Below are 72,089 nucleotides of genomic sequence, written 5' to 3'. Positions count from 1 at the left end.
CGAGTGCCGCGAGATCATCAAGCTCACAAAGCGCGTCAGCGAGCGGCGCGAGCAGTCTTCCAAGGACGGCTCCCCACCTCGTCGCCGGCCTGGCAAGGAGAGGGTCGACGACGGTGAGGTGGCCGCGGGAGAATGGGACCTCGGGTATCAATCGCCCGAGGGGGCCTGAAGGATGTCTTCACTGGGGACTCTGACTCCGGTGACGACAACGACTGCCGCAAGAAGTTGTACGTCATGTATGGAGGGAGCTGGGAGCTCACCTCCCGCATGAACGTCAAGTCCCTGCGCCGCGAGGTCCTGTCGGCGACCCCAGGGGTCCCGAAGGCGCCCCCACACCAACGGTGGCGGAGCACAACCATCTCCTTCGGGGCATCCGACTGCCCCGACAACATGGCAGGGGCCGGTATACTATCGCTCATCACTGCCCCTGTCATCGCTAACATGCGGCTGCACCATGTTCTGATTGACGGAGGGGCCAGCCTCAACGTCATCAGTCATGCTACATTCAAGCAGCTGCAGATCCTAGGGTCCCAGCTGGGACCCTCTCGCCCATTCTCCGGAGTGGGCCCACAACCGGTGTATCCCCTCGGGAGCATCGCACTCTCGGTAACATTCGGGACCGAGGAGAACTTCCGCACGGAGAAAGTTCAGTTCGACGTCGTGGAGGTTAACCTCCTCTTCAACGCCATCATCGGCAGGCCGGCCCTGTACCAGTTCATGGCCATTGCCCATTACGGGTATTTGGTCCTCAAGATGCCGTCTTCGGCCGGGGTCCTCACCGTGCAGGACGACCGTGTCGCTGCGCTTGCGGTTGTGGAAAAGCTGCACGCCCTGGTAGCAGAAGCTGCTCACCCGGACGATGGAGGGAGGAACCCCTCGACCTTCGATTCCAAGGCGCCTACCAAGGTGCCGAAGGTGCGGCCATTCAGAGCCAACAACGTCCCCATCAAGGCCATCCGGCTCTGCGCGGATTCCCGCCAAACCACTCGCATTGCGGGTGATCTGGAGGAGAAATAGGAACTCGCGCTCGTCGCCTTCCTCCAGGCAAATGTCGACGTGTTCGCATGGGAGCCATCGCGGATGCCTGGGATCCCGAGGGAGGTGATCGAGCACCACCTGAAGATCAACCCTGACGCTAGGCCGGTGAGTCAGAAGCCTCGCAGACAGTCCGTCGAGCGGCAGGACTTCATCCGAGAGGAGGTCCGGAAGCTGATAGACGTCGGCTTCATCGAAGAGGTTCATCACCCAGTATGGCTGGCCAACCCAGTCATCGTCCCCAAGGTGAATGGGAAGCTTCGGATGTGCATCGACTACACCAGACTTAACAAGGCTTGTCCTAAGGACCCGTATCCACTTCCGCGAATAGATCAAATCGTGGATTCCACCTCCGGGTGCGACCTTTTGTCTTTCTTATATGCTTATTCTGGTTTCCATCCAATCGAGATGTCTAGGGAAGATAGGAAGCATACCGCTTTTTGAGAGCACCTAGAGGGGGGGGTGAATAGGTGATCCTGTAAAACTTCAAAACTTAAGCCACAAAAACTTGTTAAGAGTTAGCACAAGTATGGCCAAGTGGCTAGAGAGGAGTCAAAACACAATAACCACAAGAAAGCAATCACAGAGTTGACACGGTGGTTATCCCGTGGTTCGGCCAAGTACAAAACTTGCCTACTCCACGTTGTGGCGTCCCAACGGACGAGAGTTGCACTCAACTCCTCTCAAGTGATCCAATGATCAACTTGAATACCACGGTGTTTTTCTTTCCTTTGATCTTTTCCCGTTTGCGAGGAATCTCCACAACTTGGAGTCTCTCGCCCTTACAATTGAGTTCACAAAGAATTACGGAGTAAGGTGGGAATGAGCAACGCACACAAGACTCGAAAATCAGAGCAACAACACGCACACAAGTCGCAACAAGAGCTCGCAACGCAACACAAAGAGTTCACAACTCCACAAGAGCTCTATATGCTATCACAATGAAACGAATGCGTGAGATTGATGTCTTGGTGCTTAGAAGAGTTGTAGGAATGCTTGGTTTCCTCCTCCATGCGCCTAGGGGTCCCTTTTATAGCCCCAAGGCAGCTAGGAGCCGTTGAGAGCACATCTGGAAGGCTATCCTTGCCTTCTGTCGTCGGGCGCACCGGACAGTCCGGTGCACACCGGACACTGTCCGGTGCCCGATTTGTTTCCATAAACAGCGCAGCCGACCGTTGCCGACCGTTGCAGATCTGGCGCACCGGACAGTCCGGTGCACACCGGACAGTCCGGTGCACACCGGACAGTCCGGTGCTTCCTTCCGACCGTTGGCTCGGCCACGTGTCGCGCGCCGATCGCGCGGCCGACCGTTGGCCCGGCCAACCGTTGGCTCACCGGACAGTCCGGTGCACACCGGACAGTCCGGTGAATTTTAGCCGAAGTCGCCGGAGAAAAACCCGAGAGTGGCCTGTTCGGCCGAGGCAGCCTGGTGCACCGGACACTGTCCGGTGCACCACCAGACACTGTCCGGTGCACCACCGGACAGTCCGGTGCCCCAGACCGAAACAGCCCCTTGGCTGTACACAGCGAAGTCTTCTCTTCTCTTCTTGTATCTGTTTCTAACACTTAGACAAGATGTCAGTACACAAAACTAATGTACTAAGGCTTAGAAACATACCTTTACTTGTGATTTGCACTTTGTTCAACCATGAGCATATTTTCACATTTAAGCACTTGTGTTTGCACTCAATCACCAAAATACTTAGAAATGGCCCAAGGGCACATTTCCCTTTCAATCTCCCCCTTTTTGGTGATTTATGCCAACACAACATAAAGCAACTAGAACAAGTGCAAAATCACTTCAAATAAAAACTCAAATTGGTTTTGATTCAATTTTGGCATATATGGATCATCCTTTGCCACCACTTGGTTTGTTTTTGCAAATCAAACTCAAATCTCTATCTCTAAGTCAAACACACATGTTGAAGCATAAAGAGAGTCATTCCAAAAGAGATTGATCAATGATTTCAAAAACTCCCCCTATTTCCCATAATCAACACTTCTCCCCACAAGAAGCCAACTTTTGACAATAGAGACAATAAAAGCTTTTGACAAAACAAAAACTCTACTATTTTCAAAATCTCTCAAGTGGTAGCTGATCCATTTATTGCTTTGGCCTTTATTTTCTCCCCCTTTGGCATCAAGCACCAAAACGGGATCAATCTTGGCCTTATAACCTCATTGCCTCACCAAAGTCTCCAATTAAGAGCAAATGGCAATAAGATTTCATGAGATGAACTTGGAAATAGTTACCCTCTCATCGGAGTGCAGTGGAAGTCTTTCATGATCCAAGTCCACCTTTTCCCTTTCAATTCACCTTCGAGACTAAATCAAGCAAACTCAAGCAAATGGTTAGTCTCAAAGGGTCAAGTTGTAACACATCTCCCCCTAAACATGTGCATCACTTTGCAACGGACTTGTGAGGTCCAGGGAGTGTTTGTACAACTTGAGCACCACAATAAGCAACAATATGCAGAATGAACCTGATCAAATGCATAAGTACATGTATGCTACAATTTAATCCAGGTTCCGCGAATCTATGACATTTAGCTCACTACGCAACCTGCAAAAGGTCTTCTCATCTAGAGGCTTAGTGAAGATATCGGCTAGCTGGTTCTCGGTGCTAACATGAAACACTTCGATATCTCCCTTTTGCTGGTGGTCTCTCAAAAAGTGATGCCGGATGTCTATGTGCGTTGTGCGGCTGTGTTCAACAGGATTTTCCGCCATGCGGATAGCACTCTCATTATCACATAGGAGTGGGACTTTGCTCAGATTGTAGCCAAAGTCCCGGAGGGTTTGCCTCATCCAAAGTAGTTGCGCGCAACACTGACCTGCGGCAATGTACTCGGCCTCAGCGGTGGATAGGGCAACGGAGGTTTGTTTCTTAGAGTTCCATGACACCAGGGACCTTCCTAAGAATTGGCACGTCCCTGATGTACTCTTCCTATCGACCTTACATCCAGCATAGTCGGAGTCTGAGTATCCAACTAAGTCAAAGGTAGACCCCTTTGGATACCAGAGCCCGAAGCAAGGCGTAGCAACCAAATATCTAAGAATTCGCTTCACCGCCACTAAGTGACACTCCTTAGGATCGGATTGAAATCTAGCACACATGCATACGCTAAGCATAATATCCGGTCGACTAGCACATAAGTAAAGCAAAGAACCTATCATTGACCGGTATGCTTTTTGATCAACGGACTTACCTCCTTTGTTGAGGTCGGTGTGTCCGTCGGTCCCCATCGGCGTCTTTGCGGGCTTGGCGTCCTTCATCCCAAACCGCTTTAGCAGATCTTGAGTGTACTTTGTTTGGGAGATGAAGGTGCCGTCCTTGAGTTGCTTCACTTGGAACCCAAGGAAGTAGTTCAACTCGCCCATCATCGACATCTCGAATTTCTGCGTCATCACCCTGCTAAACTCTTCACAAGACTTTTGGTTAGTAGAACCAAATATTATGTCATCGACATAAATTTGGCACACAAACAAATCACCATCGCATGTCTTTGTAAAAAGAGTTGGATCGGCTTTCCCAACCTTGAAAGCATTAACAATTAAGAAATCTCTAAGGCATTCATACCATGCTCTTGGGGCTTGCTTAAGTCCATAGAGCGCCTTAGAGAGCTTACACACATGGTCGGGGTACCGTTCATCCTCAAAGCCAGGGGGTTGCTCCACGTACACCTCCTCCTTGATTGGCCCGTTGAGGAAAGCGCTCTTCACATCCATTTGGTACAACCTGAAAGAATGGTGAGCGGCATATGCTAGCAAGATTCGAATTGACTCTAGCCTAGCCACAGGAGCAAAGGTCTCCTCGAAATCCAAACCTGCGACTTGGGCATAACCTTTTGCCACAAGTCGAGCCTTGTTCCTCGTCACCACCCCGTGCTCGTCCTGTTTGTTGCGGAACACCCACTTGGTTCCCACAACATTTTGCTTCGGACGAGGCACCAGTGTCCAAACTTCATTGCGCTTGAAGTTGTTTAACTCCTCTTGCATGGCCAACACCCAGTCCGGATCTAGCAAGGCCTCTTCTACCCTGAAAGGCTCAATAGAAGAGACAAAGGAGTAATGCTCACAAAAATTAACTAATCGAGATCGAGTAGTTACTCCCTTGCTAATGTCACCCAGAATTTGGTCGACGGGATGATCCCTTTGAATCATCGCTCGAACTTGGGTTGGAGGTGCCGGTTGCACTTCTTCCTCCATCACTTGATCATCTTGTGCTCCCCCTTGATCAAGCGCCTCCACTTGAGGTACCTGTTCGTCATCTTTGGTTGGGGGATGCACCATAGTTGAGGAAGAAGGTTGATCTCGTTCATCTTGTTCCTGTGGCCGTACTTCTCCAATCGCCATGGTCCGTATAGCGGCCGTCGGAACATCTTCTTCATCTACATCATCACAATCAACAACTTGCTCTCTTGGAGAGCCATTAGTCTCATCAAATACAACGTCGCTAGAGACTTCAACCAAACCCGATGATTTGTTGAAGACTCTATACGCCTTTGTATTTGAGTCATAACCTAACAAAAACCCTTCTACAGCTTTGGGAGCAAACTTAGAATTTCTACCTTTCTTCACTAGAATGTAGCACTTGCTCCCAAATACACGAAAGTAAGATACATTGGGTTTGTTACCGGTTAGAAGCTCATACGACGTCTTCTTGAGGAGGCGATGAAGGTAGACCCTGTTGATGGCGTGGCAAGCAGTGTTCACGGCTTCCGTCCAAAAGCACTCGGGGGTCTTGAACTCTCCTAGCATCGTCCTCGCCATGTCAATGAGCGTCCTGTTCTTCCTTTCTACCACACCATTTTGCTGTGGTGTGTAGGGAGCGGAGAACTCGTGCTTGATCCCTTCCTCTTCAAGGAACTCCTCCACTTGAAGGTTCTTGAACTCGGACCCGTTGTCGCTCCTTATCTTTTTCACTTTGAGCTCAAACTCATTTTGAGCCCTCCTGAGGAAGCGCTTGAGGGTCCCTTGGGTTTCAGACTTATCCTGCAAAAAGAACACCCAAGTGAAGCGGGAAAAATCATCAACAATAACTAAACCATACTTACTCCCTCCTATGCTCAGATAGGCGACAGGTCCGAAGAGGTCCATATGCAGCAGCTCCAGGGGTCTTGAAGTGGTCATCACGTTCTTGCTGTGATGCGCTCCTCCCACTTGTTTACCTGCTTGACAAGCTGCACAAGGTCTATCTTTTTCGAAATGCACGTTAGTCAAACCTATCACGTGTTCTCCCTTTAGAAGCTTGTGAAGGTTCTTCATCCCCACATGTGCTAAGCGGCGATGCCACAGCCAGCCCATGCTAGTCTTAGCTATTAAGCATGCATCTAGACCGGCCTCTTCTTTTGCAAAATCAACTAAATAAAGTTTGCCGTCTAATACACCCTTAAAAGCTAGTGAACCATCACTTCTTCTAAAGACAGACACATCTACATTTGTAAATAGACAGTTATATCCCATATGACATAATTGACTAACAGATAGCAAATTATATCCAAGACTCTCTACTAAAAATACATTAGAGATAGAATGCTCATTAGAAATTGCAATTTTACCTAACCCTTTTACCTTGCCTTGATTCCCATCACCGAATACAATTGAATCTTGGGAATCTTTATTCTTGACGTAGGAGGTGAACATCTTCTTCTCCCCCGTCATATGGTTTGTGCATCCGCTGTCGATAATCCAGCTTGAACCCCCGGATGCATAAACATGCAAGGCAAATTTAGGCTTGGGTCTTAGGTACCCAACTCATGTTGGGTCCTACAAGGTTAGTGCAAATATCCTTAGGGACCCAAATGCAAGTTTTGTCTCCCTTGCATTTTGCCCCTAACTTCCTAGCAACAATTTTCTTATCCTTTCTACAAATAGCAAAGGAAGCATTTAAAGCATAATAAATTGTGGAAGGTTTATTCACTACTTTCCTAGGAGCATGAATAGCATTCTTTCTAGACACATGATGAATAGCATTTCTCCTAGACATATTTCTACCATGCATGTAGGAAGAATTAGAAGCAAACATGGCATGAGAGTCAAAATCATCAAAAGCATTATAACTCCTATAAGCATTTCTAGTTTGTCTCCTATCATAATACATAAAAGCATGGTTCTTTTGCACATTACTAGCCATGGGGGCCTTCCCTTTCTCCTTGGCGGGAATGGGAGCCTTATGGCTTGTTAAGTTCTTAGCTTCTCTCTTGAAGCCAAGTCCATCCTTAATTGAGGGGTGTCTACCAATTGTGTAGGCATCCCTTGCAAATTTTAACTTATCAAATTCACTTTTGCTAGTCTTAAGTTGAGCATTAAGACTAGCCACTTCATCATTTAGTTTCGAAATTGAAACTAAGTGTTCACTACAAGCATTAACATCAAAATCCTTACACCTAGTGCAAATTGTAATATTTTCAACACAAGAGTTACTTGCTACTTCTAGTTTAGCAGTTAAAACATTAATTTCACCTTTTAAAGAAGAAATGGTTTCATTACAAGTAGAAAGTTCACAAGAAAGTATTCCATTTCTTTTAACTTCTAGAGCAAGTGAATTTTGAGCATTAACAAATTTATCATGCTCTTCATATAAAAGATCTTCTTGTTTCTCTAAGATTCTATCCTTTTCATTTAAGGCATCAATCAGCTCATTAATCTTAGCTATCTTAGTTCTATCCAATCCCTTGAATAAACTAGAGTAATCAATTTCATCCTCACTCGATTCATCATCACTAGAAGAATCATAAGTATTAGCATTACGAGTGATTACCTTCTTTTCCCTTGCCATGAGGCAAGTGTGATGTTCGTTGGGGAAGAGAGCCGATTTGTTGAAGGCAGTGGCGGCGAGTCCCTCATTGTCGGAGTCGGAGGAGGAGCAATCCGAATCCCACTCCTTGCCGAGATGCGCCTCACCCTTGGCCTTCTTGTAATTCTTCTTCTTTTCCCTCTTGTTTCCCTGTTCCTGGTCACTGTTGTTATCGGGGCAGTTAGCGATAAAATGACCAATCTTACCGCACTTGAAGCATGAGCGCTTCCCCTTTGTCTTGTTCTTGCTTGGCTGCCCCTTGTGACCTTTCAGCACCGTCTTGAATCTTTTGATGATTAGAGCCATCTCTTCATCATTGAGCCCGGCCGCCTCAACTTGCGCCACCTTGCTAGGTAGCGCCTCCTTGCTCCTTGTTGCCTTTAGAGCAATGGGTTGAGACTCGTGGAGTGGACCGTTCAACGCGTCGTCGACGTATCTTGCCTCCTTGATCATCATCCGCCCGCTCACGAATTTTCCAAGTACTTCTTCGGGCGTCATCATCGTGTACCTGGGATTCTCACGAATATTGTTCACGAGATGAGGATCAAGAACGGTAAATGACCTGAGCATTAGGCGGACGACGTCGTGATCCGTCCAACGCGTGCTTCCGTAGCTCCTTATCTTGTTGATAAGGGTCTTGAGCCGGTTGTAAGTTTGAGTTGGCTCTTCTCCCCTTATCATGGCGAATCGTCCAAGCTCGCCCTCCACCAACTCCATCTTGGTGAGCATGGTGATGTCGTTCCCCTCGTGAGAGATCTTGAGGGTGTCCCATATCTGCTTGGCATTGTCCAAGCCGCTCACCTTATTGTACTCTTCCCTGCACAAAGATGCTAAGAGAACAGTAGTAGCTTGTGCATTTTTATGAATTTGTTCATTGATAAACATAGGGCTATCCGAGCTGTCAAATTTCATTCCATTCTCTACAATCTCCCATATGCTTGGATGGAGAGAGAATAAATGACTACGCATTTTGTGACTCCAAAATCCGTAGTCCTCCCCATCAAAGTGTGGAGGTTTACCAAGAGGAATGGAAAGCAAATGCGAATTCGAACTATGTGGAATACGAGAGTAGTCAAAAGAAAAGTTAGAATTAACCGGTTTCCTTTGTTCGTAGTCGTTGTCCTTTTGGGAAGAAGAGGACTCATCGCTGTCGTAGTAGACGATCTCCTTGATGCGTCTTGTCTTCTTCTTCTTCCCTTCCTTTCGTCTATGACCCGAGCCGGAGTCGGTAGGCTTGTCATCTTTGGGCTCATTGACGAAGGACTCCTTCTCCTTATCGTTGATCACGATTCCCTTCCCCTTAGGATCCATCTCTTCGGGCGGTTAGTCCCTTTCTTGAAGAGAACGGCTCTGATACCAATTGAGAGCACCTAGAGGGGGGGTGAATAGGTGATCCTGTAAAACTTCAAAACTTAAGCCACAAAAACTTGTTAAGAGTTAGCACAAGTATGGCCAAGTGGCTAGAGAGGAGTCAAAACACAATAACCACAAGAAAGCAATCACAGAGTTGACACAGTGGTTATCCCGTGGTTCGGCCAAGTACAAAACTTGCCTACTCCACGTTGTGGCGTCCCAACGGACGAGAGTTGCACTCAACTCCTCTCAAGTGATCCAATGATCAACTTGAATACCACGGTGTTTTTCTTTCCTTTGATCTTTTCCCGTTTGCGAGGAATCTCCACAACTTGGAGTCTCTCGCCCTTACAATTGAGTTCACAAAGAATTACGGAGTAAGGTGGGAATGAGCAACGCACACAAGACTCGAAAATCAGAGCAACAACACGCACACAAGTCGCAACAAGAGCTCGCAACGCAACACAAAGAGTTCACAACTCCACAAGAGCTCTATATGCTATCACAATGAAACGAATGCGTGAGATTGATGTCTTGGTGCTTAGAAGAGTTGTAGGAATGCTTGGTTTCCTCCTCCATGCGCCTAGGGGTCCCTTTTATAGCCCCAAGGCAGCTAGGAGCCGTTGAGAGCACATCTGGAAGGCTATCCTTGCCTTCTGTCGTCGGGCGCACCAGACAGTTCGGTGCACACCGGACACTGTCCGGTGCCCGATTTGTTTCCATAAACAGCGCAGCCGACCGTTGCCGACCGTTGCAGATCTGGCGCACCGGACAGTCCGGTGCACACCGGACAGTCCGGTGCTTCCTTCCGACCGTTGGCTCGGCCACGTGTCGCGTGCCGATCGCGCGGCCGACCGTTGGCCCGGCCAACCGTTGGCTCACCGGACAGTCCGGTGCACACCGGACAGTCCGGTGAATTTTAGCCGAAGTCGCCGGAGAAAAACCCGAGAGTGGCCTGTTCGGCCGAGGCAGCCTGGTGCACCGGACACTGTCCGGTGCACCACCGGACACTGTCCGGTGCACCACCGGACAGTCCGGTGCCCCAGACCGAAACAGCCCCTTGGCTGTACACAGCCAAGTCTTCTCTTCTCTTCTTGTATCTGTTTCTAACACTTAGACAAGATGTCAGTACACAAAACTAATGTACTAAGGCTTAGAAACATACCTTTACTTGTGATTTGCACTTTGTTCAACCATGAGCATATTTTCACATTTAAGCACTTGTGTTTGCACTCAATCACCAAAATACTTAGAAATGGCCCAAGGGCACATTTCCCTTTCACTTTTGTAACAGTGGATGGGCTTTACTGCTATGTCATAATGCCTTATGGTCTGAAAAATGCCTTGCCAACATTTGTGTGAGCGATGAGTAAGACTTTCGGGGACCTGATCAGGGACAAGGTGGAAGTATACGTTGATGACATCGTAGTCAAGACCAAGAGAGGGTCGACCCTAGTGGAAGACTTGGCCCTGGTCTTCGACAGGCTGCGGGCAACCCGCTCAAAGCTGAACCCGGACAAGTGCGTCTTTGGTGTCTCCACAGGGAAGTTGCTGGGGTTCCTGGTTTCGTACGGGGGCATTGAGGCAAACCCGGAGAAAATCAAGGCGATTGAAGCAATGCGGCCTTCGGCCCATATAAAGGACGTCTAGAAGCTTGCAGGGTTATTAGTCACCCTTAGCTGCTTCATTTCGAGGCTGGCTGAGAGGGCGCTACCCTTCTTCAAGCTGTTGCGGAAGTCCAGCCCATTCTCTTGGACCGAAGAGGCAGAACAAGCCCTCCAAGAGTTAAAGTAGCACCTAGTGTCCCTACCAATACTGGTAGCCCCAGAGCCTGGGGAGTCGCTGTATTTATACATCACCGCGGTCGCCGAAGCGGTGAGCATGGTGCTGGTCGTCTAGAGGACGACACAAGAAGACCAGGAACCTGAGGGCTCAGGACCGGCTACAGGGGTCTGGACCGTTCAGAAACCAGTCTACTACGTCAGCGACGTCCTCCATGAGGCAAAGACCAGGTACCTTGAGACGCATAAGCTTCTCTATGTTGTGCTTGTTGCTTCTAGGAAGCTGCGCCACTATTTCCAGGCACACAGGGTCATGGTGGTGACCTCCTTTCCGTTAAGGGCCATCCTCCACAACTCTAACGCCACGGGCAACATCGCCAAGTGGGTCGCGGAGCTCGCTGAGTTCCAGGTGGACTTCTAGCCTCACCACACCATCAAGAGCCAAGTCCTGGCTAACTTCATCGTGGAGTGGACGCCTCCCCGAGCGCTCCTGGGGGTCCGAACCCCGATTCGGACCCCACACCTGCAATGCCCAGGGGTCCAGTCTTCACCGAGCCCCACTGGACGCTCTTCTTCGACGGATCCGCCTGACAGCAAGTTGGCGGGGCTGGGGTGGTCCTCATCGACCCAAGTGGAGATCAAGTGAAGTACATGGTGCACCTTGAGTTCAAGGCCACCAACAACATGGCGGAGTACGAAGCACTGATCTTCGGCTTGTCGGCGGCCCTATCCCTAGGGATCCGCCAGCTCCTGGTGAAGGGGGACTCCCAGCTGATCATCAAGCAAGTCCACAGGGAGTGTAGCTACAACAAGCCTAGGCTCGTAGCGTACCTACTTCACGTGAGGAAGCTGGGGAAGGACTTCACTGCCCTGGAACTGCAACACGTTCCTTGGGCTGACAACTCGGCAGCAGATGACCTCTCCGTGAAGGCATCAACTTGGGCACCCGTGCTCGAGGGCGTCTTCGAAAGACGGCTGCTGAGACCCACCGCCCAGCCGGCCGAACTGGGTGAAGGGGCGAGACTAGCACCTCAAAGCTGGCGGTCCCGGTGGCGTCCCATCTTCAGAACCCACCAAAGGCTGTGTGTGCTATAGGAAATCCTGCCAGTCCCTTAGCGCCACAGCCAATGTCTCAGAGTGGTCCCGATGCATGGATCTCCGAGATCCAGGATTACTTGAAGGAAAATATCCTTCCTGAAGACCATGTGTCCGCAGAGCGCATAGTGCGGTTGGCTAAACGCTACGAGGTGGTGGAAGGGGATCTCTACCGTCGTGGCACCAACGACATTCTCATGCGGTGCATTACCCAGGAGGAGGGTCGTGAGTTGCTCACGGAGATCCATGGAGGAGAGTGTGGAAGTCATTCATCATCCCGCATGCTGGTCGGTAAGGCCTTCCGGCATGGCTTTTACTAGCCAACCGCTCTCCAGGATGCAGCTGAGATGGTAAAGTCCTGCAAGGCGTGCCAGTTCCACACAAAGCAGATACACACACCAGCTCAGGCTCTACAGATGACTCCACCCTCCTGGCCATTTGCCGTATGGGGGTGGATATCCTGGGACCATTCCCCAGGGCCGTCGGCGGGTACCGGTTCCTCTTCGTCGCCATCGACAAGTTCACAAAGTGGCCAGAGGCCACCCCTGTGGTCAATATCACCTAGGGTGCTGCTGTTGCTTTCCTCAAGTCGATCGTCTATAGATTTGGGGTCCCAAGCCATATCATTACAGACAACGGGACCCAGTTTACAAGTCAGATCTTCCAGGAGTATTGCGAGGACATCGGCACCCAGCTCTGCTTTGTGTCCGTGGCTCATTCAAGGAGCAACGGCCAAGTGGAGAGGGCAAACACAGAGATCCTCAGGGGACTCAAGACACGCACCTACGACTGCTTGAAAAAGCATGGTGCAAATTGGGTCAACGAGCTTCTGTCTGTGCTGTGGGGGAACCGGACCACACCCAGCCGAGCTACTAGGGAGACCCCGTTCTTCCTGGTCTACGGGGCCGAAGCCTGCCTTCCCCTGGAAATCCTTATGGGCTCCCCACGGGTCCAGGCTTTCGATGAGTCTATGCAGGAACAGCTACGGCGTGAGGACGTGGACATCATCGACGAGCACAGATGGCAAGCAGCAATTCGAAATGCACGGTACAACCAAGCGCTCAGGCGTTACCACCAGCGGTTCGTGCATAGTAGGGAGCTCCGGGTCGGGACCTAGTCCTAAGGCGAGTACTGAACCGAGAAGGGCTCCACAAACTCTCCTCCAGCTTGGAAGGACCCTTCAAGGTGACGGAAATATGCCGACCCGGGTGTGTCCATCTTGCTACAACTGAAGGAGAGCCTCTTCCCAATCCTTGGAACATAGAGCACCTCTGTAAGTTTTTCCCATAGAAACAAGCCTGGGGATTCGGTTCTTCCTTTGTAACTAGGTTACGCATATATGTACGCCAACCCGGTGAGGTCCGCCCTCAAAAACCTGGTCTGTTGGCCTACACTAATGAATATCAAGTTATAAAGAAAAGATTCACCCCCAGATTTGTTTTTGTGATGGCCTTATTTTCGCTTCAATTTATGGGCATCATTTTTTATCTAAACCACCCATACAGTTCTCACCCTTGCCGGTATAATGACATCCGAATTGAGTAGCCAGGCTTGCAGTTTGGGATCCCTCGGTGGCGGGGGGGGGGGGGGGGTCCGGCAGCCTGGGGGCCAGTTCTAGAGAACGGGTACTTATCCCCTGGGGTGGTCCGGAGCTATGTAGCCACTTAGCCTGGTTCCGTACCCTAAGCCTACACGCTCCACCACTCTGTGATGGGCACCCTAGTATTTAGAGCTATAGTCCGGTGGGTCCGGCAACCTGGGGTCCGATTCTAGGGAACGGACACACGTCCCCTGGGGTGGTCTGGAGCTGTGTAGCCGCTTAGCCTAGTCCCGTACCCTAAGCCTACACACTCCACCACTCTGCGAAGGGTGCCTTAGTATTTGGAGCTATGCTCTAGGGGGTCCGGACACACGGATTGGCTTCCCGGTCTAAGTCCTGCAGGTCCTGTTGCGTGAATCAAAGGATAAAAGATACCGGTTAGTGGACCCTATGGGTGCACTACTAAAGCTTCCTAGCCAAGGTTGTGTGCAGGTCCAGGTCCCAGTCGAGAGTTCCTCCTGAGGACCAGGTCACCAATTCTTTCTTAAGTATACTAGCATCCAGCCTCGACACGTTGAGCCTGCATCCCAGGGGGCCAAGTACCAGGGAGAAGTTGGTAACGATGCACACAGCAAAGACAAATAGCATACAGATAAGTTCTGTCACTAATATACTTCCCAAAACGTATCTTACTGTCGGGTACCATAATTAGGGGTACCCCCAACGCTCCTAATCATGGCTGGTAAACACCCTCAGACCAACTGACGGGTACGGTTCAAGTCAAGGCTTCGTCTACCCAAGGGACGCGATCTCACCCGAGTCCAGCCTCGGGCTGGAGCAGTAGTCTCAGACGAGTTCACGCCTCGCCCGAGGGCCTCCTCAGGCAGCGGGCGCCCCCTCGGCTCTCCCGAAGCCCGGCTCGGGCAGGCTTCGATGTGAAGCAACCTTGGCCAGACCGCCTCACCAACCGACCGCTGCGCAGGCGCATTCAATGTAGGGGATGCCTAACGCCGTATCCTGACACACGCGCCTCAGTCGGCCAGGCCGAAGTGACCGCAGTCACTTCGCCCCTCTTCTTTACTGTTTGATGTGACAGGAAAACAGCGTCGTTCGCTCCGCTCCGACTGCCATGTCAACCACCCAGGCAACGACTGACAACAAGTCACGATCAACCATCGAGTTCGGCCTCGGGCGCAACAGGAAGCTCCGCCTCGCCCGACCTCAGGCTCCGGCCTCGAGGGGAGGTCTCCGCCTCGCCCGACCTCAGGCTCCGGCCTCAAGAGGAGGTCTCTGCCTCGCCCGACCCCCAAACTCGGCCTCGACCTCGGTCTCAGGAGGAATCGCGTCCTCGCCCGACCCCGGCCTCGACCTCAAGAGAAGTCTCTGCCTCGCCCGACCTTGGGCTCGGACCGACCGCGCCAACAGGGGATACATCATTACCCTATTCCTAGCCTGCTCAGGCTACAAGGAACAAGACCGGCGTCCCATCTGGCTTACCCCGGCAATGGGTAATGATGGTGCCCCGCGTGCACCATGACGCCGGTGGCTCTCAGCCCCTTACGGCAGCAAGGAGACGTCAGCAGGATCCTTGCCGCACTGCCAGCTATGCTCCTACAGGACTCAGGCACTCCTCCGACGACCACACCATCACGTGTATAGGGCCCAAGCTCTCCCCCGATAGCCACGTTGGCATGTACACAGGGCTTAGGCACTCCTCTGCCGGACACGTTGGCGCATAGCTACGCCCCCCATTGTACGTCTGGACCCTCTCCTTGCGTCTATAAAAGGGAGGTCTAGGGCCACCCTGAGGGGGTTCGCATGGGGGAAGGAGCGAACGAACAGGCTCCTGCTCTCTGTCTCTCTCTCTCTCCCTCACGCGACGCGCTTGTAACCCCTACTATGAGCGGCACCCCTGGTGCGGGATAATACAAGGCTTGTCCCACCTCTTGTGTTCCATCCCGTGCCAACCCATCTGGGCAGGGGCACACAGCGTTTTTCACTCGTCGGTCCAGGGACCCCCCGGGTCCGAAACGCCGACACTTACAAAAATAGAAAATATTACAAGCTGCACCCCAGCGGAACCCTTGCCCTATTTCTACAGATCTAGCTACTAATCATCGGCAGGATCCCGCTGGAAGCGCTCAGCCACCATCTCCACAGTATCTTGTACGCTCTCCCGAGCAGCGTCTTCGGTGTCGGCCACCGGACCAGCGATCACCGGCTCCAAGGAGATGGCCGGGTCGTGGCTCCAGAAGCACGTCATGAGGTACTCAATCACCGCCCGGCAGAGCCTGGCACCTTCGGCCTCCAGGCGGGGGCCAAGGATCTGGTCCAGGCATCGGAGGCGGTCGGTGGCGGAGTCCAGCACCGGGAGCGCGTCAGAGATGGACGTCGACAGCTCCGACACTGGGATGGGGCTCACCCCTAGCGGCACCAGTGTCGTGCTCACCTCGCCGACCCATGCGGCGATGCGCTGGACCTCGACGTGCTGCTCCGCCTGGAGATCTTCAAGTGTCTTCTGCATCGCCTCCACCGCCTGGGGGCCCAATGCTGCCTGTGCCGCCTGCGCTGCCTCGAACTGGCGGACCCGCTCCTCCAACTTCCGCTCCTTCTCCTCTGCCTCGAGCTCATGCTCGGCCAGTGACTTCTCTCGCCTTTCAAGCATTTCCTCTTTGAAGGCGAGATTCTTCTCCCGCCTGGCGAGGTCCGCCTCCCGCTCGGCGAGGTCCGCCTCTCGCCTATCCAAGGATTCTCCTTTCGCCTTGAGCTTCTCCTCGGCGAGAGCGGTGTCACGGGCCTTGCCATCAAGCTCCTGCTACAGCCTTTGCAGGCTCTCCACAGCCGCGATCTGCTGGACCCGTTGCTCCTCCAGGATTTTGTTGAGGGCATTCTGAAAGGGAAATGTGCCTTTGTGCCATTTCTAAGTGTTTTGGTGATTTAGTGTCCAACACAAGTGCCTAAGTGTAAAAAGGTGGACAAAGTACAAATCAAGAATTAAGGTATGTTTCTCAGACTTAGTACATTGTTTTATGGACTAATGTATTGTGTCTAAGTGCTGGAAACAGGAAAAATCCAATTGGAAATGTCTTGGCTCGAGCAGCCAAGAATCTGCTGAGTCTGGGAGCACCGGACTGTCCGATGGGTCACCGGACTGTCCGGTGGTGCACCGGACAGTGTCCGGTGCGCCAGGCTGACTCGGCGTGAACTCGGCGCTCTCGGGAATTCGCCGACGGCGTACGGCTAAAATTCACCGGACTGTCCGGTGTGCACCGGACTGTCCGGTGAGCCAACGGTCGGCCGCGGAATCTGTGCGCGACACGTGGTCGGGCCAACGGTCGGAAGGGGGCACCGGACTGTTCGGTGTGCACCGGACTGTCCGGTGCGCCAACGGCTCCCAGATCTGCAACGGTCGGCTGCGCCGTTTAAGGAAAGAAATCGGGCACCGGACAGTGTCCGGTGTGCACCGGACTGTCCCGTGCGCCCGAAGACAGAAGGCAAGATCAGCCTTCCAGAATTGCTCTCAACGGCTCCTAGCTGCCTTGGGGCTATAAAAGGGACCCCTAGGCGCATGAAGGAGTATATCAAGCATTCCTACAACATTCCTAAGCATCAAGACATCGATTCCACGCATTTGGTTCATTGTGATAGCATCTAGAGCTCTTGTTGAGTTGTGGACTCATTGAGTTGTGTTGCGAGCTCTTGTTGCGACTTGTGTGCGTGCTGTTGCTCTGATTTTGAGTCTTATATGCGTTGCTAGTTTCTCCCTTACTCCGTATTTCATTGTGAATCTTAAGTGTAAGGGCGAGAGGCTCCAAGTTGTGGAGATTCCTCGCAAACGGGATATTGAAAGGCAAAGCAAAACACCGTGGTATTCAAGTTGGTCTTTGGACCGCTTGAGAGGGGTTGATTGCAACCCTCGTCCGTTGGGACGCCACAACGTGGAGTAGGCAAGCGTTGGTCTTGGCCGAACCACGGGATAAACCACTGTGTCATCTCTGTGTTTGATCTCTTGTGGTATTGTGTTTTACTGAGACTCCTTTCTAGCCACTTGGCAATCATTGTGCTAACACTTAACAAGTTTTTGTGGCTATAAGTTTAAGTTTTTACAGGATCACCTATTCACCCCCCCCTCTAGGTGCTCTCAATTGGTATCAGAGCCGTTCTCTTCACAAAGGGACTAACCGCCCGAAGAGATGGATCCTAAAGGGAAGGGAATCGTGATCAACGACAAGGAGAAGGAGTCCTTCGTCAACGAGCCAAGGGATGACAAGTCCAACGACTCGGGCTCGGGCCACAAAAGAAAAGATGGGAGGAAGAAGAAGACAAGGCGCATCAAGGAAATTATCTACTACGACAGCGACGAATCTTCCTCCTCCCAAAAGGACGACAACGACTACGATAGACGAAAGACGGTTAACTCAAACTTTTCTTTCGATTATTCGCGCATCCCGCATAGTTCAAATGCTCAATTGCTCCCCATTCCACTTGGCAAGCCCCCTCACTTTGATGGAGAGGACTACGGATTTTGGAGCCACAAAATGCGTACTCACCTGTTTTCTCTCCATCCAAGCATTTGGGAGATCGTGGAAAGTGGAATAAAATTTGATAGCTCGGATAGCCCTATGTTTATTAATGAACAGATTCATAAAAATGCACAAGCTACTACTGTGTTGCTAGCCTCTTTGTGCAGGGACGAGTATCACAAGGTGAGCGGCTTGGACAATGCCAAGCAGATCTGGGACACCCTCAAGATCTCTCATGAGGGAAACGACGTCACCTTGCTCACCAAAATGGAGTTGGTGGAGGGCGAGCTTGGACGGTTCGCGATGATAAGGGGCGAGGAGCCGACACAAACATACAACAGGCTCAAGACCCTTATCAACAAAATAAGGAGCTACGGGAGCACGCGATGGACGGACCACGACGTCGTCCGCCTAATGCTAAGGTCATTTACCATTCTTGATCCTCATTTGGTAAACAATATACGTGAAAATCCCAGGTACACCAAGATGTCGCCCGAAGAAGTTCTTGGGAAATTCGTTAGCGGGCGAATGATGATCAAGGAGGCGAGGTACGTGGACGACGCCTTGAATGGTCCGATCAACGAGCCGCAACCCCTTGCTCTCAAGGCAACACGAAGCAAGGAGGCGCTACCTAGCAAGGTGGCACAAATTGAGGCGGCCGGACTTAATGATGAAGAGATGGCTCTCATCATCAAAAGATTCAAGACGGTGCTTAAAGGTCGCAAGGGACAGCCAAGCAAGACCAAAGCCAAGGGGAAGCGCTCATGCTTCAAATGCGGTAAGCTTGGTCATTTTATTGCTAACTGTCCCGACAATGATAGTGATCAGGATCAAGGGAACAAGAGGGAGAAAAAGAAGAATTATAAGAAGGCAAAGGGCGAGGCTCATCTTGGCAAGGAGTGGGATTCGGACTGCTCTTCGTCCGACTCCGACAATGAAGGACTCGCCGCCACTGCCTTCAACAAGTCATCCCTCTTCCCCAACGAGCGACACACTTGCCTCATGGCAAGGGAGAAGAAAGTAAGCACTCATAATACTAGTACTTATGCTTCTTCAAGTGAGGATGAGTCTAGTGATGATGATGAGATAGATTACTCATGCTTATTCAAGGGATTAGATAGAACCAAGGTAGACAAAATTAATGAATTGATTGATGCCTTGAATGATAGGAATATACTTTTAGAAAAGCAAGAGGATTTGTTGTATGAAGAACATGATAAATTTGTAGAAGCTCAGAAATCTCTTGCTCTAGAAATTAAGAGAAATGAAATGCTCTCTAGTGAACTATCTTCTTGTCATGAAACTATTGCTAAGTTAAAGAGTTTTAATGATGATTTAAACGCTAGACTAGAAGTAGCTAGTAAATCTAATTCTTGTGTAGAAATTGTTGAAACTTGTAATAGGTGTAAAGATTTTGACATTGATGCTTGTAGTGAACACCTAGTTTCAATTTCCAAACTTAATGATGAATTGGCTAGTCTTAATGCTCAACTTAAGACTAGCAAGAGTAATTTTGATAAGCTAAAATTTGCAAGGGATGCCTACACAATTGGTAGACACCCCTCAATTAAGGATGGACTTGGCTACAAGAGGGAAGCCAAGGACTTGACAAGCCATAAGGCTCCTATCTCCGCCAAGGAGAAAGGGAAGGCTCCTATGGCTAGTAGTGCTACAAAGAACCATGCTTTTATGTATCATGATAGGAGAAATACTAGAAATGCAAATAGAAGTTATAATGTTTTTGATTCATATGTTTATGATTCTCATGACATGTTTGCTTCTAGTTCTTTCGATATGCATGATAGAAATGTTCGTAGGAGAAATGTTGTTCATAATATGCCTAGGAGAAATGTTGTTAATGTTCCTAGGAAAGTTAATGAGCCGTCTACAATATATCATGCTTTGAATGCTTCCTTTGCTATTTGTAGAAAGGATAGGAAAATAGTTGCTAGAAAATTAGGGGCAAGATGCAAGGGAGACAAAACTTGCATTTGGGTCCCTAAGGATATTTGTGCTAACCTTGCAGGACCCAACATGAGTTGGGTACCTAAGACCCAAGCCTAAATTTGCCTTGCAGGTTTATGCATCCGGGGGTTCAAGCTGGATTATTGACAGCGGATGCACAAACCATATGACGGGGGAGAAGAAGATGTTCACCTCCTACGTCAAGAATAAAGATTCCCAAGATTCAATAATATTCGGTGATGGGAATCAAGGCAAGGTAAAAGGGTTAGGTAAAATTGCAATCTCAAATGAGCACTCTATCTCTAATGTGTTTTTAGTAGAGTCTGTAGGAAACGGGTGACGCCTAAGAGAGGGGGGGTGAATTAGGACTTCTAAAACTTATACTAAACTAGGCCACAATTAAATCCCTAGAGCAAAACCTATGCAAATAATCAAGACTAGAATGTGCAAGCTAGGTTTTGTCTAAGTGTTGCTATCTCTACCGCAAGGGCTAAGTTTCAATCTACACTAAATAAGTATGACTACAAGATTGAAACTTAAATGCTTAATATAAATGCGGAATGTAAAGAGCTAAGTAGAGAAGCAAACTCTCGTGGATGACGCCGGTATTTTTACCGAGGTATCCGGAACCACGCAAGGTCCCGACTAATCCTCGTTGGTGCCCCTACGCAAAGGGAAGCCCACGCGAGGGCCAAGCACCACGGTCGAGTAACTCCGTAGAGAGCCACGGGCCTTCTCCACGCGCAAGTGGTGCTCCGCTTCCGGCTCCTCTCGGACGCTCCCCGCCGTCTCCACTATCGAGCTTCCGGCCGAAAACGCCGCGGGCCTCGTTCCCTCCGGTACACGGTGGCGGCCGTGACACAAACGCGGTTGTCACGGTCTCGCAAGACTCTCGCCCCACTCGGTACAATTACAACGACTCACGCAAGAGCCGAGGGGTTGTGTGGTTTTACAAAACTCACTCAACTAACTAGGATTCACCTAGAGCAAGCGCTAAAGCGGTCTAACTAACTTAAGCACTTCGCAAAGCACCTACGCTAATTACCGAGTGATTCTATTAAGCACTTGGGTGTTTGAGCTCTTGGAAATATGCACTATGTGTCTTGGTATGTTGCTTGGGCTCCCACACTTGAGAATGGCCGGTTGGGGTGGTATTTATAGCCTCCACACCCCAAACTAGCCGTTGGACAGAAAGCAGCAGCTTTCTGTCGTCAGGTGCACCGGACAGTCCGGTGCACCACCGGACACTGCACAGTAGATGTCCGGTGCACGCCACGTCAGCCGACCGTTGGCGCCTGTAGCAGTCGACCGTTGGATCCGACCGTTGCCGTCTGCCCGTTGGCACACCGGACAGTCCGGTGCACACCGGACAGTCCGGTGCTACAGCCAGAGAGCGCCTGTCTGTGGCCTCTCTGCGCAGACTGTCCGGTGCCTCACCGGACAGTCCGGTGCACACCGGACACCAATGTCCGGTGCGCCACCAGGCGCTGGCTGACAGCCCTTATCTTGGATTTCTTCGCTGATTTCTTCGGGCTTCTTTGTTCTTGAGTATTGGACTCCTATGCATCTTTTTATGTCTTCTTTTGAGGTGTTGCATCCTCATTGCCTTGGTCCAATTCTCTTCGCATCCTGTGAACCACAAACACTAGAAAACTTATTAGTTCACGGATTGTGTTGTTCATCAAACACCAAAACTCAATTAGCCAAATGGCCCGGGGTCCATTTTCCTTACAATCTCCCCCTTTTTGGTGATTGATGACAACACAACCAAAGCAAGCAAATAATACAAGTATTTGAATGAAAATACGCATTTTACTTGCTAAGATGCATGATTGTCCCCACAATGTGATATTATGGACTTAAGCCTCCCCCTAACTCCATAATTCACTTACTTCCTATTTTTGGACCAAATAACCAAAACCACTTGAGAAGCCATTTGGAGATATAAAATTTTAAATTGGTGGTGTTTGGTATTTGATATAGTTTTCATTTGCTTTGGTCCCTAAACTTCTCCCCCTTTGGCATCAACCACCGAAAAGGAAGACATTAAAAGCATGTAGGAAGTAAATAAAAAACTTGCCCTCAACAAGAATTGTATCAAATGATATCACTAGAAGAATAGTAAATTAAGCCATGAATGATACCACCTGTGAGAGTTTCTCAAAAGATTACTCCCCCTAAATGAGTATTTTTCTTTTAGAAAGAGTTTTTCTCCCCCTTTAGAGATGAAGAAATACTCCCCCTGACAGAGATCCTCTACTTAGGAAAGAGCATGTGAAAATTAGAGGTGCAAGACAAGATTTGAAAAGACTAACTTCCCTTATGCATAGGTAACAGAATATGAGTTAACTACTTATGCATTTTTAGCAACATGGAAGCATATGATATGAAATATAATCTAATCAAATATTGGAGAAGACATGTAAATGATACTGAAAGTAGTCTCAAAAGATACCAATTGAAGATCAATGGCGAGCTTGAGAGACATGAGAGTTCTTGGAGATTTTGCAGTGGAAGATTGTTGTCTTTCTCCGGGGACCTTATTTTCCTTACAATGAGACTATCACATGAAATAGACTTGAAAAGATGTTAGTCTCAAAGTGTTAGATTATAGAGTAACCTCCCCCTAAAGGTGTGCATACAAGTTTTGAATACTTGTAGGAGACATGCACTTTGATTTGATATCAAGAGGGGCAAATTATCCATAATCCAAACTTTGGCACATATAAGTTAAATGATACACTTTGTAGAAATCAAAATTTTTAATTGATGCATCATTTACTATGGAGTGATATAAAAGCTATGTGTCGTGCTTAAATAAACGTTTTAAGCCATGTAGGTTTGCTTAAGTATATGAATTAAAAACAAGCAATCCTACCATATGATTTACCTAGTATGCATGATTTTGAACAAGAGTACATATCAAATGTAATACTTAGGCAAGAAAAGTAAGCTAGATGACAGATAAATAGATACAAGAAATACAATAAAACTAGTTACCTTAGTCATGGGTGGGAAATTTGGGTCCAAAATATTCACTAACCCACTTGGCAATAAACTTGATCCAATATGATGTATCCCATGATATACATCCTAATTTTGCCAAGTCTCCAAATCTCCCGAAAGACCTTCGGTCCACTCACTTCCCTTTCGGGATCCAAACCTTCTTGGTGCTTTTCATGGTTGAAATTATCTCCTTTGGCACCCAGATGCGTTTGGCCCCCTTTCCTTTGTTGGCTTGCTTGTTGGCCTTGATTGCTATCACCTTTCCATTCTTTTTCTTCTTGATCAAATATGGTGTAGCATCCTTTTTGTTCACCTTTTTGATGTAGGTGTTGGAGATTTTGCTTGATGGCTTTTGCTTGAGCTTTTGCCTTTGTTTATCCCCGGTCATCGCCTTGCATTGGAAAGACTTGTGGCCTTCCTTGTGGCATAGCCTACAAATCACAGTTTCTCCCTCCATAGGCTTGTTCACTCCCGCAGTGGTGTTATCCTGTGGAGGTTGGATTTGTTTGGCTTTGCCTTTCTTGTCATACAAAGCCTTGCCAAGGCGAGCCACTTCTTGCTTTAATTGTTCATTTTCCTTTGCAACCTCATCCGTACATGTCTCTACAACAATATTCTCAACAACGACTTGGTTGCAGGGGTTAGAATCATCAATTAAATCAAAGCAGGAAGTAGAAGCATCTTTCTTAATAATTTCAGGTATTTCAACTAGAGATGCTGCTGGGGTGCTACCAATGTTTTCTAGCTTAGTAGTTAGCTCATTGTTGTGTATGCTAAGAATTTCCATTTTCTCTAGCAAATTTTCAATAGCTTCTTGGGAGCTAGCTAACTTAGCCTTAAGTTTTTCATTCTTTTTAATAAGGCCATCATCGGTAGCAATGGATGGCGCACTAGACTCTAATAGCTCAATTTTAGTTGACAGCTCACTATTTAAGTTTGCAAAAGTTTCAAATTTTTCTAGCAAACCTTTGTAATCATTTTGGGAGCTAACCAACTTATTTTTCAAGGTTTTAAGTTGAGCTTTTTGCTTAGTGCAAACATCCTGGAAAAATTCTACGGCTTCCGCAAGCTCATCTAGAGAGGCCTTTCCCTCACCTTCATCATCACTATTACTTTCATCACTAGAGGATGGAATGCTTTTGTTACCTCTTGCCATAAGGCATTTGTGTGATGACCGTGATGATCGTGACGAGGACCGGTGGCTGCGTGTCCTTGGAGGTTCATCTTCACTTGAAGAATCATCCCAAGTTCTAACACTTGTTAGCGCCTTGCCTTTGCTCCTCTCCTTTTTGGGTTTGGCCATATTTGGACAGTTGTCCCTGAAGTGACCCTTCTTCCCACATGCGAAGCATCCTTTCTTCCTTTGCTTTTTCCTGTCAATGTTAAAGAGAAGATCCTCGACCTGCAGGGGAACACCCATTAGATTAATCTTGCGGATCATCCCCATTACCTTTCCGACGCGTCGGATCGTTTCTTCGTCCTCGGAGGATGATGTGCATGGTTGATTATCTTCATCATCATCACTTTCTTCTTCTTCCTCTTCTTCACTTGAGGAACTTGGAGTGGGAGCCTTCTTTTTGCCCTTCCTTTCATCACATGCAAAAGCATATGGTCTTGTGGAAGTTGGCTCCTCTCCCCGACTCATTTTTCGCGACATCTCAAAGGCCGCGATTTTCCCAATCACAATGGTCGGGGTCATGTTGCTTAAGTCCTCCATGTTGTGAAGGATGGTGATGATGCTCCCATATCTTTGTTGTGGTAGCAGGGAGATAATCTTCCTCACAATGTCCGCATCACCTAGCTTATTAATGCCAATAGAATTGAGCTCATTGATAATTAGATTCAAGCGAGAATACATGTCTCTAACAAGCTCATCATCTTTCATAGCAAAAGAATTATACTCATTTAAGACTAGGCAATGTTTTTGCTCACGGACATTGGATGTGCCGTCATGGAGCTCATGCAATTTTAGCCAAATCTCATTAGCAGTTTTCAGGGTAAATACTTGATTGAAAATATCCATGCTAAGAGATTCATACAAGCAATTTTTGGCTCTAGCATTTAAATGAATTTCTTTTTCTTCACTCGTGGTGGGTTTCTCGGGATTTTTGAGGGGTTTCATCCCGTCACGAGTGACTCTCCAAACACCTAGATCAACGGCCTCTAGGTAACAAGCCATTCTAGCACTATAATATGGGAAGTTTGTGCCGTCGAAGTGTGGTGGCCTATGGGTATCCATCCCTTCCTCTAAAAGACGTCGGCTCTTTTTAGCGGTGAAGCTAAAGCGTTTCAAATGAGCCAAACCGGGCTCTGATACCACTTGTAGGAAACGGGTGACGCCTAAGAGGGGGGGGTGAATTAGGACTTCTAAAACTTATACTAAACTAGGCCACAATTAAATCCCTAGAGCAAAACCTATGCAAATAATCAAGACTAGAATGTGCAAGCTAGGTTTTGTCTAAGTGTTGCTATCTCTACCGCAAGGGCTAAGTTTCAATCTACACTAAATAAGTATGACTACAAGATTGAAACTTAAATGCTTAATATAAATGCGGAATGTAAAGAGCTAAGTAGAGAAGCAAACTCTCGTGGATGACGCCGGTATTTTTACCGAGGTATCCGGAACCACGCAAGGTCCCGACTAATCCTCGTTGGTGCCCCTACGCAAAGGGAAGCCCACGCGAGGGCCAAGCACCACGGTCGAGTAACTCCGTAGAGAGCCACGGGCCTTCTCCACGCGCAAGTGGTGCTCCGCTTCCGGCTCCTCTCGGACGCTCCCCGCCGTCTCCACTATCGAGCTTCCGGCCGAAAACGCCGCGGGCCTCGTTCCCTCCGGTACACGGTGGCGGCCGTGACACAAACGCGGTTGTCACGGTCTCGCAAGACTCTCGCCCCACTCGGTACAATTACAACGACTCACGCAAGAGCCGAGGGGTTGTGTGGTTTTACAAAACTCACTCAACTAACTAGGATTCACCTAGAGCAAGCGCTAAAGCGGTCTAACTAACTTAAGCACTTCGCAAAGCACCTACGCTAATTACCGAGTGATTCTATTAAGCACTTGGGTGTTTGAGCTCTTGGAAATATGCACTATGTGTCTTGGTATGTTGCTTGGGCTCCCACACTTGAGAATGGCCGGTTGGGGTGGTATTTATAGCCTCCACACCCCAAACTAGCCGTTGGACAGAAAGCAGCAGCTTTCTGTCGTCAGGTGCACCGGACAGTCCGGTGCACCACCGGACACTGCACAGTAGATGTCCGGTGCACGCCACGTCAGCCGACCGTTGGCGCCTGTAGCAGTCGACCGTTGGATCCGACCGTTGCCGTCTGCCCGTTGGCACACCGGACAGTCCGGTGCACACCGGACAGTCCGGTGCTACAGCCAGAGAGCGCCTGTCTGTGGCCTCTCTGCGCAGACTGTCCGGTGCCTCACCGGACAGTCCGGTGCACACCGGACACCAATGTCCGGTGCGCCACCAGGCGCTGGCTGACAGCCCTTATCTTGGATTTCTTCGCTGATTTCTTCGGGCTTCTTTGTTCTTGAGTATTGGACTCCTATGCATCTTTTTATGTCTTCTTTTGAGGTGTTGCATCCTCATTGCCTTGGTCCAATTCTCTTCGCATCCTGTGAACCACAAACACTAGAAAACTTATTAGTTCACGGATTGTGTTGTTCATCAAACACCAAAACTCAATTAGCCAAATGGCCCGGGGTCCATTTTCCTTACAGAGTCTCTTGGATATAATTTGCTATCTGTGAGTCAATTATGCAATATGGGATATAACTGTTTGTTTACAAATGTAGATGTGTCTGTTTTTAGAAGATGTGATGGTTCACTAGCTTTTAAGGGTATTCTAGACGGCAAGCTTTACTTAGTTGATTTTGCAAAAGAAGAGGCCGGTCTAGATGCATGCTTAATGGCTAAGACTTGCATGGGCTGGCTGTGGCATCGCCGCTTAGCACATGTGGGGATGAAGAACCTCCACAAGCTTCTAAAGGGAGAACACGTGATAGGTCTAACCAATGTTCATTTCGAAAAAGATAGACCTTGTGCAGCTTGTCAAGCAGGGAAACAGGTGGGAAGCTCTCATCACACCAAAAATGTGATGACAACATCAAGACCCCTGGAGCTGCTACATATGGACCTCTTCGGACCCGTCGCCTATCTGAGCATAGGAGGAAGTAAGTATGGTCTAGTTATCGTTGATGACTTTTCCCGCTTCACTTGGGTGTTCTTTTTGCAGGATAAGTCTGAAACCCAAGGGACCCTCAAGCGCTTCCTCAGGAGAGCTCAAAATGAGTTTGAGCTCAAGGTGAAGAAGATAAGGAGCGACAACGGGTCCGAGTTCAAGAACCTTCAAGTGGAGGAGTTCCTTGAGGAGGAAGGGATCAAGCACGAGTTCTCCGCTCCCTACACACCACAGCAAAATGGTGTGGTAGAGAGGAAGAACAGGACGCTAATCGATATGGCAAGGACGATGCTTGGAGAATTCAAGACCCCTGAGTGTTTCTGGTCGGAAGCCGTGAACACGGCTTGCCACGCCATCAACAGGGTCTACCTTCACCGCCTCCTCAAGAAGACGTCGTATGAGCTTCTAACCGGTAACAAACCCAATGTATCTTACTTTCGTGTATTTGGGAGCAAATGCTACATTCTAGTGAAGAAGGGTAGAAATTCTAAGTTTGCTCCCAAAGCTGTAGAAGGGTTTTTGTTAGGTTATGACTCAAATACAAAGGCGTATAGAGTCTTCAACAAATCATCGGGTTTGGTTGAAGTCTCTAGCGACGTTGTATTTGATGAGACTAATGGCTCTCCAAGAGAGCAAGTTGTTGATTGTGATGATGTAGATGAAGAAGATGTTCCGACGGCTGCTATACGAACCATGGCGATTGGAGAAGTGCGGCCACAGGAACAAGATGAACGAGATCAACCTTCTTCCTCAACAACGGTGCATCCCCCAACTCAAGATGATGAACAGGTTCATCAATAGGAGGCGTGTGATCAAGGGGGAGCACAAGATGATCATGTGATGGAGGAAGAAGCACAACCGGCACCTCCAACCCAAGTTCGAGCGGTGATTCAAAGGGATCATCCCGTCGACCAAATTTTGGGTGACATTAGCAAGGGAGTAACTACTCGATCTCGATTAGTTAATTTTTGTGAGCATTACTCTTTTGTCTCTTCTATTGAGCCTTTCAGGGTAGAAGAGGCCTTGCTAGATCCGGACTGGGTGTTAGCCATGCAGGAGGAACTCAACAACTTCAAGCGAAATGAAGTTTGGACACTGGTGCCTCGTCCCAAGCAAAACGTTGTGGGAACCAAGTGGGTATTCCGCAACAAACAGGACGAGCACGGGGTGGTGACGAGGAACAAGGCTCGACTTGTGGCAAAAGGTTATGCCCAAGTCGCAGGTTTGGACTTTGAGGAGACTTTTGCTCCTGTGGCTAGGCTAGAATCAATTCGTATCTTGCTAGCATATGCCGCTCACCATTCTTTCAGGTTGTACCAAATGGATGTGAAGAGCGCGTTCCTCAACGGGCCGATCAAGGAGGAGGTGTACGTAGAGCAACCCCCTGGCTTCGAGGATGAACGGTACCCCGACCACGTGTGTAAGCTCTCTAAGGCGCTCTATGGACTTAAGCAAGCCCCAAGAGCATGGTATGAATGCCTTAGAGACTTTTTAATTGCTAACACTTTCAAGGTTGGGAAAGCCGATCCAACTCTTTTTACTAAGACTTGCGATGGTGATCTTTTTGTGTGCCAAATTTATGTCGATGACATAATATTTGGTTCTACTAACCAAAAGTCTTGTGAAGAGTTTAGCAGGGTGATGACGGAGAAATTCGAGATGTCGATGATGGGCGAGTTGAACTACTTCCTTGGGTTCCAAGTGAAGCAACTCAAGGACGGCACCTTCATCTCCCAAACAAAGTACACGCAAGATTTGCTAAAGAGGTTTGGGATGAAGGACGCCAAGCCCGCAAAGACGCCGATGGGAACCGACGGACACACCGACCTCAACAAAGGAAGTAAGTCCGTTGATCAAAAAGCATACCGGTCCATGATAGGTTCTTTGCTTTATTTATGTGCTAGTAGACCGGATATTATGCTTAGTGTATGCATGTGTGCTAGATTTCAATCCGATCCTAAGGAGTGTCACTTAGTGGCGGTGAAGCGAATTCTTAGATATTTGGTTGCTACGCCTTGCTTCGGGCTCTGGTATCCAAAGGGGTCTACCTTTGACTTGGTTGGATACTCAGATTCCGACTATGCTGGATGTAAGGTCGATAGGAAGAGTACATCAGGGACGTGCCAATTCTTAGGAAGGTCCCTGGTGTCATGGAACTCTAAGAAACAAACCTCCGTTGCCCTATCCACCGCTGAGGCCGAGTATGTTGCCGCAGGACAGTGTTGCGCGCAACTACTTTGGATGAGGCAAACCCTCCGGGACTTTGGCTACAATCTGAGCAAAGTCCCACTCCTATGTGATAATGAGAGTGCTATCCGCATGGCGGAAAATCCTGTTGAACACAGCCGCACAAAGCACATAGACATCCGGCATCACTTTTTGAGAGACCACCAGCAAAAGGGAGATATCGAAGTGTTTCATGTTAGCACCGAGAACCAGCTAGCCGATATCTTTACCAAGCCTCTAGATGAGAAGACCTTTTGCAGGCTGCGTAGTGAGCTAAATGTCTTAGATTCGCGGAACTTGGATTGAATTGTAGCATACATATGTTTATGCCTTTGATCATGTTCATTCTGCATTTTGTTGCTTATTGTGGTGCTCAAGTTGCACAAACATTCCCTGGACCTCACAAGTCCTTGTGTAAGTGATGCACATATTGAGGGGGAGTTGTGTTACAACTTGACCCTTTGAGACTAACCATATGCTTGAGTTTACTTGATTTAGTCTCGAAGGAGAATTGAAAGGGAAAAGGTGGACTTGGACCATGAAAGACTTCCACTGCACTCCGATGAGAGGGTAACTTATTCCAAGTTCATCTCATGAACTCTTATTGCCATTTGCTCTTAATTGAAGATTTTGGTGAGGCAATGGGGTTATCGGGCCAAGATTGATCCCGTTTTGGTGCTTGATGCCAAAGGGGGAGAAAATAAAGGCTAAAGTGATAAATGGATCAGCTACCACTTGAGAGATTTTGAAAACAGTAGAATAGAGCTTTTGGTTTGTCAAATCATTTTTGTTGTCTCTTTTGTCAAAAGTTGGTCTCTTGTGGGGAGAAGTGTTGATTATGGAAAAAAAGGGGGGAGTTTTTGAAATCTTTAATCAATCTCTTTTGGAATGACTCTCTTTATGCTTCAACATGTGTGTTTGACTTAGAGATAGAGATTTGAGTTTGATTTGCAAAAACAAACCAAGTGGTGGCAAAGGATGATCCATATATGTCAAAATTGAATCAAAACAATTTTGAGTTCTTATTTAATTTGATTTTGTACTTGTTCTACTTGCTTTATGTTGTGTTGGCATAAATCACCAAAAAGGGGGAGATTGAAAGGGAAATGTGCCTTTGGGCCATTTCTAAGTGTTTTGGTGATTTAGTGTCCAACACAAGTGCCTAAGTGTAAAAAGGTGGACAAAGTACAAATCAAGAATTAAGGTATGTTTCTCAGACTTAGTACATTGTTTTATGGGCTAATGTATTGTGTCTAAGTGCTGGAAACAGGAAAATCCAATTAAAAATGTCTTGGCTCGAGCAGCCAAGAATCTGCTGAGTCTGGGAGCACCGGACTGTCCGGTGGGTCACCGGACTGTCCGGTGGTGCACCGGACAGTGTCCGGTGCGCCAGGCTGACTCGGCGTGAACTCGGCGCTCTCGGGAATTCGCCGACGGCGTACGGCTAAAATTCACCGGACTGTCCGGTGAGCCAACGGTCGGCCGGGCCAACGGTCGGCCGCGGAATCTGTGCGCGACACGTGGTCGGGCCAACGGTCGGAAGGGGGCACCGGACTGTCCGGTGTGCACCGGACTGTCCGGTGCGCCAACGGCTCCCAGATCTGCAACGGTCGGCTGCGCCGTTTAAGGAAAGAAATCGGGCACCGGACAGTGTCCGGTGTGCACCGGACTGTCCGGTGCGCCCGAAGACAGAAGGCAAGATCAGCCTTCCAGAATTGCTCTCAACGGCTCCTAGCTGCCTTGGGGCTATAAAAGGGACCCCTAGGCGCATGAAGGAGTATATCAAGCATTCCTACAACATTCCTAAGCATCAAGACATCGATTCCACACATTTGGTTCATTGTGATAGCATCTAGAGCTCTTGTTGAGTTGTGGACTCATTGAGTTGTGTTGCGAGCTCTTGTTGCGACTTGTGTGCGTGCTGTTGCTCTGATTTTGAGTCTTATATGCGTTGCTAGTTTCTCCCTTACTCCGTATTTCTTTGTGAATCTTAAGTGTAAGGGCGAGAGGCTCCAAGTTGTGGAGATTCCTCGCAAACGGGATATTGAAAGGCAAAGCAAAACACCGTGGTATTCAAGTTGGTCTTTGGACCGCTTGAGAGGGGTTGATTGCAACCCTCGTCCGTTGGGATGCCACAACGTGGAGTAGGCAAGCGTTGGTCTTGGCCGAACCACGGGATAAACCACTGTGTCATCTCTGTGTTTGATCTCTTGTGGTATTGTGTTTTACTGAGACTCCTTTCTAGCCACTTGGCAATCTGTCACACCCGGTTTTGAAGGTAAACCGAATGCGAACCATGTACGTGCCAGGATCAGAAATTCACGTACACAGCGATTACATAAATGACTCATCATAGCACAATGCTTCGAATTACAATAAAGAGTAAGTAATGGTATTACAGACTAGAGTCATTTACATAATATAATCAAAGTACACAGAATCGAAACGTAGCCAACGTAAACAACCCACCACAGGCAGCTGACTGGGGGAGATCGCTAGCCTAATCCTCGAACTCATCAACGTCCTAGAACTCCTGGAGATCCACCTCGACGCCTTCTTCTTTACCTGAGCATAGATTGCACCAAAGGCAACCTGGTGTTTTGTGAAAGCAAGGGTGAGTACACATCAACGTACTCAGCAAATGTCCCGTTTGGCTGAGGTGGACTAGCTTTATGTGGGGTTAAGCTCAAGCAGTTGCTTTTAGTTGGTCAGGTATTTATTATTAGTGGAAGCCAAGTTTTATCATATAACCAACCCGTGAATCATTTCCTCATCGAGGAACATCATTATTGTCATCGAACCAAAATAATAAATAGAACCATTGTATCTCAGATCATTTGTATCTCTAATCAAAGAGGATCCCAAGGCTGCTCTTAACCGTGAGCACGGCTGATATACCAGTTTCACTACCCTCTGCAGAGGTCGCACACTTTACCCATGAGCCGTGATTCCCTCTCTAGCCCGGGCTTGCAAGACCCTTATTCACTCCCAAGGTGAATGGCCAGGGATTCACTACGAAGCCTTTACAAAGATTCCCTAGAGGTCATAGCTGCCCGTTAGGTTTCTCCAGTTTGATAAACACAGTACCTCTCCCCGCAGGAGGGCGACTAAAAAACAAAACGAAAGAACCTCGGCACCCAGCCTCGGCAGAGCAAGCACTGTGCCTGGACCCCATTGACGGCACGACGGCGAAGCAACTACACTTCTAGTTCCTCTAATTAATCAGCTAAGGGCATCCCATTTCACCCTCATAGTTGCACTGTTATCCCGGGTGGTCTCTCAACGAACAGGTCCTTACGGAGAGGTACTCGGGAAACAGCCCGAGTCCCCTAAATGCCACAAGTATATCATCATATCCAGAATAAAATCATAGTATCATCATTGTATCTCATCATGTTCATTGATTAAAGTAAAGCGCTAGCATGTGGCTAACCATAGTAACCCAAAAGGTAAATCAAGGGCAAGGTAAATAGAAAGCTAGTAAATCCTTAGGTTGTTCATAGTATGCGGGACGGTGTATTATAAAGTAAATGGGGCATAATGGGTCAGAGGACACTTGCCTTCACCAAACAGATGCTCAGGGTCTTTGATCTCATAGAACTCGAAGAGTTCGATCACTTGGTCGCCATGCTTGATCGTCGATTCCTCGAAGTTCGGAAACGAATCGCGATACAATCGCAACGCGAAGCGAAGACAAACAGACACAAGCAAACAAACATATATATGCATAAGAACATTACACCATACAAGATAAAATGTTATAAAAGCGAGCAATATAAAATAGAGAGCGCCTCTACGGTTACGCGAGGAAAAGAACCACGATAGTCGAAGCTACGGTCGAGGGGTTAGCGCGTTTACGTTAAACAAGTACTAATTAGAACATCCAATTCAATATAATTATATTAATTGATATTAATCAAATGTAAATTAATATTACTACTTAGTTTTGACTAACTTACTATTTTAATAGTTGACAGTTAAGCAAGTAACTTAATGAATATGAGCGATTCTAAGCTAGGCGAATTAACGACGCACGACGTGCAAACACGATGTGCGCAACGCGCGGACACAAACGACTTAGCGCGCGGACAACGCGCGATACGCGCGAACGGCACGCGGCAAGGCGTGCGACACACGCGAACGGCACACGACAACGCGTGCGAACGACACGCGCGACACTCGCGAGCGACACGCGACGACGTGCGCGAAACAGCACCGCGGCACGCGCGGACCGACCTGCGAAACTAATAAATAAACAACGTGATTAAACTAAATAATTATTAATAAATAACATTTCAGTTAAGGTTAATCATATTGATGACTAATTATAAATGCGCAAATCGAAATCCTAAATTAGGTTTTTAAATTGAAACGTCGTTCTAGTAGCCACTGGTTAAACAAACGTTTAACTAAATTAAAATGAAATATGCAAAAATTGGGATAAATATATCTAAATTAAGATAATTTTAATACGAATCTAACGCAACTTGAATGGATCGAATCGGGTTTAAAACGCAACAGTTATGAATGTTTTAAATCATACTGTAATTCGCGCGGACTAAATTTACAGAATTGCCATCTTCTTCTTCCTCTCATCTTCTTCCTCTCATCCATGGAAGAGAGAAGAGGGGAAGAGGAGAGGGCTGCGCAGGGGAGGTCGGGGTTGGGCTGGTCGGGGGCGGGCGCGGCCGCACGGGGCACGAGGGGCGCGGCCCTTGCTGCCGGGGAGGGGCGCGCGCGGGGCGTTGGAGCACGGGCGCCGTCGCCGGCCACCGCCGCCACCGCCGGGGAGGGGGAAAGGGGCGCCGCCGGGGAGGGGAAACTGAGGGGGAAGGGGCGCCGCCGCCGGGGAAGGTGAGGGGAGAGTGGGAGAGGCTCTACACGGACGGGAAAACGAAGAAACGAAGAAACCCTAGGTGCAACAATGGAGGTTTCTCACCGGGGAAGAAGACCCTCGCCGGAGCCGAGAGGAAATCCGTCGATTGCCGGAGATTCGGGGATCCAATCGACGAACCGAACGCGCTGCGACGAAGCCCTCGACGAGACGAACGCAGCGGTACCCTCGGATTCGACAGACGATGCACGGATTGGGAGTAATTACTCGCCGGAGTTGTCGCCGGAGTTAGAACCGCCTCGAACTTCGGCGAGCAATACCGGGAGCTAGGGATTGGATTTGGGGGAAACGTTTTGTGTTCTGTAACGGGCTCGACGAGATGAAGCCGGACATGTATATATACCTAGGGTTTGGACGAGATAAAAATTCGGTTAAAATTCGGATTTTACTATTTTTAAAATTCGAAAAAGACTAGAAATCCATATTTTGTGCTCAAAATATTATAGACACTTTCAAAAATTCCAGAAAAATTCCTATAAATGTTTTGGCACCTAATGAACTCAAAAAACATAATTAGAATTTCTAAAAATATTTTTAAGTTCCACAAATAAATAGTTTTTTGTTTCCGGAAAATAGAAAAATATTCCGAAAAATATGAAAATTTACCGAGCGCTCCTATAAGATATGTTAACATGTTTCAAACACATTTTGCACTTAGAAACACCATGCAACAGCATGAATGCAACAACCAAAGTGCCTCTAGGGCTCATTCCACTAGGTTTACGCTAATATAAAACAAAATAATTCTCCATTTTTAGGGAAAAGAGAAAGGAAAGCGGAGAACTGGGAGAGTAACACCTGAATTTGGTGGATATTAGAAAAGAAATTTTATACCCCCAAATTCAGGGTGTTACAAATCTAACCCCCTTAACAGAATCTCGCCCTCGAGATTCAAGAAGAGGCTAGCAGGAAAAAAAGAGATTCGTTCATTGGTTGATCACGGCTTTCTTGGGTTAACCTTGATTCTGCAAACTTAACTTGGGGATTGGTTTGCTTTGACTTTCAGGTGCTTGAGACCGACCGATGCAATTCTTGAGGATCTCTTGAACCTGTGGGTTAGGACCCACACACGCTTGCGCTGCGCCAATCTGATCTTGTTGGTTGATGTTGATCACATTGTCTTCATCGGTGTTAGCAGCTAACCCCCTTAACAGGAGCGTTGATACGTACTTGATGAAGATGTTGCCGACTCTGATCTTGACTAATTTGGAGGAGTTGGAGGTTGCCAAAAGGACAGGTGCAAGAGGAAAGAATAGCGAGAAAAGGTAAGTATAGACGGATTAGAGGGAGCAGGGGGAGAACCCGACTACTTAACTCTATGGCACTTACCTAGTAAACAGATTCCATTGCGGACTAAGGGCCACAACACATCAACACTCATTCCAAAGAAGCAAATCAGTCATAGCAGAAGGACAAACATCATGAGCACACATCAACAAACATCTCGTTGCTATACGTTCCTTTTAATTAAATGGTGGTCTTTCCTCTAAGGCCAACAAAAGGCAAGGGGAATAATAAGACATGGAGGGTAGGGGCATGAGCATAATAAAGGATGGAGCTAAAGCAATGATTGTAATCGACAAGGGAGAGAATGCAACCAAGGTCAGGATAGGTAAAACGCCATTCTCAAATCGAGATGGAAAAGATGATATTTCAAAAGGTAGGCATAGGATAAGCATCATGGAAAGATCCAGTGATGACAAAGGTAAATGAGGTAACAGATAAATGCACACCAAAAGATCGAGTTAAGACAAGACTTGCAACGAGATAGAGAAATAGGGAACGAACAAGAGCAGGATGGGTAAGACATCACTCTTGAAATGAAATGGGAGAGGCGGCTTTAAAATGCAGGTATAGTATAAGCATCAAGGTAAAAATCGAGGGATGACAAGTGTTAAGGTGATAATGGACAAACACACAATAAATACAGGATGTATTTTAGACAAGACTTGCAAGGCGTCAAAGAAGGGGGAGCAGTCAATGGCGAAATAGGTAAGACATTATCCTCGAACAAGGATGGAAAAGAGAAGGCTTTTAAAGGGAGGTTCAAAGCAAGCATGAAGGTAAGGGTATGAATATTACAAGGGCTAAAGGTGATACCGAACAAGAATGTAAGAGAGGAAGTAAATGTGCATAAGAACCAAGGATATAAGTACCACAAAGGATGAAGTTCAGACAAGATCTGCAAGTGGAAAAGAAGAGGATACGTCCAAGGGCCCGATAGGTAAACTATCACTCTGAAATTGAGGTGGAAGAGAGGGGGTTTTTAAGAAGTAGGAATAAAGATGAGTATCCAGGCAAGATCGATGGACGACAAGGTGAGGGTGATAGCAAATAAAAACATAGCAAGAGATGGAATTAACACAAAACTTGTAAGGCGACAAGAAGTGAAAAGAAATCAAGGGAGAGATGGGTAACTCGCAACTCTCAAACTAGGTTGAAAGGAAGGGGAGGCTTTTAAAGGATAATTTCAAGGTAAGCATTTAGGTGAAGATACATATATTACAAGGGTTAAAGGCGATAATAGACAAGGGCGTAAGGGAAGAGGTGAAAGTGCAGGGGAACCAAGGGTACGAGTACAATAAAGAATGAAGTTAAGGGAACCAAGGGTACGAGTACAACAAAGAATGAAGCTAAGGCCAGGCTGGCGCGTGGCAAATATGAGGTTACAACCAAAAGGCGGGATAAGTAGAATACCACTCCCGAAATGAGATGACAAGTTGGAGATTTTAGATAACAGACATAATGTCATCACCAAGGTATGGTCGAGAGATGGGAAAGGTCAAGGCAACGCTAAACAAAGACACAACATAGGATGGAGTTGAAGATTTACAAGCGATGAGGAAGAGGATACGACCAAGGGAACAGTAGGTAAAGTACAATGCTCAGATTGAGATGGAAAAGAGGAGATTTTAAAGGGCCAGTATAAGATAAACATCAAGGTAAGATATAGAGGTGATAAGGGTAAATGTGATAATGATGAAAAGCATAATCCATGGACAGAGTCAAGGCAAGACTCACCAATTGGCAAGGTGGAGAAAACAATCAAGGATAAGATAAGTGAGGTTCCGACAGAAGAGTTGAAGTAAAAATTCATTACCGAAGGAGGTTACAAGGAAACAACGAGATTACCACAGGTGCGCAAAATAAAATGATCACTCATGGATCATTAGGAAACAAGGGTGGTCAAGGGCATGTTAACTGAAATATTTCAAACAGATATTGGGACATAAAGGTAAGCATATATAAAAATAAGAGTATGCAAGATTCCAATGGTACGAGCATACCAAAACCAAGAAAGTACAAATTGCCAAAAAGATAGCGACTTATCAATAGAATAGGAAAGGGTCTCAAAAGACAGTAAGATCATGGACATATAAACTGAAATGTTTAAATAGGTAGTAGAGGTACAAGGGTAAGTGCTTTAGATTAAGGGATAAGGGTATTAAAAATGCAAGGATACGAGCATGTCAATAACAAAATGGAATAGAGATGGTCAAATAGTAGCAATTTAATAATGGATGAGGAAAGAGTCCCAAAAGACTAAGGCCATGGTCAGGGGGCATCAACAAAGATGTCGCAAGCATAAGAGTGAGATCAGATCTAATAGATTGAGAGAAGTATAGACCATACTAGAATAAAATACTTTTGGCAAGGGGGCATATAGGAGAACAACATAGAATTAGTCAAGCTGACTAATATTTTGAAGCAGAATCAAGGATGGGGTGAAGTAATACTCAATAAGTCCTTAAAACGGCCAATGCTACTCTAGGTCAGCGGTCCTACAGTCAGCACGGCTTTGATACCACTTATGTCACACCCGGTTTTGAAGGTAAACCGAATGCGAACCATGTACGTGCCAGGATCAGAAATTCACGTACACAACGATTACATAAATGACTCATCATAGCACAATGCTTCGAATTACAATAAAGAGTAAGTAATGGTATTACAGACTAGAGTCATTTACATAATATAATCAAAGTACACAGAATCGAAACGTAGCCAACGTAAACAACCCACCACAGGCAGCTGACTGGGGGAGATCGCTAGCCTAATCCTCGAACTCATCAACGTCCTAGAACTCCTGGAGATCCACCTCGACGCCTTCTTCTTTACCTGAGCATAGATTGCACCAAAGGCAACCTGGTGTTTTGTGAAAGCAAGGGTGAGTACACATCAACGTACTCAGCAAATGTCCCGTTTGGCTGAGGTGGACTAGCTTTATGTGGGGTTAAGCTCAAGCAGTTGCTTTTAGTTGGTCAGGTATTTATTATTAGTGGAAGCCAAGTTTTATCATATAACCAACCCGTGAATCATTTCCTCATCGAGGAACATCATTATTGTCATCGAACCAAAATAATAAATAGAACCATTGTATCTCAGATCATTTGTATCTCTAATCAAAGAGGATCCCAAGGCTGCTCTTAACCGTGAGCACGGCTGATATACCAGTTTCACTACCCTCTGCAGAGGTCGCACACTTTACCCATGAGCCGTGATTCCCTCTCTAGCCCGGGCTTGCAAGACCCTTATTCACTCCCAAGGTGAATGGCCAGGGATTCACTACGAAGCCTTTACAAAGATTCCCTAGAGGTCATAGCTGCCCGTTAGGTTTCTCCAGTTTGATAAACACAGTACCTCTCCCCGCAGGAGGGCGACTAAAAAACAAAACGAAAGAACCTCGGCACCCAGCCTCGGCAGAGCAAGCACTGTGCCTGGACCCCATTGACGGCACGACGGCGAAGCAACTACACTTCTAGTTCCTCTAATTAATCAGCTAAGGGCATCCCATTTCACCCTCATAGTTGCACTGTTATCCCGGGTGGTCTCTCAACGAACAGGTCCTTACGGAGAGGTACTCGGGAAACAGCCCGAGTCCCCTAAATGCCACAAGTATATCATCATATCCAGAATAAAATCATAGTATCATCATTGTATCTCATCATGTTCATTGATTAAAGTAAAGCGCTAGCATGTGGCTAACCATAGTAACCCAAAAGGTAAATCAAGGGCAAGGTAAATAGAAAGCTAGTAAATCCTTAGGTTGTTCATAGTATGCGGGACGGTGTATTATAAAGTAAATGGGGCATAATGGGTCAGAGGACACTTGCCTTCACCAAACAGATGCTCAGGGTCTTTGATCTCATAGAACTCGAAGAGTTCGATCACTTGGTCACCATGCTTGATCGTCGATTCCTCGAAGTTCGGAAACGAATCGCGATCCAATCGCAACGCGAAGCGAAGACAAACAGACACAAGCAAACAAACATATATATGCATAAGAACATTACACCATACAAGATAAAATGTTATAAAAGCGAGCAATATAAAATAGAGAGCGCCTCTACGGTTACGCGAGGAAAAGAACCACGATAGTCGAAGCTACGGTCGAGGGGTTAGCGCGTTTACGTTAAACAAGTACTAATTAGAACATCCAATTCAATATAATTATATTAATTGATATTAATCAAATGTAAATTAATATTACTACTTAGTTTTGACTAACTTACTATTTTAATAGTTGACAGTTAAGCAAGTAACTTAATGAATATGAGCGATTCTAAGCTAGGCGAATTAACGACGCACGACGTGCAAACACGATGTGCGCAACGCGCGGACACAAACGACTTAGCGCGCGGACAACGCGCGATACGCGCGAACGGCACGCGGCAAGGCGTGCGACACACGCGAACGGCACACGACAACGCGTGCGAACGACACGCGCGACACTCGCGAGCGACACGCGACGACGTGCGCGAAACAGCACCGCGGCACGCGCGGACCGACCTGCGAAACTAATAAATAAACAACGTGATTAAACTAAATAATTATTAATAAATAACATTTCAGTTAAGGTTAATCATATTGATGACTAATTATAAATGCGCAAATCGAAATCCTAAATTAGGTTTTTAAATTGAAACGTCGTTCTAGTAGCCACTGGTTAAACAAACGTTTAACTAAATTAAAATGAAATATGCAAAAATTGGGATAAATATATCTAAATTAAGATAATTTTAATACGAATCTAACGCAACTTGAATGGATCGAATCGGGTTTAAAACGCAACAGTTATGAATGTTTTAAATCATACTGTAATTCGCGCGGACTAAATTTACAGAATTGCCATCTTCTTCTTCCTCTCATCTTCTTCTTCTCATCCATGGAAGAGAGAAGAGGGGAAGAGGAGAGGGCTGCGCAGGGGAGGTCGGGGTTGGGCTGGTCGGGGGCGGGCGCGGCCGCACGGGGCACGAGGGGCGCGGCCCTTGCTGCCGGGGAGGGGCGCGCGCGCGGGGCGTTGGAGCACGGGCGCCGTCGCCGGCCACCGCCGCCACCGCCGGGGAGGGGGAAAGGGGCGCCGCCGGGGAGGGGAAACGGAGGGGGAAGGGGCGCCGCCGCCGGGGAAGGTGAGGGGAGAGTGGGAGAGGCTCTACACGGACGGGAAAACGAAGAAACGAAGAAACCCTAGGTGCAACAATGGAGGTTTCTCACCGGGGAAGAAGACCCTCGCCGGAGCCGAGAGGAAATCCGTCGATTGCCGGAGATTCGGGGATCCAATCGACGAACCGAACGCGCTGCGACGAAGCCCTCGACGAGACGAACGCAGCGGTACCCTCGGATTCGACAGACGATGCACGGATTGGGAGTAATTACTCGCCGGAGTTGTCGCCGGAGTTGGAACCGCCTCGAACTTCGGCGAGCAATACCGGGAGCTAGGGATTGGATTTGGGGGAAACGTTTTGTGTTCTGTAACGGGCTCGACGAGATGAAGCCGGACATGTATATATACCTAGGGTTTGGACGAGATAAAAATTCGGTTAAAATTTGGATTTTACTATTTTTAAAATTCGAAAAAGACTAGAAATCCATATTTTGTGCTCAAAATATTATAGACACTTTCAAAAATTCCAGAAAAATTCCTATAAATGTTTTGGCACCTAATGAACTCAAAAAACATAATTAGAATTTCTAAAAATATTTTTAAGTTCCACAAATAAATAGTTTTTTGTTTCCGGAAAATAGAAAAATATTCCGAAAAATATGAAAATTTACCGAGCGCTCCTATAAGATATGTTAACATGTTTCAAACACATTTTGCACTTAGAAACACCATGCAACAGCATGAATGCAACAACCAAAGTGCCTCTAGGGCTCATTCCACTAGGTTTACGCTAATATAAAACAAAATAATTCTCCATTTTTAGGGAAAAGAGAAAGGAAAGCGGAGAACTGGGAGAGTAACACCTGAATTTGGTGGATATTAGAAAAGAAATTTTATACCCCCAAATTCAGGGTGTTACACAATCATTGTGCTAACACTTAACAAGTTTTTGTGGCTATAAGTTTAAGTTTTTACAGGATCACCTATTCACCCCCCCTCTAGGTGCTCTCACATTCAACTTCGCCTGGAGCTCCAAGATGACCTCCTCCATCTGGTCCAAGTGCACCTTTTCTTGGCCAGCCTCTTCTCCTTCTGGGTCACCTCCAGCTCCCGGGCGAACACCTTCTGGAGGTCCTTCCTGTAGTCCTTGCGGTCCCGCTCAAGCTCGGACCGCTTGAAGGCGAACTGGCGGGACACTGCCTTGGTGCGCTCCTCCAGCTGGGTACGCCAGTCACTGAGGCGCTGGTGTTCGGCCTCAAGCACCTCCCACTCCCGCAGGATCGCCGCCTTAGTCTCTTGGAGGGCCTGGTGGGCGCGGGACAGCACCCGGGGGAGGGGAACTGGCGCTGCTCTGGCTCAGCGCCGGACCGGAGCCGCCACCCAAAAATCACCTCCGTCTCCTCTAGAGTCGGCGCGGGTTGGAGCTGGACGCGCCCCCCGCGTCGACCTCAATGGCGGCGGCGGGCGTAGCTAGGGTCTCCTTTGCCGCTATTGACGGTGTACTCGACGACATCGTCGTCGTTGAGGCTGTGGCAGCCATCGGGGTAGTGGGGACCCCCTCTACCGCTGCGGCACCGCTTGGTGTTGGCGCCGCTGCCGCCGGACCCCCAACTGGAGCCTGGGGGCCCGGTGGTGCTGTCTTGATGGCAGTAGCTAGGGGCGGTGGAGGCATGACCTTGGAAGCAGAGGGGGAGGAAGCCCTGATAAGCAAAGGATGGGTTAAGACCTGTTGGCATGGTAAATAGACTAATCAAAAAGAAAGGGGCTCCACTCACTTGGGGCCTTGGACCTTCTAGCGACCCTGGAAGCGGGGCGACTGCTGCTTCTGCTGCTGGTGCTGGTGCCCCTGGGGGAGATCATCCCCAAGTGTTGTTGGCGGCGGTGGGCCCGACGGTGGTGGTGGTTGTGGAGGCGGCGGACCCGACGGTTCTGGTGGCGGAGGACTAATGCGCCTCTGCGCGCCCTAGGCCTGGGAGCCGGTCTCCTCGGCCCCGCCAGTAGTCCTCTGGCGCTTCTGGGAGCCGGCCTCCTCGGCCCCAACGGGGGGGGTCTAAAACTAACGATTCGTCGGCGCGGCGTAGCCGGCGTCTCCTCTCCTCCTCTGACACCCCGGCGCCGCGTGGGGTGGAGGAGCTACTTGCAGCCCCTTTGCCTTTGTCCAAGGGGCGAGGGCCGTGGTGGAAGCGCGGGAAGCTCCGACGGGGGCGCTGGGGGCCACGCCGGCAGTCTGGGGGCCTCCAGCCGGCGCATCGGAGATCCGGATCCCACGATGGGGGTCCCGACCGCTGCTCTGGCGAACTGCAACGTCACGCTCGTCGAGGGTCGGCAGCGTAGCCAAAATCACTGTCCTCAACCCTGCGTCGTCACAGAGCGCAGGGATGCCCTCAGGGAGGATTAGAGACTCAGGGACGAAGGACTCACCAGTAATCCCCTTCACCAGAACCTCGAGCGCCTCCCACTATAGGTCAGTCCACGGCCCACGCTGGATCCGGTCGATGTCGTTTGAGCCGGTGAACCAGCAACATAGGCGCGCCCTCTGCTGCAGTGGCGCGATCTGGCGCTTCAGAAAGTCTTCGACCACGTGCATCGACGTCAGGCCGCCCGCCGTCAAGCTCTTGATCTTGTTCAGAATGAACTGGAACTCCGGCTCCAGGGTTGGCTTGGCCCTCCACTGCTTCCGGTCGAGTCTTGGCCCGTCGCTCGGCAGGGCAAGGCGGTCGTTGGCCTCCGCGCTGGCGATCACCCAGTCGCCACACCAGTTCTCCCACCTTGCGCCACCAAGGGAGGGGATGTAGGTGCCAGCTGAATCCGGCCTTGTCTGGAAGTAGTAGGCGCCAAGGTGGTCCTTCGCCTTCCCCGACTTCACCAGCACAAAGAAATGGCGGAAGAGGGAGGTGCAGGGCGCCACCCCCGCGAACATCTCGCACAGGTGGGCGAAGATGGCCGCCTGGAGGATAGAGTGGGGGTGAGGTGCTGAAGCTGGAGGCCTAACTCCTCCAACAGCAGCAAGAAGAAAGGCGAGATCGGCAGCACCAACCCGCAGCAGAGGTAGGAGACGAAGAGCACGAACTCCCCGACGGCGAGATCGTCGAGGGGAGTGGCGCTGGCGCGGATCCTTCCGGCGAACGTTGGCGCGCTCCATCCGAGCAGGTTGCGCACCAAGTTGAGCGCCCCCTCGGACTGGAAACACTTGGGATGAACTAGCGAGGCCATGGCGACTACGGCGGCGCAAAGTAGGAGAGTGTGGATGCGAAAGGGTGCGGAGAGCTCGAAGGCAAAAGGGCGCAGAGATTGGGAGAGAATGCGAAAGCGTAACTGCTGCTCGCGGGGTGAATCCTTCTTCAAAACAAACTCCCCCACTCGCGCCCCGAGACGCTACGGGAAATCCCGGCCTGCACACACTTGAAGCCCAGGCGACCCAGTCTATGACACAGGGGCCCAGGTCCACAAGTCATACATATTGAGCGCTGAACTCCTGGTGCGGGAAAAGCGAACCGCCGCGCGCGCCCGAAAAATGAACCATCGCCCGCGGTAACGTGCCTCTTCATCTCCGCCGAAAAACAACGGCCCCAGCCTCTAACGCGGGGGCCTAGGCCCACAAGTCATACAGTTGGTGTGCGGGTCTCCGAGTGAGGAGAAGGCGAACCACCACACGAGGAGCGAACTGCCGCCCGCGGTAGTGCACCTCTTCATCTCCGCCGAAAACAACAGCCCAGTCTCTGACAAGGGGACCCAGGCCCACGAGTCATACTCCTTGGGCATCGGTTTCTGAGTGCGGAAAGAGCGAACCACCGCCCGTGCTAGTACTACGCCTCCTCAGGGCCGCCGTAGAGGACAAACGTGGCAGTTGGCGTGACCGAAGGCGGACTGGCAGTGGTTACGTCAGCGAGCGCATGGAAGCAGTGCGCCAATCGCTAATCAAGCTTTGGCCCCACCTGCAGGCTCGTATCCTCCCCTGAGGTGGACCCGAGGGCCACTGTCGGTACCCTGAAATAGGGGTACCCCTTACTACAGTATGAAGACGAGGTGCCCGTGCGGCTATCTCTAGCCGCGTGGTGAACAACACCCGACCCCACCACGTGGACTGCTCCAGGGCCGCCACGTGGCCAGAGAAGACAATATCCTCCAAGGTATCAACAGTGGGTACGGACCCCCATGGAAAAGTGCCGGACCCCTGCATATACGGACCGGACCTCTGGGCAAGGTCCAGGACCTCCACGGGAACAAACTAGACCCCTAGGACGGGTCCCGGACCCCTTTGTGTGGGGTCCGGGCCACTCACAGCAAGGTCCCGGGATTCTGGGACAAAGAATACCTATACCTTAATCAAGACCAGGTGGGGTCCAGAGCCGACACGTGTTTGGACCATGCCGTGTACGCTTCTGCTCCCCGCTCAAGCGGAGACCCGATGCTGCCACGTGGCCCACTACCCATGACGTAAGCCATCGGGCGGAGCCTGACATAAGGCCTCTGGGCCGCGTGGCCTCTGCATTTATTGCGGATAAGCCGTGCCGCCTGTCTATTACACTGGCAGGTGATGTGCCGCCTCGGTATTTAATGAGCCCTGTCCACTCCACTGGCAGGCGATGTGTCGCCTCAGCATTTAATGAGCCCTGTCCACTCCACTGGCGGGCGGCGACCAGACCATCCTGCAGGCGGCGTGCCTATCCATTCCGTTGGCAGGCAGTACGCCCGTGCTGCGGCGTACACTATGCTCATCATGACTCGCGCGTTATCGAGGAGGCAGCCGCGACACATCAATACTATATGGACTACGAACATTATGGCGCCGGAAGATTGCCCAGCCGTTGCTGGCATGAGATACTTCTATAGTGTATTCCCTCCATTTTGCCCTTGGGCCCATATGTCGGGGCTCAGCACCCTTGTATGTGCCCCCTTGAGCTATAAAAGGGAGAGCACACGACGTTACAAGGCAGACCCAACTTAGGCTCAAGCTCACTCAGACACTCAGACTCACAAGTTCATACAAGCTCTCAAGTAGAGATGGCAATGGGTACCCATGACCCGATACCCGATGGGTTTTTACTCCATTAGGGGACGGTTATGGACTAGTTTTTTTACCCGTGGGTGACTATATGGGGAAAATTATTCACCCAGCGGGTACGAGAACGTTCTATAGTCACCCGTACCCGTTAACCCGTTAGCAAATAGGCCGTCTTCACATCATGGGCTCTTGGCCTGGTCTTGGCCCAATAAACAAAGTATATATACCAACACGTATTAGCTAAACCCTAATATTTCAATCAGCCGGTCAATCCCCTGGGCCGGTCTTGCTGGCGGCTGCAGCAGCAGCACTTCAATGGTGCTCGCCGTCGGGTGCTCGCCGTCAGCCGTCGCCACTCGTGTCCTCGTGACATCCTGGGGAGCCTCGACCGTCGAGCGCTAGCAGCAGCATGCCCCTATCGGCCTGCCTAGTTGAGTAGTTTCTTCGTATTTTAATTTGAGCGCCTGTAGATTCAAGAAGCAGCAGGCTGCAAGCCCGTAGCGACCCTGGTCGACTCTGCAGCTGGTAAATGCTATATATTCTTCACTTTATTATTGTTTCTAATAGAGTTCTTCGTGATTAATAGCTTTCCCTTAACTTTCTTCTGAAGGAGATCTTCAGGGTAGAGTAATAGTTGGTTGAACCAGTTTACAGTTAGAACACCAAGTCACAAACATCGTTTTACTATTAGAAAAAGCCACGAGCAGGACAGGGAGCTTTCCATCTTGGTTCTTAGCTCTAACTGAGTTGTTGCCTCACTGCTCGCTGTCCTCCCGCGTTGCTGTATCACTACTTGTTGTCCTCCCGCGTTGCTGCCCTCCACAATGCTGCCATTGCCAGCCACAAATCCTCAAAAAACCATGGCATCGAAGAGCACTATCACCAACAAGGATGAGCGGTGATGATCTTTCTTTCTTCTATTTGTTACTCATTAACAGTTGTAGTAGGGTGATATGTCCCTAAACTGATTCCCAAGTCCGACGTGCCTTCATTACCGAAGGGACGATACAACCGGCACCAAGTTACCAGCGGATCTGACGGACAAGAACCTCGGCACCAATGCTTCTCCAGCTCTTCCAGTACCAACGTCTCGCAACAAAGGTACCGTGACAGCTGTTGCTGCTGGTGCAAAGCGACGCATCCCCAAGTCTACCACAAGCAAGAATTGTCTCCAACCTGAACCTACAAAAGTAGCGTAAGCTCTTCTAGTAGCAGTATAATATTTTGAAAACTACTTGTAGCAGTGTTGTCGGGGACCATAATTAGGGGTACCCTCAAGACGCATAATTCTCAGCTGGTAACCCCCATCAGCATAAAGCTGCAGAGGCCTGATGGGTGCGATTAAGTCAGGGATCAGTCCATACGAGCGACTCGATCACGCCTCGCCCGAGCCTAGCCTCGGGCAAGGGCAGCCGACCCCGAAGGGGTTTCCGTCTCGCCCGGGGCCCCCCTTCAACGGTGGACACATCTCCGGCTTGCCCGAGGCCTTGCCTTCGCTAAGAAGCAACCCTGACTGAATCGCCGCACCGACCGGCCAAGTCGCAGGAGCATTTAACGCAAAGGAAGCCAGGCCCTGCCAAAGGCACCGTAGGAAGCTCCGCCCGACCCAGGGCTCGGACTCGGGCTGAGCCCCGGAAGACGGCGAACTCCGCTCCGCCCGACCCAGGGCTCGGACTCGGGCTAAGCCCCGGAAGACGGCGAACTCCGCTCCGCCCGACCCAGGGCTCGGACTCGGGCTAAGCCCCGGAAGACGGCGAACTCCGCTCCGCCCGACCCAGGGCTCGGACTCGGGCTAAGCCCCGGAAGACGGCGAACTCCGCTCCGCCCGACCCAGGGCTCGGACTCGGGCTAAGCCCCGGAAGACGACGAACTCCGCTTCGCCCGACCCAGGGCTCGGACTCGGGCTAAGGCCCCGGAAGACGACGAACTCCGCTTCGCTCAACCCTAGGGGCTCGGACTCGGCCTCTGCGGACGACCTCCGCCTCGCCCGACCCAGGGGCTCGGACTCGGCCTCTGCTGACGACCTCCGCCTCGCCCGACCCAGGGGCTCGGACTCGGCCTCTGCTGACGACCTCCACCTCGCCCGACCCAGGGGCTCGGACTCGGCCTCTGCTGACGACCTCCGCCTCGCCCGACCCAGGGGCTCGGACTCGGCCTCTGCTGACGACCTCCGCCTCGCCCGACCAGGGGGCTCGGACTCGGCCTCGGCCATGGAAGACAGACTCGACCCCGGCTTCGGAGGAGCCTCCACATCGCCCAACCTAGGGCACAGGCCAGCCACGCCGACAGGAAGCGCCATCATCACCCTACCCCGAGCCGACTCGGGCCGCAGAGAACAAGACCGGTGTCCCATCTAGCTAGCTCCGCCAGATAGGCAATGATGGCGCCCCGCTAGCCCCGTGACGACGGCGGCTCTCAGCTCTCTTACGGAAGCAGGGCGACGTCAGCAAGGACACAACCGTTCCAACAGCTGTCCCTCCGCCAGGCTCCGTCGCTCCTCCGACAGCCACGACATCACGCCAGTAGGGTGCCAAGATCTCTCCGGCTGCCACATTGGCACGTACTTAGGGCACTAGCTCTCCCCCCGCTAGACACGTAGCACTCTGCTACACCCCCATTGTACACCTGGATCCTCTCCTTACGCCTATAAAAGGAAGGACCAGGGCCTTCTTAGAGAAGGTTGGCCGCGCGGGGACGAGGACGGGGACAGGCGCTCTCTTGGGGCCGCTCGCTTCCCTCACCCGCGTGGACGCTTGTAACCCCCTACTGCAAGCGCACCCGACCTGGGCGCGGGACGAACACGAAGGCCGCGGGATTCCCACCTCTCTCTCGCCGGACTCCGGCCTCCTCGCTCCTTTCCCCCCTTCGCGCTCGCCCACGCGCTCGATCCATCTGGGCTGGGGCACGCGGCACACTCACTCGTCGGCTTAGGGACCCCCCAGTCTCGAAACGCCGACAGTTGGCACGCCAGGTAGGGGTCTGTTGCGTGTTGACGAGCAGCTTCCCGTCAAGCTCCAGATGGGCAGTCTCCAACAACCTCTCCAACCCGGGACGGTGCTCCGTTTCGGGAGTCTTGAGTTCATGTCCCTCGACGGCAGCTACGACATGATACTCCTTCCACCGCCGCGCGACAACGACAATGGCGGCCGACAACCCGCCCGCCGGCGGCGGAATCGACGACATCTTCCTCGCGTGATGGAAGAACGACATTCGAGCTCGCCCCATCCTCTCCCCCGCCAACGGAGGAGGAGGCGGGGCAACCAAGGCCGAGCGGGAGGCCGCGCTTCGTCGGCTGTCGAGCGAATTGACGTCCCCAGCGCCCCAACGGAGGGCGCGTCGGGCGTCGACCTCGCGTTCGAGACGAAGGCGAGCGCCGTCCCCCCGCGACACGCCAATCCCGAGCAAGTGGACGACGCCAGCGAGCTCGCGGAGGGCCTGCAGGACGTCGCCCTCGTACCTAGGACGACGGCGCGATCAGCCCCCGACGTGACTACGTCGCTCCTCGTCGACCAAAAGGTACCGACCGATTCCCATCCTACATTATTTCGACTCGGCCTCAACCCGCCTAGCGACCTCGCTTTGGCAGGCGCTCTCGTTGAGGCGAGTGCAACCCCTCTGGGGTTTCGTATGCGGTCGCCTTGGGACCGGTTGACGGACGTCTCGACCTACGGACCCCCTGGGTCTGAGGAAGATGACGATCCCAGCATCTATTGGGATTTCTCTGGATTTGGCAACCCTAGTGCCATGCGGGACTTTATGATCGCATGTGACTACTGCCTCTCCGACTGTTCCGACGGTAGCCGTAGCCTTGACAACAAGGACTGCGGCCCAAGCCGCGAATGTTTCCACGTCGAGCTAGGGGATCCCTCCGAAGGCAACCACCTCGGCATGCCGGAGGACGGAGATCTCCCAGGGCCGGTGCCTCGCGCCGACATCCCACGGGAGCTAGCTGTGGTCCCCGTTCCGGCGGGGGGTCATGACCCACAGCTCGAGCAAGTCCGCGGGGCGCAGGCCAGGCTCGACGAGGGAGCAGGAGCACTTGAGTCGATCCGCCGGGACGTCGGGCGGGTATGGGCGGGCCAGCCCCCAACCGGAGAAATATGTCACCTGCCCTAGGGTTTCCAGCACCGCGTCGCCAACGACGTCAGGGTCAGGCCGCCTCCCGCATCCAGCGGGGTCGGTCAGAACCTGGCAGCCGCAGCGATGCTCATCCGCGTGATGCCGGAGCCATCAACCACCGAGGGTCGGCGAATCCAGGGAGAGCTCAAAAATCTCCTGGAAGGCGCTGCGGCCCGACGGGCCGAGAGCTCTGCCTCCCGGAGGCAGGGATACCCCTCGAAACCTCATGCCGCGACTTCCCGATTCGTGCGGGAAGCCTCGGTCTACACCGGGCGCACGCGCAACACCGCGCCTGCGGCCCCGGGCCACCTCGGCAACGAGCACCATCGTCGCGACCGTCGAGCCCACCTCGACGAAAGGGTGCGCCGAGGCTACCACCCCAGGCGTGGGGGACGCTACGACAGCGGGGAGGATCGGAGTCCCTTGCCCGAACCACCCGGTCCGCAGGCCTTCAGCCGGGCCATCCGGCGGGCACCGTTCCCGACCCGTTTCCGACCCCCAGCTACTATCACAAAGTACTCGGGGGAAACGAGGCCGGAACTATGGCTTGCGGACTACCGCCTGGCCTGCCAACTGGGTGGAACGGACGACGACAACCTCATCATCCGCAACCTCCCTCTGTTCCTCTCTGACACCGCTCGCGCCTGGTTGGAGCACCTGCCTCCGGGGCAGATCTCCAACTGGGACGATTTGGTCCAAGCCTCCGCCGGCAATTTCCAGGGCACGTACGTGCGCCCCGGGAATTCCTGGGACCTCCGAAGCTGCCGGCAACAGCCGGGAGAGTCTCTTCGGGACTACATCCGGCGATTCTCGAAGCAGCGCACCGAGCTGCCCAACATCACCGACTCAGATGTCATCGGCGCGTTCGTTGCCGGCACCACCTGCCGCGACCTGGTGAGCAAGTTGGGTCGCAAGACTCCCACCAGGGCGAGCGAGCTGATGGACATCGCCACCAAGTTCGCCTCCGGCCCGGAGGCGGTCGAGGCCATCTTCCGAAAGGACAAGCAGCCCTAGGGCCGCCCGTCGGAAGAGGCTCCCGAGGCGTCTACTCCACACGGCGCCAAGAAGAAAGGCAAGAAGAAGTCGCAAGCGAAACGCGACGCCGTCGACGCGGACCTTGTCGCCGCCGCCGAGTACAAGAACCCTCGGAAGCCCCCCGGAGGTGCCAACCTCTTCGACAAGATGCTCAAGGAGTCGTGCCCCTATCATCAGGGGCCCGTCAAGCACACCCTCGAGGAGTGCGTCATGCTTCGGCGCCACTTCCACAAGGCCGGGCCACCCGCAGAGGGTGGCAGGGCCCGCGACGACGACAAAAAGGAAGATCACCAAGCAGGAGAGTTCCCCGGGGTCCGCGACTGCTTCATGATCTACGGTGGGCATGCGGCGAATGCCTCGGCTCGGCATCGCAAGCAAGAGCGCCGGGAGGTCTGCTCGGTGAAGGTGGCGGCGCCAGTCTACCTAGACTGGTCCGACAAGCCCATCACCTTCGACCAAGCTGACCACCCCGACCACGTGCCGAGCCCGGGGAAATACCCGCTCGTCGTCGACCCCATCATCGGTGACGTCAGGCTCACCAAGGTCCTGATGGATGGGGGCAGCTGCCTCAACATCATCTACGCCGAGACCCTCAGGCTCCTGCACGTCGATCTGTCCTCCGTCCGAGCAGGCGCTGCGCCTTTCCACGGGATCATTCCTGGGAAGCGCGTCCAGCCCCTCGGACGGCTCGACCTTCCCGTCTGCTTCAGAACGCCCTCCAATTTCCGAAGAGAGACTCTAACGTTCGAGGTGGTCGGGTTCCGAGGAACCTACCACGCGATATTGGGGAGGCCATGCTACGCGAAGTTCATGGCCGTCCCCAACTACACCTACCTGAAGCTCAAGATGTCGGGCCCCAACGGGGTCATCACCGTCGGCCCCACGTACAAACACGCGTTCGAATGCGACGTGGAGTGCGTGGAGTACGCCGAGGCCCTCGCCGAGTCCGAGGCCCTCATCGCCGACATGGAGAACCTCTCCAAAGAGGTGCCAGACGTGAAGCGACATGCTGGCAACTTCGAGCCAGCGGAGACGGTTAAGGTCGTCCCTCTCGACCCCAGTGGCGACACCTCCAAGCAGACCCGGATCGGTTCCGGGCTCGACCCCAAATAGGAAGCAGTGCTCGTCGACTTTCTCCGCGCGAACGCCGACATTTTTGCGTGGAGTCCCTCGGACATGCCCGGCATACCGAGGGAAGTCGCCGAGCACTCACTGGATATTCGGGCCGGGGCCCGACCCGTCAGGCAGCCTCTGCGCCGATTCGACGAGGAGAAGCGCAGAGTGATAGGCGAGGAGATTCACAAGCTAATGGCAGCAGGGTTTATCAAAGAGGTATTACATCCCGAATGGCTTGCCAACCCTGTGCTTGTGAGAAAGAAAGGGGGGAAATGGCGGATGTGTGTAGACTACACTGGTCTCAACAAAGCATGTCCGAAGGTTCCCTACCCTCTGCCTCGCATCGATCAAATCGTGGATTCCACTGCTGGGTGTGAAACCCTGTCGTTCCTCGATGCCTACTCAGGGTATCACCAAATCCGGATGAAAGAGTCCGACCAGCTCACGACTTCTTTCATCACACCCTTCGGCATGTACTGCTATGTCACCATGCCGTTCGGTTTGAGGAATGCGGGCGCGACGTACCAGCGGTGCATGAACCATGTGTTCGGAGAACACATCGGTCGCACAGTTGAGGCCTACGTCGATGACATCGTAGTCAAGACGAGGAAGGCTTCCAACCTCCTCTCTGACCTTGAAGTGACATTCCGGTGTCTCAAGGCAAAAGGCGTCAAGCTCAATCCCGAGAAGTGTGTCTTCGGGGTGCCCCGAGGCATGCTCTTAGGGTTCATCGTCTCCGAGCGGGGCATCGAAGCCAACCCGGAGAAGATCGCAGCCATCACTAACATGGGGCCCATCAAGGACTTAAAAGACGTACAGAGGGTCATGGGATGTCTCGCGGCCCTGAGCCGGTTCATCTCACGCCTCGGCGAAAGAGGCATGCCTCTGTACCGCCTCTTAAGGAAGGCCGAGTGCTTCACTTGGACACCCAAGGCTGAGGAAGCTCTCGGGAACCTGAAGGCGCTTCTTACAAAGGCGCCTATCTTGGTACCGCCAGCTGATGGAGAAGCCCTCTTGGTCTACGTCGCCACGACCACTCAGGTGGTTAGCGCCGCGATTGTGGTCGAGAGGCAAGAAGAGGGGCATGCATTGCCCGTTCAGAGGCCAGTTTACTTCGTCAGCGAGGTACTGTCCGAAACCAAGATCCGCTACCCACAAGTTCAGAAGCTACTGTATGCAGTGATCCTGACGAGGCGGAAGTTGCGACACTACTTCGAGTCTCACCCGGTAACTGTGGTGTCATCCTTCCCCCTGGGGGAGATCATCCAGTGCCGAGAGGCCTCGGGCAGGATTGCGAAGTGGGCGGTGGAAATCATGGGCGAGACCATCTCGTTCGCGCCTCGGAAGGCCACCAAGTCCCAGGTATTGGCGGACTTCGTAGCCAAATGGGTCGACACCCAGCTACCGACGGCTCCGATCCAACCGGAGCTCTGGACCATGTTTTTCGACGGGTCGCTGATGAAGACGGGAGCCGGCGCGGGCCTGCTCTTCGTCTCACCCCTCGGGAAACACCTACGCTACGTGCTACGCCTCCATTTCCCGGCGTCCGACAATGTGGCTGAGTACGAAGCTCTGATCAACGGATTGCGAATCGCCATCGAGCTAGGGGTCCGACGCCTCGACGCTCGCGGCGACTCGCAGCTCGTCATCGACCAAGTCATGAAGAACTCCCACTGCCGCGACCCGAAGATGGAGGCCTACTGCGATGAGGTTCGGCGCCTGGAAGACAAGTTCTACGGGCTCGAACTTAACCACATCGCTCGGCGCTACAACGAGACTGCGGACGAGCTGGCAAAAATAGCCTCGGGGCGAACGACGGTTCCCCCGGACGTCTTCTCCTGGGATCTGCACCAACCCTCCGTCAAGATCAACGACGTGCCCGAGCCCGAGGTACCCTTGGCCAAGCCTGAGTTACCCTCGGCCCATCCCGAGGCGTCCTCGGTTCAGCCCGAGGTACCCTCGGCCCCCGAGGGCGAGGCGCTGCGCATCGAGGAGGAGCAGAGCGGGGCCACGCCTGACAGAGACTGGCAAACCCCGTACCTGCAATATCTCCACCAAGGAGATCTACCCCTCGACCAAGTCGAGGCTCGGCGGGTAGCGCGACGCGCCAAGTCGTTCGTCTTGCTGGGCGATGAGAAGGAGCTCTACCACCGCAGCCCCTCGGGCATCCTCCAGCGATGCATCTCCATCGCCGAAGGTCAGGAACTTCTGCAAGAGATAAACTCGGGGGCTTGCGGCCATCACGCAGCGCCTCGAGCCCTCGTCGGGAATGCTTTCCGGCAAGGCTTCTACTGGCCAACGGCGGTGGCCGACGCCACTAGAATTGTCCGCACCTGCGAAGGGTGTCAATTCTATGCGAAGCGGACCCACCTGCCCGCTCAGGCTCTGCAAACAATACCCATCACCTGGCCCTTTGCTGTATGGGGTCTGGACCTCGTCGGTCCCTTGTAGAAGGCGCCCGGGGGCTACACGCACCTGCTGGTCGCCGTCGACAAATTCTCCAAGTGGATCGAGGTCCGACCCCTGAACAGCATCAGGTCCGAGCAGGCGGTGGCGTTCTTCACCAACATCATCCATCGCTACGGGGTCCCGAACTCCATCATCACCGACAACGGCACCCAGTTCACCGGCAAAAAATTCTTGGATTTTTGCGAGGATCACCACATCCGGGTGGACTGGGCCGCCGTAGCTCATCCCATGTCGAATGGGCAAGTAGAGCGTGCCAACGGCATGATTCTACAGGGGCTCAAGCCTCGGATTTACAACGACCTCAACAAGTTCGACAAGCGATGGATGAAGGAACTCCCCTCGGTGGTCTGGAGCCTGAGGACAACGCCGAGCCGAGCCACGGGTTTCACGCCGTTCTTCCTGGTCTACGGGGCCGAGGTCGTCTTGCCCACTGACCTGGAATACGGCTCCCCGAGGACGAGGGCCTACGACGATCAAAGCAACCAAGCTAGGCGAGAAGATTCGCTGGACCAGCTGGAAGAGGCTCGGGACAGGGCCTTACTACACTCGGCGCGGTATCAGTAGTCCCTGCGACGATACCACGCCCGAGGGGTCCGACCCTGAGACCTCCAGGTGGGCGACCTGGTGCTTCGGCTGAGGCAAGACGCCCGAGGGAGGCACAAGCTCACGCCCCCCTGGGAGGGGCCATTCGTCATCGCCAAAGTTCTGAAGCCCGGAACGTACAAGCTGGCCAACAGCCAAGGCGAGGTCTACGGCAACGCTTGGAACATCCAACAGCTACGTCGCTTTTACCCTTAAGATGTTTTCAAGTTGTGCATATACCTCGCACCCACGCAAAGTTTAGTCAACAAGGAAGGGTCGGCCTCGCCTCGGCAAAGCCCGACCCTCCCTCGGGGGCTAAAAAGGGGGGAAACCCCCTCTGCGTCGAAATTTTCCTCGAAAAGAGATCTCTTCTGCCAGAATATCTTCCATGCTTTTTGACTACTTCGAAAAGTGGGTCCTGGAAACGACGGAGTACACGTAAGCAGCCAAGGCTGACCGAGCCGAGGGACTCCTACGCCTCCGGGATACGGATACCTCACTCATCACCTTCTACGATAAGTAACTCACGTTCGGATAAAGTGGCTCCGCGGATCGAACAAGTCTTTACGTTCGGAAGCCCTTCTGCCGAAGCGATCCTTCGTGCCTTCTCGACCGAGTCGGTGACAGGGCCTCATGGACGGGTGAAAGTACGCGTAAGCGGCAAGGCCGACCGAGCCGAGGGACTCCCACGCCTCTGGGATACGGATACCTCACTCATCACCTTCTGTGAGAAGCAACTCTCGCTCGCACAAACATCCCTGTTACCGACAAAAAGTCCAGATACTCGAAACGAGAGGAAAGGAGACGCAGCTTTACAATGCAGCGAGGGTGTGTGTGATAGTCGCCTAGAGGGGGGGTGAATAGGGCGAAACTGAAATTTACAAATATAAACACAACTACAAGCCGGGTTAGCGTTAGAAATAGAAAACCGAGTCCGAGAGAGAGGGTGGAAAACCAAATCGCAAGTAAATGAAAAGTGTGACACGCGGATTTGTTTTACCGAGGTTCGGTTCTCTCAAACCTACTCCCCGTTGAGGAGGCCACAAAGGCCGGGTCTCTTTCAACCCTTCCCTCTCTCAAATGATCCCACGGATCGAGTGAGCTTTCTCTTCTCAATCACTTGGAACACAAAGTTCCCACAAGGACCACCACAAATTTGGTGTCTCTTGCCTCAATTACAAGTGAGTATGATCGCAATGAAAGAATCAAGAAGGAAAGCACGATTGCAAAAGCCAAGCGACAAGAGCGACAAATAACACACGGATCACTTTCTCTCTCAAGTCACTAATCACTAATGATCTCTTTTCTCAATTGTGAAACTTGGAGAGATGGAGGCTTTGAATGTGTCTTGGAATGGATTGCTAGCTCTTGTATTGAATGTTGAAGGTTGGAATGCTTGGTTGAAGTGAGTGGAGGTGGTTGGGGTTGTATTTATAGCCACCAACCACTTCCTAGCCGTTGCTCCATTCTGCTGAGCGCGGACGGTCCGCCCGCCTGGTCCGGACGGTCCGCCCCTGTAGATCAACGGCTGAAAACGCAACGGTCAGCAGTAACGGCTATATCAACGGCTATATTGCATTTAATGCGAAGTCAGATGTCAGATAAAGCCAGTCGCGGACGGTCCGGTCGTGCACCCCGGACGGTCCGCGAGGCCGCTATAATTCATTTTTCCGAACCCGTTACCTTCGGGTTTTTCGGTTTCTCACCTACCGGACGGTCCGCGCCTGAGCCCGGACGGTCCGCGCATGGTCTCGGACGGTCCTTGCTTTTCCTTCGGACGGTCCGTAGTGCATACTTGGATTTTTGCATTGGTTCTGTCCGAGTGTCATCCTGGTGTTGCGGACGGTCCGCCGCGAGGGCCCGGACGGTCCGCGCTTGGCCTGTTTTTCCAAAAAGCTTCTCCTGTCCGGAATAATCTACGGTATTCCGGACAGTCGATTTAGTATAGTTGTAGATGAACCTTTGACACCTGTAGAACATATAATCTAGAGCAAACTAGTTAGTCCAATTATTTGTGTTGGGCAATTCAACCACCAAAATCAATTAGTAAATAGGTGTAAGCCTAATTCCCTTTCAATCTCCCCCTTTTTGGTGATTGATGCCAACACAAACCAAAGCAAATATAAAAGTGCATAACTGAACTAGTTTGCATAATTGTAAGTGCAAAGGTTACTTAGAATTGAGCCAATATAAATACTTATAAAATATGCATGGATTGTTTCTTTCATTCTTAACATTTTGGACCACGTTTGCACCACATGTTTTGTTTTTGCAAATTATTTTGTAAATCCTTTTCGAAGTTCTTTTGCAAATAATCAAAGGTAAATGAATAAGATTTTGCAAAGCATTTTCAAGATTTGAAATTTTCTCCCCCTGTTTCAAATGCTTTTCCTTTGACTAAACAAAACTCCCCCTAAATGAGATCCTCCTCTTAGTGTTCAAGAGGGTTTTGATATATCATTTTTGAAATACTACTTTCTCCTTTTTGAACACAATAGGAAACCAATTAATAATATTCTTGGAAACACAAAGTTTTTGAAATAGGTGGTGGTGCGGTCCTTTTGCTTTGGGCTCATACTTACTCTCTCCCCCTTTGGCATGAATCGCCAAAAACGGAATCATTAGAGCCCTTTTGAACTACTCTCTCCCTTTGGTCATAAATAAATGAGTGAAGATTATACCAAAGATGGAGTCCTTGTGCTCATGCTTTCTCCCTCAAGAATGGAGAGTGACTTGGAGCGACGGCGAAGGATGAGTTGCGGAGTGGAAGCCTTTGTCTTCGCCGAAGACTCCAATTCCCTTTCAATACACCTATGACTTGGTTTGAAATAGACTTGAAAACACATTAGTCATAGCATATGAAAGAGATATGATCAAAGGTATGTAAAATGAGCTATGTGTGCAAATCAACAAAAGAAGTTCCTAGAATCAAGAATATTGAGCTCATGCCTAAGTTTGTTAAAAGTTTGTTCATCAAGAGGCTTGGTAAAGATATCGGCTAATTGATCTTTAGTATTAATGTAAGAAATCTCGATATCTCCCTTTTGTTGGTGATCCCTAAGAAAATGATACCGAATGGCTATGTGCTTAGTGCGGCTATGCTCGACGGGATTATCCGCCATCTTGATTGCACTCTCATTATCACATAGCAAAGGGACTTTGGTTAATTTGTAACCGTAGTCCCGCAGGGTTTGCCTCATCCAAAGCAATTGTGCGCAACAATGGCCTGCGGCAATGTACTCGGCTTCGGCGGTGGAAAGAGCAACCGAATTTTGCTTCTTTGAAGCCCAAGACACCAAGGATCTTCCCAAGAACTGGCAAGTCCCCGATGTGCTCTTTCTATTGATTTTGCACCCCGCCCAATCGGCATCCGAATAACCAATTAAATCAAATGTGGATCCCCTAGGATACCAAAGCCCAAACTTAGGAGTATAAGCCAAATATCTCAAGATTCGTTTCACGGCCGTAAGGTGAGCTTCCTTAGGGTCGGCTTGGAATCTTGAACACATGCATACAGAAAGCATAATATCCGGTCGAGATGCACATAAATATAGCAAAGAACCAATCATCGACCGGTATACCTTTTGATCAACGGATTTACCTCCCGTGTCGAGGTCGAGATGCCCATTGGTTCCCATGGGTGTCTTGATGGGTTTGGCGTCCTTCATCCCAAACTTGTTTAGAATGTCTTGAGTATACTTTGTTTGGCTGATGAAGGTGCCCTCTTGGAGTTGCTTCACTTGAAATCCTAGGAAGTACTTCAACTCCCCCATCATAGACATCTCGAATTTTTGTGTCATGATCCTACTAAACTCTTCACATGTAGATTCGTTAGTAGACCCAAATATAATATCATCAACATAAATTTGGCATACAAACAAATCATTTTCAAGTGTTTTGGTAAAGAGCGTAGGATCGGCCTTGCCGACTTTGAAGCCATTAGCAATAAGGAAATCTCTAAGGCATTCATACCATGCTCTTGGGGCTTGCTTGAGCCCATAAAGTGCCTTAGAGAGCCTATAGACATGGTTAGGGTACTCACTGTCTTCAAAGCCAGGAGGTTGCTCAACATAGACCTCTTCCTTGATTGGTCCTTTGAGGAAGGCACTTTTCACATCCATTTGATAAAGCTTAAAGCCATGGTAAGTAGCATAGGCCAATAATATACGAATTGACTCAAGCCTAGCTACGGGTGCATAGGTTTCACCGAAATCCAAACCTTCGACTTGGGAGTATCCCTTGGCCACAAGTCGAGCTTTGTTCCTTGTCACCACACCATGCTCATCTTGCTTGTTGCGGAAGACCCATTTGGTTCCTACAACATTTTGATTAGGACGTGGAACTAAATGCCATACCTCATTCCTGGTGAAGTTGTTGAGCTCCTCTTGCATCGCCACCACCCAATCCGAATCTTGAAGTGCTTCCTCTATCCTGTGTGGCTCAATAGAGGAAACAAAAGAGTAATGCTCACAAAAATGTGCAACACGAGATCTAGTGGTTACCCCCTTATAAATGTCGCCGAGGATGGTGTCGACGGGGTGATCTCGTTGAATTGCTTGGTGGACTCTTGGGTGTGGCGGCCTTTGCTCTTCATCCTCCTTGTCTTGATCATTTGCATCTCCCCCTTGATCATTGCCGTCATCTTGAGGTGGCTCATTTGCTTGATCTTCTACTTCATCAACTTGAGCTTCATCCTCATTTTGAGTTGGTGGAGATGCTTGAGTGGAGGAGGATGGTTGATCTTGTGCATTTGGAGGCTCTTCGGATTCCTTAGGACACACATCCCCAATGGACATGTTCCTTAGCGCGATGCACGGAGCCTCTTCAATGCCTATCTCATCAAGATCAACTTGCTCTACTTGAGAGCCGTTAGTCTCATCAAACACAACGTCACATGAGACTTCAACTAGTCCAGTGGACTTGTTAAAGACTCAGTTAGGAGTTCATATGATGTCTTCTTGAGGATTCGGTGAAGATATAACCGGTTGATGGCGTAGCAAGCGGTGTTGACCGCCTCGGCCCAAAACCGATCCGAAGTCTTGTACTCATCAAGCATGGTCCTTGCCATGTCCAATAGAGTTCGATTCTTCCTCTCCACTACACCATTTTGTTGAGGGGTGTAGGGAGAAGAGAACTCATGCTTGATGCCCTCCTCCTCAAGAAAGCCTTCAATTTGAGAGTTCTTGAACTCCGTCCCGTTGTCGCTTCTTATTTTCTTGATCCTTAAGCCGAACTCATTTTGAGCCCGTCTCAAGAATCCCTTTAAGGTCTCTTGGGTTTGAGATTTTTCCTGTAAAAAGAATACCCAAGTGAAGCGAGAATAATCATCCACAATAACTAGACAGTACTTACTCCCGCCGATGCTTATGTAAGCAATCGGGCCGAATAGATCCATGTGGAGTAGCTCAAGCGGCCTGTCGGTCGTCATGATGTTCTTGTGTGGATGATGGGCTCCAACTTGCTTTCCTGCTTGACATGCGCTACAAATCCTGTCTTTCTCAAAATGAACATTTGTTAGTCCTAAAATGTGTTCTCCCTTTAGAAGCTTATGAAGATTCTTCATCCCAACATGGGCTAGTCGGCGGTGCCAGAGCCAACCCATGTTAGTCTTAGCAATTAAGCAAGTGTCGAGTTCAGCTCTATCAAAATCTACTAAGTATAGCTGACCCTCTAACACTCCCTTAAATGCTATTGAATCATCACTTCTTCTAAAGACAGTGACACCTACATCAGTGAATAGACAGTTGTAGCCTATTTGACATAATTGAGAAACAGAAAGCAAGTTGTAATCTAATGAATCAACAAGAAAAACATTGGAAATGGAGTGGTCAGGGGAAATAGCAATTTTACCCAAACCTTTGACCAATCCTTGATTTCCATCCCCGAATGTGATAGCTCGTTGGGGATCTTGGTTTTTCTCATATGAGGAGAACATCTTTTTCTCCCATGTCATGTGGTTTGTGCACCCGCTGTCGAGTATCCAACTTGAGCCCCCGGATGCATAAACCTACAAAACAATTTTAGTTCTTGACTTTAGGTACCCAAACGGTTTTGGGTCCTTTGGCATTAGAAACAAGAACTTTGGGTACCCAAACACAAGTCTTGGAGCCCTTGTGTTTGCCCCCAACAAACTTGGCAACTACCTTGCCGGATTTGTTAGTAAGCACATAAGAAGCATCAAAAGTTTTAAATGAAATAGTATGATCATTTGATGCATTAGGAGTTTTCTTTCTAGGCAACTTGGCACGGGTTGGTTGCCTAGAGCTAGATGTCTCACCCTTATACATAAAAGCATGATTAGGGCCAGAGTGAGACTTCCTAGAATGAATTTTCCTAATTTTGCTCTCAGGATAACCGGCAGGGTATAAAATGTAACCCTCGTTATCCTGAGGCATGGGAGCCTTGCCCTTAACAAAGTTAGACAAGTTCTTAGAAGGGGCATTAAGTTTGGCATTGTCTCCCCTTTGGAAGCCAATGCCATCCTTGATGCCAGAGCGTCTCCCATTATAGAGCATACTTCTAGCAAATTTAAATTTTTCATTTTCTAAGTTATGCTCGGCAATTTTAGCATCTAATATTGCTATATGATCATTTTGTTGTTTAATTAAAGCCATGTGATCATGAATAGCATTGATATCAACATCTCTACATCTAGTGCAAATAGAAGTGTGCTCAACGATAGATGTAGAGGGTTTGCAAGATTTTAATTCTACAACCTTAGCATGCAACATATCATTCTTAGTTCTAAGGTCGGAAATAATAGTATTGCAGACATCAAAATCTTTAGCCTTAGTAATCAGATTTTCATTTTCTACTCTAAGACTAGCAAGAGAATCATTTAATTCCTTAATCTTAGCAAGCAAATCATCATTATCATTTCTAAGATCGGGAATTGAAGCATTACAAACATGGGAATCAACCTTAGCTAACAAATTAGCATTTTCATTTCTAAGGTTGTCTATTGTCTCATGGCAAGTGCTTAGCTCACTAGATAATTTTTCACTTTTTTCTACCTCTAGAGCATAAGCATTTTTAACCTTAACATGCTTTTTATTTTCCTTGATTAGGAAGTCCTCTTGGGAGTCCAAGAGGTCATCCTTTTCATGGATGGCACTAATTAGCTCATTTAGTTTTTCCTTTTGTTCCATGTTAAGGTTGGCAAAAAGAACGCGCAAGTTATCCTCCTCATTGCTAGCATCATCCTCATCACTAGAGGTTTCATATTTAGTGGAGGATCTTGATTTTACCTTCTTCCTTTTGCCGTCCTTTGCCATGAGGCACTTGTGGCCGACGTTGGGGAAGAGAAGTCCTTTGGTGACGACGACGTTGGCGGCGTCCTCGTCGTCGGAGGAGTCGCTTGAGCTTTCGTCGGAGTCCCACTCCCGACAAACATGGGCATCGCCGCCCTTCTTCTTGTAGTACCTCTTCTTCTCCTTTCTTCTCCCCTTCTTGTCGTCGCCCCTGTCACTATCACTTGATAATGGACATTTAGCTATAAAGTGGTCGGGCTTACCACACTTATAGCAAACCTTCTTGGAACGGGATTTGTAATCCTTCCCCTTCCGTTGCTTGAGGATTTGGCGAAAGCTTTTGATGATTAAAGCCATCTCCTCATTGTCGAGCTTGGAGGCGTCAATTGGTTGTCTACTCGGTGTAGACTCCTCCCTCTTCTCCTCCGTCGCCTTAAATGCCACCGGTTGTGCTTCGGACGTGGAGGGTTCATCAAGCTCGTTGATCTTCTTGGAGCCCTTGATCATACATTCAAAGCTCACAAAATTCCCGATAACTTCCTCGGGGGTCATTTGAGTATATCTAGGATTACCACGAATTAATTGAACTTGAGTGGGGTTAAGGAAAATGAGTGATCTAAGAATAACCTTAACCACCTCGTGGTCATCCCACTTCTTGCTCCCGAGGTTGCGCACTTGGTTCACCAAAGTCTTGAGCCGGTTGTACATGTCTTGTGGCTCTTCCCCTTGGCGAAGTCGAAAGCGACCGAGCTCCCCCTCGATCGTTTCTCGCTTGGTGATCTTTGTTAGTTCATCGCCCTCGTGCGCGGTCTTGAGGAGGTCCCAAATTTCCTTTGCATTCTTCAACCCTTGCACTTTGTTGTATTCCTCTCTATTTAGAGAGGCCAAGAGTATGGTTGTGGCTTGGGAGTTGAAGTGCTCGATTTGGGCCACCTCGTCCTCATCATAATCCTCATCCCCTACGGATGGTACCTGTGCTCCAAACTCAACAACATTCCATATACTTTTGTGGAGTGAGGTTAGATGAAATTTCATTAAATCACTCCACCTAGCATAATCTTCACTGTCAAAGGTTGGTGGTTTGCCTAATGGAACGGAAAGTAATGGAGTATGTCTAGATGTACGAGGATAGTGTAAGGGGATCTTACTAAACTTCTTACGCTCTTGGTGTTTAGAAGTTACGGAGGGCGCATCGGAGTCGGAGGTCGATGTTGATGAAGTGTCGGTCTCGTAGTAGACCACTTTCCTCATCCTCTTGTGCTTGTCCCCATTCCGATGTGGCTTATGAGAGGAAGATCTCTCCTTCTCTTTGTGGTGAGAAGAAGATTTCTTCTCCTTCCCTTTGTTGGAGGAGCTCTTCTTCTTCTCCTTCCTCTTGGTGCGGGACTCTTCCGATGAAGTGCTCCCGTGGCTTGTAGTGGGCTTTTCGCCGGTCTCCATCTCCTTCTTGGCGTGATCTCCCGACATCACTTCGAGCGGTTAGGCTCTAATGAAGCACCGTGCTCTGATACCAATTGATAGTCGCCTAGAGGGGGGGTGAATAGGGCGAAACTGAAATTTACAAATATAAACACAACTACAAGCCGGGTTAGCGTTAGAAATAGAAAACCGAGTCCGAGAGAGAGGGTGGAAAACCAAATCGCAAGTAAATGAAAAGTGTGACACGCGGATTTGTTTTACCGAGGTTCGGTTCTCTCAAACCTACTCCCCGTTGAGGAGGCCACAAAGGCCGGGTCTCTTTCAACCCTTCCCTCTCTCAAACGATCCCACGGATCGAGTGAGCTTTCTCTTCTCAATCACTTGGAACACAAAGTTCCCACAAGGACCACCACAAATTTGGTGTCTCTTGCCTCAATTACAAGTGAGTATGATCGCAATGAAAGAATCAAGAAGGAAAGCACGATTGCAAAAGCCAAGCGACAAGAGCGACAAATAACACACGGATCACTTTCTCTCTCAAGTCACTAATCACTAATGATCTCTTTTCTCAATTGTGAAACTTGGAGAGATGGAGGCTTTGAATGTGTCTTGGAATGGATTGCTAGCTCTTGTATTGAATGTTGAAGGTTGGAATGCTTGGTTGAAGTGAGTGGAGGTGGTTGGGGTTGTATTTATAGCCACCAACCACTTCCTAGCCGTTGCTCCATTCTGCTGAGCGCGGACGGTCCGCCCGCCTGGTCCGGACGGTCCGCCCCTGTAGATCAACGGCTGAAAACGCAACGGTCAGCAGTAACGGCTATATCAACGGCTATATTGCATTTAATGCGAAGTCAGATGTCAGATAAAGCCAGTCGCGGACGGTCCGGTCGTGCACCCCGGACGGTCCGCGAGGCCGCTATAATTCATTTTTCCGAACCCGTTACCTTCGGGTTTTTCGGTTTCTCACCTACCGGACGGTCCGCGCCTGAGCCCGGACGGTCCGCGCCTGAGCCCGGACGGTCCGCGCATGGTCTCGGACGGTCCTTGCTTTTCCTTCGGACGGTCCGTAGTGCATACTTGGATTTTTGCATTGGTTCTGTCCGAGTGTCATCCTGGTGTTGCGGACGGTCCGCCGCGAGGGCCCGGACGGTCCGCGCTTGGCCTGTTTTTCCAAAAAGCTTCTCCTGTCCGGAATAATCTACGGTATTCCGGAAAGTCGATTTAGTATAGTTGTAGATGAACCTTTGACACCTGTAGAACATATAATCTAGAGCAAACTAGTTAGTCCAATTATTTGTGTTGGGCAATTCAACCACCAAAATCAATTAGTAAATAGGTGTAAGCCTAATTCCCTTTCAGTGTGTCCTGGCCTCGGCGGCTGCAGAAGGCACACGCTACAAGACACTCTGACCCAGCAGGCTCGGGTCTTGACGATGGAAGAGGGCAGCAACACCCTCGGCATCGACGACACCTCCGGCGAGGCCCGACTTAGCCTCGGACGGCGACGCGGTCCGAGGTTCTCCGCTCCGAAGGACGACATCATCACCACGCTCTGGCAATCGCTGCCTGGGACTTCTTCGGGAATCCGACCCGAGCAGGCGGCTCGGCCGGTTACCCCCGGGGCCTCGACCAAGACCATCTCCCGAGGGCGCCAGCCCGACCTGAGGCCTCGGCTGATCAACTCCGGCATCGGTCCCGCTGACGGACAACTCGACTAGGCTCCGGCCAACCAGGTTTCATTTTCGAGCCGACTCCGCCTCTGTTCATACTGATATCGCTACCCCTGGCCTCGGCTCATCGAAGAGCGGCCGAGGGGTCCCTTTAACTGAGCTAGAGGAGCCTCGGACAGCAAGGCCGACCAAGCCGAGGGACTCCTACGCCTCCGGGATACGGATACCTCACTCGTCACCTTGACATGGGGCGACTCACGCTTGGTGAAGCGGTTCAGATAATCAACAGACGAGTCTTAGCGCTCAAAGATGAAGAAAAAACACGGCTCCGTGCCGACGTTACATACATGTTCAGGCTCCGAAAGCCGTAATGAACAAAAACCCTGGCATTCGAAGTGCCATTACAAAACGGAACTCCGGTTCCCTCCTCCGCGGGTACGAACAACCCCACTCCATGGGGGTAGGCCTGCGGAGCGACAGAAGACCGACGAGCGACTCGTCGTCGCCCGCCCCAGCAGCGGCGACGATGAAGACTTCTGCCCCGGGGGGCCGAACAGCAGCAGTGATGACCTCAGGGCGGATGCTGCTGCCAGGAGGCCCCCGCCCATGCCCTAAAACTCGAGAGGCAAGGACGGGCAGAAGGCCGTAGAGTTGGGGGTCGGTCCGTGGCCAACCTTGGCTATCACGCCGGCGGAAGAACCTCTTCCAGCTGCCGTGGCAGACGCCGGCGCCGCGAGCGGCTCCGAAGCCGCTCGCGTCCGAAAGCCAGGCACGCTGCAGATGCCAGCGCCGCGGACGACAACCGCTCCTCCCTCCAGTCACCGAGTGAAGGAGCGGGCTGCCGCCCACGCGGGGGCCGACCTCAACTCGGCATACTCCCCTCCCCAGCCCTGGTGATGAAAATCCTTGAGGCTGAGGGAGGGGCAGAGGCCGCAGCCCGGTTCGTTTTCCCCCACCATCAAGCCGGAGGTCACCATCCTGGGTGACCGCCGGTGGAGGGGTGCGGCCGAGCTGGCTGATGAAAATCCTTGAAGCCGAACGATGGCTGAAAGGTACCAACTCCCACGGAGTTGCGTTCCACCAACGATGAGGCGAAAATACGGCGGGCATCCCCCATCCGGGGGCTTGGAAGGTGGAAAGATGCGGCGCATGAGGGAGGAAGAAGACATGGTCGCCTTACGAAAGGGGTCGCCCTCCTTTTAAAGGCAACTCTCCCTGCTTGCGCTCCCAACCGTCACGGGCTGAGTCTTCTCCAACACGCTTCAAAGCCCTCCCCTGCGGCGCGGGGGCTGGGTCCCGCATGTCATGCAGACCGGCTCCGAGCAAAAGAAGCCAAACCGCCGCGCGTGGTGCACGCAACCGCCCAACGGTTACAAGTGATCCTCCACCTTTGCCCAGACCAACGGGCGAGAGAGGCGGGCGGCCATGCAGGCGGCATGCAACCGCACCAAGTGGACGCACTTCTCCGACTCCCGACATGCCCGCATGGAAGCCCAGGCCCACGCGTCGCGCAACCGGCGCGCCGGATGCTGCATGCAAGCAACTGCATCGCCTGCGCCACCACCGTGCCTCCTCGATTGCGGAACCAATACCGCGACTCGAGGCAACCCAGCGCGCGACCCAGCGGCGCCAGCCTGACACGGCGGCCAACGCGGCCAAAGGAGGGCCAGCAGTAATGACGGTGGCAGACGCGCGGGAGCAGCGGGCACGTCGACAGCCAAGCTCACGTCCCATCCGGGGGCAGCGAGAGAGCCCCCTCTCACGGTGTGAAGACAACGCGCCCGTGATCCGTTCCTCGAACGGCTCGCGCACGCGCAACGGCTGCCCCGCCAACTACTCGCCCTGTCGCATTAACTCCGCGGCTGGACAGGTGGCGCTTCTGGCAGGAGCAACGGGCGACGCTTCGCCTTCGCCGAAACAACCGCACCAAAAAAGGTACGCCGCGTCGTTCGGTTTCGTATCCTTTTTCCCATTTTTCCTCTTTCTCTATCTCTTGCAACAGGGACCGGGAAAGGGGATACCCCGAAAGGGATCCTTCCCCGTGAAGGAACCAGGCTCCGAGCCTCCTTACTGATCAGGGGTTCGAAGGCTGGCCCCCCGAAGGGTTCGACAGCCGCCTCAGATCGTGTGGGCCCTACACCCACTACTGGTCAGAGGTTCGAAGGCCGGCCCCCCGAAGGGTTCCACGGCCGCCTCAGGCTACTCGGGCTTCGTGCCCATTACTGATCAGGGGTTTGAAGGCTGGCCCCCGAAGGGTTCACAGTCGCCTCAGACGCCGAGCGAGGGATGACCAGGGGTACGTTCGATACATAACCGAGGCTCGGGCTACGCTCCCGAGGTACCCTAGGATATTTCCGAGACCAGCGGGAGCGATCTTGTAACGGAATCCCATCAGAGGGAGGCATCGAGCTCTCGGACCCCGTCGCCAGGGGACCGGGTCTGGCAGATCACCCGCAGGTACTTTTGGGCGTGCCTCTGGGCCCCTAGCCGACCCCTAACGAACGGGGCACGGACGTCCACTCGGATTACCCGCTTGCAGCTCACCGGAGACACCATGTTCGGTGCCCATCGAGGGTAACATGGCGCTCTCCCCCCCCTCCTCCTTGCGGAAAGGCGACGTAGGGGCGTATGTAAAAAAGCCGAGTCTGTCCCTGATCGCCCTCTCGCCCTATGCAGAGGCTCGGGGCTGCTCTCGCAAACCCGGCTCCAGCCGAACCGTTGACAGCGTCAACATACCAGCCCGAGAACTTGGGCCCCGACCGTACACCCGGGCTACGGTCAGCTCGCATGAAGGAACAACCAGACCAGCCGAAGCATTACGCAAGGCATTAAGACCTCGAAGGAGTGAAACCACTCCTCCGAGGCCTCAGGGGCTACACCCGGCGGGTGCGCTCGCGCGCACCCACCGGAACCAAATGCAACCGAGAAAGGTTGGTCCCCTTGCAAAAAAGTGCGACGAAAGCCTCCAAGCGAGTGCTAACACTCCCTTCGAGGCTCGGGGGCTACTGTCGGGGACCATAATTAGGGGTACCCTCAAGACGCCTAATTCTCAGCTGGTAACCCCCATCAGCATAAAGCTGCAGAGGCCTGATGGGTGCGATTAAGTCAGGGATCAGTCCATACGAGCGACTCGATCACGCCTCGCCCGAGCCTAGCCTCGGGCAAGGGCAGCCGACCCCGAAGGGGTTTCCGTCTCGCCCGGGGCCCCCCCCTTCAACGGCGGACACATCTCCGGCTTGCCCGAGGCCTTGCCTTCGCTAAGAAGCAACCCTGACTGAATCGCCGCACCGACCGGCCAAGTCGCAGGAGAATTTAACGCAAAGGAAGCCAGGCCCTGCCAAAGGCACCATAGGAAGCTCCGCCCGACCCAGGGCTCGGACTCGGGCTGAGCCCCGGAAGACGGCGAACTCCGCTCCGCCCGACCCATGGCTCGGACTCGGGCTGAGCCCCGGAAGACGGCGAACTCCGCTCCGCCCGACCCAGGGCTCGGACTCGGGCTAAGCCCCGGAAGACGGCGAACTCCGCTCCGCCCGACCTAGGGCTCGGACTCGGGCTAAGCCCCGGAAGACGGCGAACTCCGCTCCGCCCGACCCAGGGCTCGGACTCGGGCTAAGCCCCGGAAGACGACGAACTCCGCTCCGCCCGACCCAGGGCTCGGACTCGGGCTAAGCCCCGGAAGACAGCGAACTCTGCTCCGCCCGACCCAGGGCTCGGACTCGGGCTAAGCCCCGGAAGACGACGAACTCCGCTTCGCCCGACCCAGGGCTCGGACTCGGGCTAAGGCCCCGGAAGACGACGAACTCCGCTTCGCCCAACCCCAGGGGCTCGGACTCGGCCTCTGCGGACGACCTCCGCCTCGCCCGACCCAGGGGCTCGGACTCGGCCTCTGCTGACGACCTCCGCCTCGCCCGACCCAGGGGCTCGGACTCGGCCTCTGCTGACGACCTCCACCTCGCCTGACCCAGGGGCTCGGACTCGGCCTCTGCTGACGACCTCCGCCTCGCCTGACCCAGGGGCTCGGACTCGGCCTCTGCTGACGACCTCCGCCTCGCCCGACCCAGGGGCTCGGACTCGGCCTCTGCTGACGACCTCCGCCTCGCCCGACCAGGGGGCTCGGACTCGGCCTCGGCCATGGAAGACAGACTCGACCCCGGCTTCGGAGGAGCCTCCACGTCGCCCAACCTAGGGCACAGGCCAGCCACGCCGACAGGAAGCGCCATCATCACCCTACCCCGAGCCGACTCGGGCCGCAGAGAACAAGACCGGTGTCCCATCTGGCTAGCTCCGCCAGATAGGCAATGATGGCGCCCCGCTAGCCCCGTGACGACGGCGGCTCTCAGCTCTCTTACGGAAGCAGGGCGACGTCAGCAAGGACACAACCGTTCCAACAGCTGTCCCTCCGCCAGGCTCCGTCGCTCCTCCGACAACCACGACATCACGCCAGCAGGGTGCCAAGATCTCTCCGGCTGCCACATTGGCATGTACTTAGGGCACTAGCTCTCCCCCCGCTAGACACGTAGCACTCTGCTACACCCCCATTGTACACCTGGATCCTCTCCTTACGCCTATAAAAGGAAGGACCAGGGCCTTCTTAGAGAAGGTTGGCCGCGCGGGGACGAGGACGGGGACAGGCGCTCTCTTGGGGCCGCTCGCTTCCCTCACCCGCGTGGACGCTTGTAACCCCCTACTGCAAGCGCACCCGACCTGGGCGTGGGACGAACACGAAGGCCGCGGGATTCCCACCTCTCTCTCGCCGGACTCCGGCCTCCTCGCTCCTTTCCCCCTTCGCGCTCGCCCACGCGCTCGACCCATCTGGGCTGGGGCACGCGGCACACTCACTCGTCGGCTTAGGGACCCCCCGGTCTCGAAACGCCGACAAGTGTAACTGTCTAAGTACCATTTTAATGCAGATTAAGAAAAATGGATATAACAAGTGCAACTGGTAGTACTAGCTTGAATTTGAGTAGCCAACACCAACAAGAATCAGAACACGAATCAGTCAATGACTCAGAACCAATTGAACTAGATGACGATGATGAGGATAATGAAATAGAAGAGGAATTAGGTACAAAATCAAAGAGGAAGCTTACTTTATTAGTGTGGACAGATTTCACGAGAGTGAAATACATGGGCACAACCAAGGCAAAATGTAATTATTGCTTCAAGAAACTTTCTGGTGAAACTAAGAATGGAACTAAACACCTTCATGACCATTTGAAGTCATGCACACTTAAAAAGATCAAGTTGACGGGAAATAAGACTCTAGCCCAATCTTCTTTGAGGTTTGGTTCCACAGATTCTGGAAAAGTTTCAATTGAGAACTACATGTTTGATCAAGATGTAGCTAGAAAAGAACTTGCTACAATGATAATACTACATGAGTATCCATTAAGCATGGTTGATCATGTTGGATTTCGAAGATTTATATCTGCACTTCAGCCACTATTTAAGATGGGAACTAGGAATATAATAAGGTATATAACTATAAACCACATATTCTTGTTTTCATATGCATAGGAAGTGTTTAAAATGCATTTCTTACTGTTTTTTTTATTTCAGAAAGGACATTATGGAACAATATCAGTTAGAAAAGAAGAAAGCCATAGAATATATGGCTCAAATTAATTCTAGGGTGGCTATCACTACGGACATGTGGACATCGGAGAATCAAAAGAGAGGTTATATGACTGTTACATCTCACTTTATTGATGAATCTTGGACTCTAAGAAATATAATTATGAGGTAATTTTTGTCCATTGCATAATGCATATAGTGAAATTCATTACAATTTTGTGTGTGGGTCTAATTGCATATAATATGTATAGGTTCATTTATGTCCCCGCGCCTCATACCGCTGAAATTATTAGTGAAGAACTTTATGAGGCACTTGTTGAATGGAATATTGATGAGAAGGTATCCACCATTACTCTAGACAACTGCACTACAAATGATGTTGTAGTTCCTTTGCTTGTGCGAAAAATTGGCAAAAGTAAGCTTATCAATGATGGAAAAGTGTTACATATGCGTTGTTGTGCACATATTCTTAATTTAATTGTTAAGGATGGGTTAGAAGAGCTGAAAGATGTCATTGAAAATATTCGTGAAAGTGTTGCTTATTGGACAGCCACACCAAAGAGGGTTGAAAAATTTGAGGAAGTGGCTAAATTTGTTAAAATTCCTATTAATAAGAAAATAGGCCTTGATTGCAAGACTAGATGGAATTCGACCTATAAAATGCTTAGTCTTGCATTACCATATAAGGTTGTTTTTGTTAGAGCTAGTCGTGTTGATAAGCAATATACTTGTGTGCCAAGTGAGGAAGAATGGAAATTTGCAGAGGATGTTGTAGAAAGACTTAAATTGTTCAATGACATAACTGAATTGTTTTCTGGAACCGAGTATGTTACTGCCAATATTTACTTCACAAAAATTTGTGAGATCAGAACAAAAATTAGACAATGGTCCATTTGTGGCAATGCATTTGTAGAAGCAATGTCAGTTAATATGGTGACAAAGTTTGATAAGTATTGGTCTGATATTCAAGGTCTAATGGGCATTGCCGCTGTTCTTGATCCTCGATTCAAAACTTTAATGCTACTTATGTGTTTTGAGTGGTTACTTGGTACGACTG

This window comes from Zea mays, chromosome 8, assembly GCF_902167145.1.
Source record: "Zea mays cultivar B73 chromosome 8, Zm-B73-REFERENCE-NAM-5.0, whole genome shotgun sequence".
NCBI lineage: Eukaryota > Viridiplantae > Streptophyta > Magnoliopsida > Poales > Poaceae > Zea > Zea mays.
This window is presented reverse-complemented; position numbering follows the sequence as displayed.